At 44.6% G+C, this 72,089-nt stretch overlaps 1 protein-coding gene across 2 annotated transcripts; it reads right to left on the reverse strand.

The window, feature by feature from the left end:
- Positions 1-6,683: 6,683 nt before the first annotated feature.
- On the reverse strand, positions 6,684-36,031 carry LOC111873717 (enhancer of split mgamma protein). Of its 2 annotated transcripts, XM_023868651.2 has the most exons (4): positions 35,856-36,031; positions 30,989-31,078; positions 22,076-22,192; positions 6,684-10,519 (listed from the first exon to the last, which is right to left on the reverse strand). In XM_023868651.2, exons 1-4 carry the CDS (start codon positions 35,964-35,966, stop codon positions 10,031-10,033), a joined length of 807 nt encoding a protein of 268 aa, XP_023724419.1. In that variant the 5' UTR covers positions 35,967-36,031; the 3' UTR covers positions 6,684-10,030. The 2 variants fall into 2 exon arrangements, with proteins under 2 accessions (XP_023724419.1, XP_033611068.1); XM_033755177.1 differs by lacking the exon at positions 22,076-22,192.
- Between the last annotated feature and the right edge of the window lie 36,058 nt (positions 36,032-72,089).

Below are 72,089 nucleotides of genomic sequence, written 5' to 3' on the forward strand. Positions count from 1 at the left end.
GATTACAAAGGTTTAAGGGGTTAATAGGGGGTCGTGATCCAGAACCCTGTAGAGACGTTTCGGGTGGTCTGCAATTTCCCGACACTTGCAAATGATTTATAAATGAATCATGAAATTTATGATGTAGGATGTAGACAAGCCAGGTGCATGAAAACAAGAGTGGCTTGACCAGGTTGTACAGGTTTCCCCGTACTACAAAGATGTTCCAAGGAACTAAATGTTTTATTAATCGGTTGTTTTAAAAATGACTCACTAAATCATGGGCCCGGCCGTAAGGGATCTGTCGGGCCCGCAGTTTATGATGTGACGGGTGGCGTGTCGGTAATTATTGTTGACTGTTTTTATTGAGGATTCTAAACAGAAGAAACGTCCACTGATGTTACCGACTAAAGGAAATCACGTTTCAGTCGGAATTGCTTGTGTTATGATGCCCGAAACGTCGCTAGCATACCAATCAGTGAACCTATTACAGACCGCTCAGAAATGCAGTTTCCAGTTAACAATGTTCTGTTGGCAGTACATGTGCTTAAGGACGACGAAGATAACTCCGAAAATGTTTAATGCAGAGCATTTCGTCCCAATGCTTCAATCCGCGTAATGAGGATGTCAACAACTGTCCTATTTAATGGCCTATTAAAACGTACGTAAGCTTGAGCTTCGAGGCACTACATTGGCACCTGCTTGGCGAAACTGACGAAAACCACGAAAAATCCTGTTTGGACAGTCGGTGTGCAAGCAGAGATTCAGACTAATACAAATGTTCGCCTGCTCCGTGAAGAGAAGTACAGTAAATCTGTCTGTCTACCTGTCTATCTATCTATCTATCTTTTATCTATGTATCTATCTACCTGTAATACTCTACAGCCCTGTTGGGCCTTGGGCGCTTTTTCGGTTTCTTGATCTTTTTACACAATCGCCAGGACTCCCTGGACGGGGGATCGGCCAGTCGCAAGGCCCCTACCTACATACAGAACACAAACACAGGATAAACGCACACAGACAACCATACCTCAAGTGGGATTTGAACCCGCGATTCCAGTATTTGAGCGGGCGAAGACAGTTCATGCCTTTGACCAGTGGTTCTCAACTTTCGTCAGACCGCGGCCCGGTAAATTCCTTTTTCTATAAGACGAGGGCCCGGCGGTTGAGAAACTCTGCCACTGTGATCGGGAGTACCGTGAGTAGAAGGCCGAATATTCGAACTGGTAATTAACCGAATCACTGGAACTAAGGAATTGTTGGACTTCTTGAAATAAAGTGTTTGAAAACGTTAATTTATAATTATATTTATTAGCTTTTCACGTTGCATATGTTTTAAGCTATTTTTAGTTTTTATTATAATAATACAGTATATTACAATGATGGAGAATTTGGTGGAATGAAGATTGGCAGGGGAAACCGAAGTACTCGGAGAAAACCCGCCCCAGCGCCACTTTGTCCACCACAAACCCCACTTGACCAGACCCGGGATCGAACCCGAGCTGCCGCAGTGGGAAGCCAGCGACTAACCGCTTGAGCTATGGCGCGGCAGAAGTAAGCCTGTTGATCTGCTGTGCATTGAATGGGCTACTGGCTGCACGGAAAGCGCAGACGGCTGCTAATTAGCGATGGGAGTAACATTTTCGGGCAGTCAGTTGCATTTTTTCGGGCCGGCTGGTCTCGTGTCTCCGTCGCGGCACGTACCACAACAAGACCCGAAAATTGTTTCACGTGCACAGCGCAACGATGCGCCGCGGTATGAAGCAGTTTCTTTCTTACTGTCGCTTGTTGTTTACAAATGGAAGACGCGGTCCAGCCATGATGGCTCTTGATTGAACCTGGCGTTCTTATATAAAATTTTCTCGTGGCTGCTTTCATCAATAAAACATCTTCTTGCCTGAATTCAGTTGTAACCTTACAAGTACTAAAAATATTTATTTCACTTTATAATTCCCGATGGGGTCATTGGATTTTTCAATTGACCTAATCCTTCCAGCCGCACTATGGCCCTGGGGTCGACTCGGCCTCTTAACAGAAATGAGTACCAGGAATCTTCCAGAGAGTAAATGGCAACCGGCGCGTAATGCTGACCTCACCGCCATCTGTGAACCAACTGTCTAGAAAACGTGGGAGCCTCGACGTCTCACAACCCTCTGTGCCTCCACGGCCTGTTACAGGGATAGCTTTACTTTTATTTAATGTAAATTGTCCTCTTTGTAGACCTGCCCCTTGGGTTTGAGGCGAGTAGCGTGGCACTGGTTGGGGTAACATTGAGGGAGAGAGGGACGGTGATGGACTGCAGTTAAATCCGTTTCAATCCTCAAACATCTTAGAAAACTTACCTCAGTTAACGGACTCGACCAAATCCTCTATGGATTATACTCAGTACAGCGAGATGTGGTCTTCTAGTTTATTACCGCGTAATCTGGTTACCACCGTTTCGGAGGGATCTGCTTCCTCCGACTTCAGAGTAAAACTGAAGACTGTGTCACCTTCATCCGAAACATTGGTATCCACCTACTAGAATACACGGTAACTATATTTTAACGACGCTGATAGCAGTCAGATTGCATGGCCATGAACTGAAAAGGATGTTACCGGAAGCTGTCAGGACAAGTTTGTTGTATTGTCCCTGTATCTGTCCGGAAGAACTAAGGAAAATTGCAACACCCTCTGTAAAAGTCTGTTTCTCGATTGAGATTCGAACCGTGCACATCCCTAAGAGAAGCGTTACCGCTTGAGCTAACCTGCCCGACGCAGTAACCCACAGGACACGAACCCTGTTTGCTATGAAAACAAGTTCAATTAAGAGGTTGGACTTAATTTCCGAATGGACGCGGCTTCCTCTATGAAAGTTTATCGCTTCTGTTCTCCGTGAAATCTTCATGTCTCATACCTCAAACCTGAAATGAATCTTAGTTATCTTCAACAGTGAGTTACCACAGAAATGTACGTAACAAAAGAGTGTTTTCGTTTCATTTTGAACATGTCTATGGGCCTGCAGAAAATGTCGAAAAAGTATGAGATATCCGGCTATCCAGGCTTTGACAGAGATACGGTAAGGAAGTCACTCTAGGAGGAAAAGATTGTGTGGACTGTGATCAGGTGGCTCTGGCTGTACAGAGGGTAGCCAAGCTGTTGTGGATACGGTCACATGATACCGTGAAGGACAAGTGACTTTTCAATCAGCTGAGAGAGTATCAGCATTTTACGCAAGGCGGGGTTCATTCCTAAAGTTTATTCGCGATACACTGGGCCGGATTTAAGCGGGAAAGACTGGGGGCATCTACAAAACAGAAATATAATCTACAGATCGTACTGAGACCTAAGGTTATCTGAAATCACACAAAATTAAGTTCATACTTTTACCTCTTATAAGAAAAAAATAATTTTAACCTAAATTTGTTACTGATAGGCCCCCCTCAACTGCAAATCCGGTCTTGGGGATAAAGTTGAGGGGGGCCTGTTGCTGTGCTTAATTAATGACATAAAGATGTGTGAGGGTGTGGATGTACAGCTCCAGATCCAAGCATTCTTAACCTCAGTACTTGATAGAGGTCAGCTTCACGGCCCGGGGAAAGAGCCCCCGTATCCACTGAATAGGAGCCTGGGTGGGCCCTAGACCCGGTCTGGGTGCTGAGGAGAGAAAAATTTCCTAGCACCTGCTTGAAAGTGAGTGTCAGTTCTCAGGTCGTCGATCCCGTAGCCAGTCGCTATACCGACTGAGGTATCCCGAACTACACCTCAGCGTGCCGCCGCCGCCGCAAAGTGGAAAGGTCGGGCAACAGCGTTAGAGTTCCAAGGGCGTAGTACGTGTGATTTGGTGATAGCCCTAAAATACAATCCAGTCCAAATATTGAAACACTTTATTAAGTCAGAAATATTAATATAATCTGCCAGTGAAATGTACGTACAATTTATAGTATCTTATAATAATCTATGCATCAGGAGTGGCTGGAACAAACCATGATGTGGGAAGCTGAGCATCACAGAGCGCTTTTATACAAAATTAAATCTATCCTACACAGTGAAGAGTTCTGCTTTCTGGGATGTGACGCCGTGTAGTCTTGTTAAAATCAACCGACGTTTCGGGGGAACACCGCTACCATCTTCAGAGATGAACAGTAAACCAAACAGAAAACCAGGATGAGACAGGCAGCACGCGGTAGTTGCCCTAGTTTCTCTTATACACTGAAAATGGAGGCGACATTTTTTCTGAAACGTCGGTTGACTTCCATTAGACTACACGCAGTTATATCCCAGAAGACAGAACGCTTATCGCTGAGAGAATTTCAGATCCAAGTATCTTACAAACTGTTTGGGCAGTTCACCGAAAGTTTAACTCTACAAGCCACTAGAAACATTTCGTGCAATCAGTCACGTTAAACAGCCTTTCCTTGACAACGCAAAAGTAACATCACTTCACTTCACTTGAAGTAAGTAAAATAACTGAGAGTTGAGGTTCTGAATGCAGTGAACATTAAGATTACTATTTTCTGGGACATGACTCCCTGCAGTCTGGTAAAAAAAAATACCACCGTTTTGGATAAAACTGATACCTCCAATCTTCGAGGTATATCAAGACGCGGTCAGCACATACCTCCGAAACGTCACAGGAGCCTTCTATCTTGAAGATTAAGGTACCATGTATCTCTGAATATCTGGTATATATCTACAATACTTCATGGCGTCACATTCAAAAGGTGGCTAATCTTCATGGTCACCAATGACAGAACCTCAGATTTCACACAATTAAGATGTATTTTCATGTAAAGATGTACCATGAAAGGTCGCTGTGAATAATAGATTCTATGTATTGACTGATTACGTACTACATAATTTAACGTAATTAGATCTTAACAGCGCTATATATCCTTAGTTACTTTATATATGAATATTTGTTAGGCCTCAAACCTGACTGCACCTATAATTACATTTTAAAGCAACTAGTTTTACAAAAATGTAACATTAATCGGTACACACACAAAACTGAAATCAAATATAAACCATTCATACAATATTTAGTCTAATAAACTGCAGACTTATAATATGTACTACATATTTGAAAGACATTGGTAGTCAACGATCCGTGATTACTGTGTACATAATATTTCGCTTGGTCCGACGAGCATTTAATTTAATAAACTTATATCCCCTGAATTCTTTACTAAGAGTTTATGTGATTTCGTGTTGGTTTGCAGAATATAAGAAAACATACGATAATAGTATAAGCCAGGTTGAATTATGCAAACGAATCTTTAATAACTCATTCTCTAAATTTATTGTGACGTACAGACCCATTGCTAGGCAACGATTCGGTAAACACATTCCCGTGGGAGCCAACGCGCGCAATAGGACGTCTACTGCTAGGCAACGGCGTTGTAAACACGCCTCATCAACAATAGAGGCTCTGTCTTCTGCGTGGTCCGTACCGAGGAGTTATCTTAAAGACAAGTGGCGTTACAGTGCAGTTGAGGGTTCAGTTATGCAGCGGGAAACGGAAGCTGAATAATCTCGATTGCTAAGATTCGTTGCCAGGAAACGTCTAGAGAAAACACTTAAGAGGAACAGTCAGTGCGTTAAAGCGGTTAGTGACTAGTGAAAGTCGACTGACAAGACTTATCAACCCCAGGACATTGGGGGCAAACTACAGAATTTTCTGAGACATGGGTCAGTACTGTCATGTGTTTGGAATCCGCCCCATTTTATAATATTAATGGTGCAGTTAGTCGGAGACTACTCGTAACACGCTTGTTTTATTTATAAAACAAAGAAGAAAGAACGGCCATAGATTTTGAAGATTTTGGATTTGAATCGGAGAAAGTTTATTATAGAATGGTGCAATTGAGCAGACCTCGTGATAATGTCAGCAAATTACGAAAAATTTGATGATGTTGGACCTTCCTACAACACCCAAAAAGGAAGAGGCAACTATCAAAGAAGAGGGCAGCCAACACAGCGGGACTTGCCTTTTAGAAGTAGTAGTTCACGAAGAGGACAACAGAGACCAGTAATACCGCAAAGAGTCCAGAAAAATTAACTTCCACCACCCATCTCACCAAAACCAGATGTATCACAATATCAGAACCTCAAACCTAAGAATTTGTCAACAGTTGAATCTTCATTGAAGAAGGACCCGATGTGGCAATATTTCGACGACGATGGGTTTTTGGGGTTAACCCCATATTTTTGTAGAGATGAATTTGCTGTAACTGAAGGCTTTGTTGCTATATCCGAAAGAGAATATGATTTATCTGCAGATAGAAATTTTGGCAAGTACATTTCTAAGGAATGTTTGTATGGTACTTGACCATGCATTTATATGCAAGATTACTAGCAGTGAGAAATCATGAAGAAACCGGAAGAGTTACTTCCATGGCAACGCAGTAACAGTGGGCCGTTGCCTGGGAATGTCCTGAGCTACAAACGCGCTCTCCCAGATGAATGGACAATGGGTTCGTTACGATAACAGCGGATTCCTGAAGCCGCAGAAACGAAGCATTTCCTTGGTAACCGGTACAGAACACGTGAAATAGAGCTGTGGAAAAGGGGGGTCTGGCATCCGGTCCCCATAAGGCCTAAATTAGGTGGCTGAACATTCCACACTTGGCCCGTGTGGAAGCGGGCTCGAATACCTCCACCGTGACCCTGCGAGTCGTAGGAGGCGACGAAAAGGGAAGCCTCAAATCTAAGACAGTAAAATATGGTCACAAGTCCCAAGGGATTATTCGGACCCGAGAAAGACTGTGCTGGCAAGGACCAGCAGCATATACAAAAGAAAGATCCGTCCTCCCGTATGTGAGGGCGCCCACAAAAAACAAGACCGTGTCAAAGAATAATAAAGATCTGGTCGCAACTCTACTGACTGAATGACTGTCAGTCGCAATGTGACTTTGACAGATATGCCAAATAGACTTGGAAGACAGCCACCGCAGAATGCAGTTGAAGATTGAAGATTGTGATACTGGCGACGTTATAAGGGGATGATAATTGTAAGTGAACGTTCAATAAATACACCGTCTACACAACAATCAGTATTCAAAACAGAGAGACACTACTGCATCAACATCTGCTTTTATTATGTTTATTAGAGACGCAATATGTTTCGACCCTTTCACGGGTCATCATCAGGCGTACAAAGCACCAGTCTGAGCTGTTAAGTAGGAATCAACTGTCATTTTATTCATCGAATAAGGATCCTCGTCCTGAAATTGTGTTGACGGTATGTTCTATACTTTATCTTATTTATGACACACAACATTAAGAGCGTTCAATAAATATTCGCCAAATCCGAGACCGACGTTAAGTTATTTCTCGCGCTGCATAGGCAACACGTGAAAATATATGTGGTACCAAAACACGTATATAAGCCACATTAAGAGATAAACAACAAAGGAAGAGCAAAACACTGATACCCAACTTGCAGGCACTGCACTCCTCGCCTTAAGAGTGTAAGCAACAGCGAACCATGGACACCTAGCGCCAATGGCCGTTCGGCAAACTAAACTCGTGCCGTACCACGAATAGCACTGAATGCCCGATTTCAGAGTTACGACCTAATAATATACAGAACTTTCTGTTTCTAATGTACAGAACGTAACGGCTTCGAAGCGTGACGGTGTACACCCATGAGATCATTGAAACGCAAATTAAAGCACTATCTATCACTAATTAACTACAAATTAATAACACATCTTAGGACAACATGAACAATATCAAATAAGTAAAAAAAAAAAAGTCCCTTTAACTAGCAGTGGAGGCCCAAATGGTTTTGAGACGTCGAGGCTCCCACATTTTCTAGGCAATCGTTTCACAGATTACGATGCGACTGTCAGCTTTACGCACCGACCGTCCGAAACATGTAGTGTTAAATAATTAATACGAAAAAATATGAGCTTTCAAAGTGTGAATTTTAATATATGAACGAAGCTGCAACGACACAGTGAGTGCTAAAGTGGAATACGCAGCGTAATAGGCTGCTGCAGTACAGTAATACAACATCAAACGGAATCGGGTTTGAGGCTCACTATGAACAGTATGCTCTTCATTGTTGTAATGCCGTGTACGCTGGAGAGTCCGACGTTTCGGAGAATGCTGCGGCCATCTTCAGGGTCTAAAAGTATGCCAAGTCAGCAGAAGCAGGTAACAACCCGATCGAACAGCACATGCGACGTCCAGTCTGGTAAAGGCCACTCCAAAGTCAATGGAAGAGTGTCCTTCCAGAAAGTGGGGATCCTGCCACTGCCTCCTTCCAGGCTTGGACTGGCCTGTCAGGCCGGATGTTCCACGCGCGGATCAATCGGCTTGCTTCCGCCTCCTGCTGGTTTCTTTACTACTCGACCTTGAAGATGGAGGCGTTACGTTCCTCCGAAACGTCGTGGTATCCGAACTACACGGTTTACAACCTGTAAGGAAAATTAAAGCAATACCCGAAAGAACAGAACACTACATTTTATGGACAGATAATAGAAACAATTCGCCTCATAACGTCTCGAACTCCACCGTGACTGCAAGAAAATTGTATGAGTCTTGTAATGACACCAGACACGTCGAAGACTCAGTGAGCCAGTTCATGGCGTTCGGGCGTGAGCTCATTTTTCTGACAGTCCGTCGTTATTTACGTTTCGGGAAAGCTGATAGTGTCACAGATATTATCACTGGTCTCTTGGCAAACGGTAGCTTAGCTTAAGGTTCTCATCAAATCCTAAAGCGGAGTTTATGAAGATACGTAAACAATTTGGCATTTTCTTTTCTTTATAAAATATCACTTACAAATGTTTAAATTGTGGACCATACTTGACTCGCAGGCTACAGGTTTTTTCCTCCAAAGCCTTGTCCAGTGTATAACACCTATTTAACAACTATACATAACATAAAGCACTTGTGTCCTGCCTATTTTTCATTTTATAAAAATTATACAAAAGGAAAACACTACCAAACTCAAAATATATTTTCAAATAAAAAAAAATCACATTAGAGGATCTCACGTCATATTACAAATTTTGAGACGTGACGCCGTGTATTCAGGGACTCTCATCCCAAAGTTTTGAGACGTGACGCCGTGTATTCAGGGACTCTCATCCCAAAGTTTAACATTCTTCAAACGTAGAGCTGCTCCGAGCTTTGAAAACGTATATGGGGGAGCGCAAATAAAGTTCCATGCATTCTTAACCTAGGCACTAGATTGGGATGTGTGCTCAACTTTACGACCACGCCGCTTTAAACCCGGGGTTCCCATTAGTAGTTACTAGGGCTTCTCTGGCCGCTGTGGAGAAGCGAAAAATCTCGTTCCTCTAAGGAGTAGGAGCATAAATTGCTCTATTTTGTAATTTCGATAAATATAAGTTATAGAAAATTTGAAGAACAAAATTCATACAACAGGTCTAATTATGGACCTTGGTGGTAGGCTATATATATAAGTATGCTTGTGTTTGATAAAACGTGACAGTTCGTTTCAGCGTAGAAAAGGCAGCCGGTTACCGTGATCATAGAGCCTTCTACTGTGAAACTGAACAAACATCACTAAAACTAGCGGAAGTAATACATAAACTCGACAAATACATATTATTCTGCAATTGAAGGAAAGAAAATTTGAGTTACTAAATGTTTTATTCGGTGTTTAATGTCATGTACCTCAAAGAGGGCCCCACGTTTCGGAGTATCATAATTCCTCCATCGAAATTTAAACCCAGCCACAAGCCAACAGAGCTGAACTCAGCCTTCCGCCTGCTTCTCCTCTTAATTGCTTGGCTTCGACCCTGAAGATGGAGACTATAAGTTCCTTCGAAATCCTGGGCTATCTCCGAACTGACAGAGAGATCCTCAATTCCTACACTTGCGCTCATCCAGACCACATGTTAGTTCCATCGTCATGCGAGCTGCCAGTAAGTTCTGTAGTCGCCCATCTGGTGATCAACTCATGATGATCTGCACGCTCTCACCATTGTCTATCACCGGAGTCTACATATGGGGCTCCTGTCGGTACTGGTGTGATGACCCTACTGACTTAAACCTGAAACCCAATGAACCCGATTTCTCAGTCTGCTGCTGATCACCAGGGCCTCCACATGGGTTGCAGCTGCTGATTTTGCCGCACATCCGGTGATTTCCTTGCCGAATCTACACCCTTCTCTGGGACAGTCATCAGAAGTCCCGTGATGGGTCTAGCAAGATCCTCAGCACTCGGAGTCGAAGAGAGGACGGGCTGTGGTGATCGAAAAGGTGCGACAGGGCTGGATTCTGGCGATGCTGATGATAGTGATATCGGCGGAGAGTAGCACAGTCTGGATGATGATGGTACTTGGACGCTCAGTGGCCCCGGAGGACTGACGCTTCGATTTGCAGCGACGGACGGAGAGGGGGTCGAAGGTGGGGGAGAATAGCAGAGTTTGGCCGATGGCTGTTGGGATTGTAGACTAAGGGGCCCCGCAGAGACGCACTGCCCCAGGTGAGCCACGAGACGGCGCCCCACACGAGCGTCAAGCCCGGGGAGAGAGAGTAAGAATTGACAAGCCTCCGAAGCGCACTGACTGAAGCCAGCCTGAAACAAAAGAGATTTGATTAAGGCTTTAAATCCGCCAGCTCTAACAAACAAAACTTCTGCATTCTGTTCACAGAGTGTATTTGCGTGTTCCATAAGGCTCTCACGATAAACAGTGATTATTTCCCTAAACAGCATTAACCGGGTGGTGACGGTGACGTAATGTTTCCTGTGTGGTACGAACTGAATTCTTATATATTATTTTGAAGAAATGTATTCTTTAGGGACTGGCCTTCCAGGTTGGGGAAGTCTCGAATCTGAGATAGTAATATTACAAGAGTACCGCGGGACTCGAACGCAAAAATAACTGTGCTGACGAGGGCCAGCATCAATTGTAAATGACACAGACCAGTCCTCTTGTCAGAGAGAGAGCCCCTATGTACGAACCCGCAACGACGTGACAGTAACAAAAATCTGTTCTGAGGCCCCAGATGGAGCTTGATACCAAGACAGACTGGCCGACTGACCGTTTGTTGTAACATAACTTTGACTATTCTTTGAAGTGCTAAACGCTTCTGGCTCCTGGCCAATTTAACGATAACCGAAACGGCAGACAATACCTTAAATACTGTAGCAATTGGTCAATTTAATTAGAGCTGAACCGTGCCTGGAAGGAGAGGGAATGCCTGAACACTGCTCTCTATTAACCAATTCAACAACTAACGTTCTGCTATATTGCATTTTAGCGTTCTCTTGCACTGATTCATATTCATATTGCGTATATATAAACAGTCTTCAAAATGCAGCGACCATCGCACAATAAGCCTTATTGCACATACAGCAAAGATAATAGCAAAGATACTTAAAAGAACAATCGAAAAGGAAAATAGAGGATTTACTTGGAGAGAATCAGTTTGGATTTAGAAGAGGAAAATGAACCAGGGGTGCAATTGTGATGATGAGAATTATAGCAGAACGAACTTTGGAGATAGATGAAGAACTGCGTACTTGCTTTATAGACTGGCAGAAGGCATTTGACCGTGTAAACTGGACCAAATTAATGCAGATCCTAAAGGAAACAGGTATCGATTGGCGTGAAAGAAGATTGATTAGTAAATTCTACATGGATCAGAAAGTTAGCGTACGACTGGACAGAGGGGAGACAAGAAGTGTGCAGATTGGAAGAGGAGTTCGACAAGGATGCTGTTTATCACCAATTTTGTTCAGCTTGTACAGGGAATGCCTTACCAAGGAAGCTCTGGATAGACTTGGAGACTTCAAATTAGGAGGGAAAATTATTCAAACTGTGAAATATGCAGATGACCTTGTGTTAACGGCTAAGGAAGAAACTGTGCTACAGGGCATGATTGATAGACTAATTGAAATTGGAAGGTGCTCTGGCATGGAAATGAATGTGGAAAAAACAAAAGTAATGAAAATTTCGAGACAACCAACCGTCACAATAAAGATAGACCAAAAACAACTGGAGAATGTGAAATGTTTTAAATATTTGGGTAGCTTGTTAACAGATGATGGAAGGTGTACTTGTGAAATTAAATCCAGGATTGCCATGACAAAGGCTGCATGTAGCAAGAAGAAGAATCTTTTTACCAGCAAATTGGACTTAAATTTGAGAAAGAAACTAGCGAAAAGCTACATTTGGAGCATAGCTGTGTATGGGGCTGAAACATGGACACTTAGATCAGAAACATCTGGAAAGTTTCGAAATGTGGTGTTGGAGAAGGATGGAGAGAGATCAGTTGGACCGATTATGTGAGAAATGAAGAAGTATTGATTAGAGTCAATGAGCAGAGGAAGGCTAATTGGATTGGTCATATCTTACGCAGTAACTGCCTTATAAAAGAAGTTACTGAAGGAAAGACAGAGGGGCGGATATAAGTGACCAGAAGACAAGGAAGAAGACGTAAGAAGATGCTGGATGACCTTGGGGACAGAAGAGGATACTGTCATTTGAAGGAGAAAGCTCTAGATCGCATCAAGTGGAGGAACTGTTTTGGAAGAGACTGTGGACCTGTCGTCTTGACAGATTACTGATGAATGAACGAATATAAAGGCAAGCAGTGAAACGGTTGACGGATCGATGCACCTGAAGATGGCAGCATACTGCCGAAACATGTAGTGTATGGGATTGTATGCACTTGAAGACTGTTAACATATACACATTATGAATAACGTTCTGCTGTTACTCCGTAACCTGAAGATTCAACTGTGTGCATAGACAATATATATATATATATATGGCACGTGTTAGTGTAGTTGGTTGAGGCACTATGCTACAAGCCGGAAGGTCGCGGATTCGAGTCCGGATGAGGTAACTGGATTTTTCAATTGCCCTAACCCTTCCAGCCGCACTATGGCTCTGGGGTCGACTCATCCTCTAACAGAAATGAGTACCAGGAATCTTCGTGGAGGTAAAGGGCGGCTGGTGCGTAGGGCTGACCTCACCGCCATCTGTGAGCCGACTGTCTAGAAAATGTGGGACCCTTAACGTCTCACAACCCTACGGGCCTCCATGGCCTGTTACAGGGATAGCTTAACTTCAGTTGTATGAAGGCTCTGAAATGGAGAGCCATTACTCGTATGTATGCATAATTAGTGTGTCTACCGCCTAATAACTGTAAATCTCTCACCGTCGCCACATTTGCATATTGCATTATACAGGACCCTGAAGTAAATAACTTGGCGTTATAACAAAATTTTCATGAGCGCCATGTTTGCGGTGTTTATGACTGGAAATTAAAAAGTGCGCTGTTATGATGGGTACGCTCTTCAGGGTTGTAACGCTATGTCCACCAGCTTTTCGCAAGAATGTGTTTCGACTTTAAGCTCTTCCCGCAGATTCTTTATTTGGCTTATTCTTCAGCCACGAAGATGGGGGCGAAACGTCGGCGGAATTCTGTCCAACTACAAGTTATAACCCATAAAATCGTTCTTTTCCTAGCCATCAGTATAATGAATTGGTTGAAGCCTGTAACAGATCATGCATACCGTATTTCATGATAATTTCTTACGTGTTTCCAAAAGCTATCAGAGCGAAAACACAATCACACTATGATAACACAAACTGCCTTATCTCAGACACTAACAGAATGAGGCTAAAAGATATCACACACACAGTTTCTACAGATACACTTATATGCTGAGGAGCCGGGATGGCGAAGTTAGTGTAGCGACTGGTTGCGAGCTGGCCGACCGAAGGGTAGGAGTTCGACTCCTGATAGAGTAAAGAATTTTCTCTTCTCCACGTCGTCCAGACCGACTCTGGCGTCCACCTAACTTCCTATCCATTGGGTAACGGGGGCTCTTTCCCGGGTGTAAAGCGGCTGAGGCGTGAAGCTGACCATTCACCTCCGGCTAGTGCAGAGGTCAAGAACACGTGAATCTCTACATCCACTCTCCATACGTCTTCATGGCGTAGTGTTTAATTAGTTAAGCACTGGGACAACTTTTTACGTTACACATTTAAACACCCGGTCTGTGGGGATGACCTCAACAAAATACATCCAACCTTCATACAGAGGTTCATCAAGAAGACAAATATATTGAAACTTGAAATTTAGGATGCCATTAAAGTTATACATGCATTTTGCCTTGAAATTTTGGCATGAAAGTGGTCATAAAACAAAGGAGAAAAAAAAAGAGACGCGGTAACCAAGACCTACTAACCTTCGTCCCCGCTGTGCTTCAGGCGGAGTTACGAGTATATTTCGATTGGCGCGGCAGGCCTACGAGGAAACAGAGGATATAAACTTGTACTGTCTCCCAATTAACATAAGCACACTTACAGATATTTCTCACACCGTCTCAAGATTCCTAACGGACCCAAACACGTGTTAACTTGTACCGTGACACTTTTACCTTTGGATATGAATTTTCAATCTTATTTTAATCACCTCAAGGCCAGATTGTTTTCATGTCTTAGAGACACTTAGAAGACTATAAAGTTGAGGTTCTCATGCCGGTGGTTATGAACATAGGCAATCTTGACTGTTTGCTGGATGCTTCAGTCTGGTTTATTACTTGGCTCATTTTAATTCTGAAGATGGAGGCGATATTATCCTCCGAAACGTCACTTGATTTTCAGTGGATTGCACGGCTATATATCCCATAAGTCTGAATTACTCTTATTATAAAGTCTGTTTCCAAAGACTTCTTACGGGAATCTAGAAGCGGGAAACTTGAATCCCTTTTAACTGAGGCAGAAATGAAATTTATGATGAGAAACAAACGTCCCCGTCACCATGACAACGGTTCCAGCCATCGCTGTTTTCTATTTTTCTCAAAACGCTTCCAACGGGTTCGTCTAGCCCTCAGGGATAGTTTACAGAATATTTGGGTAGGTTTTCTCAAGAGTACTACAGTTTCCCCTACCAATTCTCATTCCACCGACTGCTCCACGTTCATTAATCATTCCATCATCGACGTTAGTGTCCCGATACCGAGAAAAGAAACTCCGTGGCTTGAGTCCGCAAGAGAACTGTACCCACCGAGCAACCGCCGCTTGTCGGCGAAGTTCGTGCCAACTTTAGCGGATAGGGTGTGTCGCGTGATCAACGCAACGGATCCCCACGGCCGNTCATTTTTCTCAAAACGCTTCCAACGCGTTCTAGTCCTCAGGGATAATTTACAGAATATTTGGGCAGGTTTTCTGAGTACTAGTTTCCCCTACCAATTCTCATTCCACCGACTGCTACACGTTCATTAATCATTCCATCATCAACGTTAAGTGTCTCGATACTGAGAAAACAAACTCCGTGGCTTGAGTCCGCAAGAGAACTGTACCCACCGAGCAACCGCCGCTTGTCGGCGAAGTTAGTGTCAACTTTAGGGGATAGAGGGTGTCGCGTGGTCAGCGCAACGAATCCCCACGGCCGTTAATTTCGGTTTTCTAGACCGGAGCCGGTATTTCCTTGAAATGGCTCAATTATCCTCACGAGGCTGAGCGGACCCTGTTCCATACCCATTTCTTCTCACAAAATCTGGTTGCGCCGGGAATCGAACCCAGGACCTCTGGATCTGTAGCCACGAACTGACCAGAGGCGGTCCCACGATACTGAGAGCGTCGTTAAATAACAAACAAACACAGGAGTTCCATTTCCTGGGATGTAACGCTGTGTAGTCCGGTTAAGATAAACTGACGTTTCGGAAGAACACATCTACATCTTCAGAACTGATGAGAAAGCAGTGAAAGAGACCAAAATAAGCACAGAGCAGAGGGCTCTGCTTGCCCTGCTGCAAGCCGGTGTCTTACTTGGTTTATTCGACTCTGAAGGAAGCGGTATGATTCCCCGAAACGTCGGTTTAACTTTAACCGGCCTACACAGCGTTACATTTCAGAAGAGAGAAATCTCTATAAATCCCAAAGTGTATGGGGAAATCTGTGAGGGCCAGTAGCATGACTCAAATCAGTACTGAAGTGGAAATGTTCTAAAGATGGCGCGTTAGAAGCAACATGCCTGTTACGTCAGATTTCTCCATCGTCATTTTTTTTTTCAAACACGACTGTTCCGAAACTGAGTGCTCCGGTCATTGCGTGTGAGTGATCGAGGCTACTCTTAACTGGTTCAATTAAGTGGGAATCTTCATACCCCCTTACACCTGATGTCGAAACGTCGCTTTACGCCTACTTTCCTTATTTTTTAAAAAAATAAAAAACTCTGCAACACCTCGCTGTCTGTAGCTCCGTACTAACATTACTAGTCAACGGCTCAGTGAAAACATTCCGGCAGCAACGAACACACACAACTGAAGAACTGTTGGATGCAGTGTTTTCTATGTGGTCCGTGTCGTATCAAATACTCAAATGTCTAGTGAAAGGAAACGTACGTGAGGAAGCTGCTACGGTTTAGTTCTCAGCCGTTTTCTAAAAGAAAGTTCGCCGCCGTTACGGAGTAACTTACTGTCTGTTTTCAGGGTTAAGAAATGTGTGAAGCAAGCACAGCGGAGCTTCTTGCTTGTCGCTTGGCATACTCTTCGGAAAGCAGTATATTCCTCCGAATGTGACGCCGTGTACTTTGGTAGATACTAATATTACGAAGAAACCTACTGCCCCCATCATAAGGTTCTTCTGTCCTTATGATGGAAGAGGCAGGTTTCTCTAGTACGTCAGTACGGATCTGCCAAATTACAAAGCATCGCATCTCAAAATACGGTAATCTTCAGTGGTCAGTTTCTTTGACCAGATGTGCAATTTAATCCGTTCTCAAGAACTGTACTTCAAGAAATTTGTTTTAGACGGCACCCTCCCATTTCTAGAAACACGTTTGAGGAAATTAACACGCTGGAGTTGAGCCTCACGGCTGAAAAACAAAATTCCTCCAGAATATGTCAAGTTTTGTGGGCGCGTACCGCCCAAAAGGAAGCTCTTGCTGTACACATACGAGCAACTGAGGTAATAGGGTTTCTGTTATTACAGTCGTGTGGCCACGCTAAGCCGCGCGTTGAAGTCACTTATTGCTGTCGTACTGTGCGCCCGCTGAAGCCACTTATGGGGTTAAGGTGGACGCAGCTACTCACCAAAAATCGCCTTGTAGCGACTCCGAAGATTCAGGCGGAAACGTAGCCTCACCCTTTTGTAGTAGATGAACGATCCTGATGTTCTGTAGTATGTCTTGGGCGCCACCCAATGGGGAACATGAGACTTTCACATGGTCGTTAAGTGGGCCTTGGTTACAGCAAGGCAGTCAACAAAAACCAGCGTCAAACTCAGAAACACTTACACTTTATTTGATATTTTGAATTTACACCATTTGAAACACATGACTACGACTGTGTTTAGTGCTTTGTTCTTTTGAGGAGAGACACACGCATCTTGACAAGTTGAGAATTACGCTTTGTCTGTTCTGAACAAAGGAAAAGGTGCATCACGCCGCTGTTAGATAATGTCATTTGGTAACTAGCGTTCCTGCAATAGGCTATACCCTGTTAAGTACCGCACTAACTGCTTACGAAGCTTGCATCATTGCCTCACTGGAATAAGAGGGGAACTCCTGAACTATAAGCTTCGTAAGAAGTCATGGGACATTGAGTCATCCCCACTTAATGTATAGCCCATAGCGTAATACAGTGCGTAATGATTTAACGCAATTCCACAATTCATAATTTAAATCTTGTTAAAATACAGTAGTCACAACAAATAAATGCATACATAAATTTGGCGAAGTATATTATTAAAAAGGAGTAATCGGTTATATTGTATCACTAGGTAGCAGACACGCATGTGAGTGTTCAGAGGCTGGTTTCGGTAGTCAAAATGGCGACCGTGCTTGATGTGACTACTACCGAAGAGCAGCGTTCTGTAATGCGTTTTTTGTAGACAAATTGATTCATTGCAAAGGATATTCATATAGGAATGTTACCATTTACTGTGGGAAGTGTTTGTCGTGTAAAGCTGTTCATAAATGGGTAGAGAAATTGTCACCTTGTTGCCAAACGTTTCGCTTATGACGAAGAAGTTGAAACGGAGGTGCGGAAGTGGCTGAAACATCAGTCACGCGACTTCTATGCTGAGGGTTTCGACGCACTGGTAAAGCATGGGACAGGTGTTGGTGGAGCATATGTCGAGAAGTAAACATTTTTTTCTGCCTTCGAATATCACATGTTTTACGTTTTATATCCATTTGTGACCTATTCACTGACTCTCCTTCGTATTCTGACAGACTGATTTCGACTGGACGCGCCTGCGTATCAGAATTATCATACAAGGCAGACCTACTAAAACTTCAAACAGAGACATAAAAGTAAATCATACAAATCTGTTTGTCATCCACTTAATAATAATTGGACACACAATCAAACGTTTATATAACCGATGTAAACTAGTTTTATAGCATCTGCTTTACTAATGTAGCATTTTTATTAACAAAAACGTTGATAGACCAAGATGTAGGTGGGTGGACAATATTAAAATGGATCTTAGAGAGATAGGATGGGATGATATGGATTGGGTCGATCTGACTCAGGATAGGGACCAGTGGAGGGCTGTCGTGAACACGGTAATGAACCTTCGGGCTCCATAAAATGTAGGGAACTGCTTGAGTAGCTGCAGAATTGGTGGCTCCTCAAGAAGGGCTCAGCTCCACGAGTGACTATACAGCAGCACACACTATGTACGCAATCGTCTAACGAACGTAGGAGAGTTAGGAAATATAATAACATGACAGCATGGTCATTCTTGACCATAAAAGACGTAGAGAATGAAGATCGGCACAAAAGACTTCAAAAGGATGAAACTACAGAGGCTTCCGGGAGCACAGAAAATAATGGGGTTGCCACTATAAACCTAGGGGAGAGAGCAGCGTGGGCATCTATGCAGGGGAATGCGGAGAGGTGGCACGCTGGGCCACGTCAGGACTTATTTTAGCATTAAGGGCTACAGAAGGACATTAACGGTAGTCTACCACTTCATAACAAACCGGAAAGATACAAGCATTGTTTTTCTTTTATGTTTATATTTACTTTCCTTGTTTTTAACCTTCTGCTTAACGTTACTGTTTCTTTTACCTGTTCTTTCTCAGTTGGCCTGTGCGCTGGCGACTGTTTTCTGTGTTCCTGTTTCTCTGGTTTACTGCCGTGGTGGGAAGTTTTACATTGTGCCAAAGAAATCAAACTCTGGCATTTATAACGCGCTATATTTTATGGTCTCTGACATTAAGGGAACATAGACTGAGGGTGTTTGAGAACAGGGTGTTGAGGAGAATATTGGGACAGAAGGGAGATAAAGTGACAGGAGGTTGGAGAAAACTGCATAATGAGGAGCTTCATAACTTGTACTCTTCTCCAAATATAATTAAAATGATCAAGTCAAGGAGAATGAGGTGGTCAGGTCATGTAGCACGAATGGGGGAGACGAGGAATGCGTATAGGATATTGGTGGGAAAGCCAGAAGGAGAGAGACCACTAGGAAGACCAAGGTGTATGTCGGTGGACAATATTAAAATGGATCTTAGAGAGATATGATGGGATGCTATTGATTGGATTGATCTGGCTCGGGATAGGAACCAGTGGAGGGTTCTTGTGAACACGGTAATGAACTTTCGGGTTCCATAAAATGCTGGGAAATTCTTGAGTAGCTGCAGAATTGGCGGCTCCTCCAGAAGGGCTCAGCTTCATGAGTAAGTAAGTAAGTATATTTTATGGTGACGCGGGTTTTAGTTCCCGTACAACTCTGTAGATGAGGACCACTCTTTCTTGGTTGTCCTCGACTGCGTATCAAACGTACTACACGTATCCTCCAAATCTGTAAGTGGACCAGTGCCCTTTCTGCACCAAATATTTCAACAGTATTGCATGTAATTAAAGCTATGGCTTACCAATCCAGGTGATTATTAAGTAATTAAATTTTAATTAAATTCCTATATACGTAATAATATATTAATAACAATGGTCTTTTTTAAAAAGCGGGCGGTGTAAGTGAACATGCAGTTAACAAGTGTTCCTTTTTTGTAACTGGGACCCGAGTGAACTGCGTGAGGACATTCATTAAATATGTTTATTCTATAATTACACAGACCCATGCGTAGAAAGGGCGGGTAAAATTGGTTCACGGTAATAATCCCCCCCCCCCAAGTGGTTAGCTGCGTATTTCTTTGTAATAATTACAGTTTATCGAGCCTTTTCCTCCGTTCTCTGCAACAGATTCTTCCACACAGTACTTTTCTTTCTTTTTTGAGAAGCTGATGGTCGCTCAGCTAATCAAGAAATGGCCCGTCTTTTAATTAATCCCATTTATATTTGTGAGCTCTCTGTATTTAATCTCGACCTACGGATTGTCTGGATATTTACGACGAGATTTACGAATACATTTTCTGTAAGTTTTTCCTTGCAAAAGTTTCGACAATGAACACAAGCTGTTTAGTAGTATTTCAGTATAAATGTCGACCACCTATCGACACCTCTAACAGAGACTGACTGTATTTATGCAACTTAATGCAGTGACAAGATCAGACCATCTGACGGCGCGCGTTTATCAGTGCTAATAGCTCATTCTGCTATTGGCAGTTACAGCAACAATCTGTGAGAAATGTTTTGTCCGCTCAACCCTGTTGCCAAATTTCCTCGATCATTGAAGGCATTNGTCCATCGTGAACCAGGTTTTGATTTGTAATTGTCGTTACCAAATATGTGAACTACGCCACATTTTCAAAATATGTTACTTATCTTTATGTCATGATATTAGCCNACTGCAGTGACATGATCACGCCACCCGACGGCGCACGTTTATCAGCGCTAATGGCTCGTTCTGCTATCGGGAGTTACAGCAGCAATCTGTGAGGAATGTTCTCCCCGCTGGACTGAATGGTTGCAAGCATTACCCGAATTCAATCTCCTTTTAAGTCCATCGTGAACCAGGTTTTGATTTGTAATTGTCGTTACCAAATATGTGAACTACGCCACATTTTCAAAATATGTTACTTATCTTTATGTCATGATATTAGCCGGGATCGTGGGTTCGAATCTCACTCAGGGCATGGATGTTTGTGTGCGTTTCTCTGTGTTTGTCTACAGGTAGAGGCCTTGCGACGAGCTGATCACTCGCCCAAGGAGTCCTACCGCATGTGTGAGATCTAGTAAACCGAAGTGGAGAGTTTCATGGAGGTAGGGCCTAGGCCGAAATTGGGGCTGTAGCGCCACAGAGAGAGAAAAAAAATGTCATGATTTTGCCTTGCATTCTGGTGACGAGGCAGCAACATATACTAAGTTTTCTCTGTGTTTATTTCTAAACCAAACTCCTTACTAGCGTCATTTAAAGTTTCTGTTGTCACTAAACTTCGCCGACAAGCGGCGGTCGCTCGGTCGGTATNATGTCATGATTTTGCCTTGCATTCTGGTGACGAGACAGTAACATATACTGAGTTTTCTCTGTGTTTATTTCTAAACCAAACTCCTTAGTAGCGTCAATTAAAGTTTCTGTTGGCACTAAACTTCGCCGACAAGCGGCGGTCGCTCGGTCGGTATAGTTCGCTTGAGGACTAAAATCACTTAGGTTTTGNTATTTAAGATCCTCCTATAACCGTACAGCCTGGTTAGACACCTTCAACAATGTGCAGAACTACTCTTCCCTTACCGGGAAAGAACTCGCTGTGTCCCGTAAATTTATGTACAAAATTATTTTGGAGGCACGCGGTAGCGTAGTGGATTGAGGCATTACGCTACAAGCCTCAAGTTCGCGGGTTTCATTCACGATGTCACAGGTAATCCTTCCAGCCGCGCTATAGCCCTGGGGTCGGCTCAGCATCTAACAGAAATGAGTAAAAGAATATTCCTGGGGGGGTAAAGGGAGGCCTGCGCCTAAGGCTGAGAACCTCACAACCATCTGTGAGACGATTGTCTAGAAAATGTGGGAGCCTCAACCCCTCTCAAGTCTGTGGGCTTCCACGGCCTGTTACAGGGATAGCTTTACATTTGTAATATTATTATTTTAACGGGTCCCGGTGTCATAACTTGAACCCCTGATCCGTGTAGCTGAAAATCACCAATGATAACAGTAGGACCACTTATCTTTGCCTCTCGATCTTTGAACCGGAGTCTTTCACATGACGCGCAGTGAAATCCGTTGTATGTAGAGCTACAAACCCTGCAGGCGGAACATCTTACCTGGAAGCGATGGGCATCCTCCGCGGCGTCGCGGGGCCGTCGCAGGCGCTGCAAGTGCCGGACTGTGAGTTCCAGGATGTCGGCCTTCTCCAGTTTGCTTACATTCTCACCCTCCGCCTGGAACACACACCACCTGTGTAACACTGGAACCAGTCGGGAGTGAACGCGTACGCCACGGCGTCATGATACAATGTTACGCAATGAAGTTTTCTCGGGAGATGAGTTGTGTCAATATGGAGCAATCAACGTTTCGGAGACTGTGCCCGAAACGTCTGCTAGTAAGTCGATAACAACAACAGCCGCCGTTAAATGTTCAAATAATATGCACATATTTATGATTAACGCATTAGCACTATTCCGGTCTAGAAAACTGAGATTAACGGCTGTGGGAATTCGTTGCGCTGACCACGCGACACCCTCTATTCGCTAAAGTTGGCACTAACTTCGAAAACGAGCGGCGGTCGCTCGGTCGGCATAATTCGCTTGTGGACAAATGACCACGGATCAAAGAGCATTAGTACTATTAATTAAAGGTCATCGTGACAGCTCGATGGCTCAGTCGATATAGCGGCGGGGAACGGTGTTGGATTGCCGAGGAATCGTGGTTCTATTTGCTCTTCTCCTGAGTCTCACTTTCGTCCCCACGTGTCTGACAAGTGTGAGTGATTCTCTATTATTGCTATTGCCAGTGGAGTGGGACAAAGTGCCTTGTACCAGCCCCAGATGATAGATGAGGGTGATTGTGGAGCAATTGGTGGAATGAAGATTGGCAAGGGAAACCGAAGTACTCAGAGAAACCCCGCCCCAGCGCCACTTCGTCCACCACAAATCCCACTTGACCAGACCCGGGACCGAACCTGGGCCGCCGCGGTGGAAAGCCGGCGACTAACCGCTTGAGCTATGGCACAGCCTAAATGATTCTCTAAGAAGCGTTTATTCACATTCGTCTGTACATATCCACTCCCCACGTCTTCATGGCGTTGTGCCTTAATTAGTTAAGCATTCATCAGTTGCTCTAGAGCTCTTTGTTGGGGCCCAGGCCGATTTTTCAGTTTCCACAGTCGGCAGGGCTCCTTGGATGGGGGATCAGCTTGTCGTAAGGCTGCTACCTACACGCAGGACAGCATAAACATGGAATAAACGGACGCAGACATCCATGCCTCGAGTAGGATTCGAACCCAAGACCCCAGTGTTCGAGCGGGCGAAGAATGTTCATGTCTTAGACTGCGCGGCCCCTCTGATCGGCCAGACACTGTCAATAGTTAGACCACACAGGGCCAAATGGCAAGTAATATATAGCGATGAATTGGAAAAGATTTGGAAGGAAGCGAGTCCTAATCGAAATATTATCCCGGCATTTACCGGGAGGGACGTAGTAAAACCACGAACTGGATTATTCCGAGCTGTTGAACAGTCATATTATCCACCTTGTAGTTAGATTCGCGCTGCGGCCGGTTTACCACTTGAGAAATAATACCCGATGCTCACAGTACTAGAAATGGAGTGTACTACATCTGTCATGAATCGAAGCCTGCCCATCCAAGCCCCTAACCAGTCGGTTTACTTCCTTGGCCCGCCTCTTAATGATACAGTGACATGACACCTGAAATCCGGGATAACGGAGCCAGAGGTAATGTTCATTACTAGGCACAGACTCGGTAAACAGATAACGGAGGAAATTAACACGCACGCAACAACAGAACTACCGTTTCTATGCAACAAAGTTGTTAACACACCTCTGTAACAATATAGGGATTGTTAGGAAACGGTGTCTTCTGTTAGGGCCGCCCCGAGGCTATATAACGAGGACAACTGTGACAATTACTAACACAGACTATGACTGATAAATGACAGACCCGACCTCTCGTCAGAGAGGACGCCCCAAATGAACAGGACAGTAACTTTCATATAAGAAAAAAGAAGAAAAGAATCTGTCATGAGCCCCAGTCGGGGCTCGACACCAAGACAGACAGACTGACGGACCGTCAGTCGCAATGTGACTTGGACTTGGAGTACCTTGGGGCGGCAGTCGAAGATGATGGAGAAGACATCGTGTCATACAGTGGTTTGTGTAGTTGTAGCTCGTATAAGTTTGCATTATCTCCGGTCAAAAATCCAAAATCCGTCTATAAGTTACGCACACCCCCAAATACGTCACAATATTTGCGGAGAACATAGCAGGCATACACAAGAAATACATATCAAATTTTAACTGCAATCTGCTATGGCTTTTGTGATGTCGACGATGAACTCGAGATCCGTAACGGGGCAGTTGAACAGTCTATTCCTTGAACAGAAGCAGTTATCTCTCCTGAAAGTGTTATTTTCTCATTAATATATGTACATTTATAATCATGGCACGTCCGAGGAAATTACGTGTCTAATAAAGTCACCTCATTTTTAACACTCACTCACGACGAAATAGAACCGGTTTTAGTAGTGCCCTATAAAATTTTCGTTAACACATTAAGAGGCCTTAGCAACTGAAACAGGAAACTCGACAGCTTGTGGTTGCTTAGCGAAGTCCAATATCTAACAAGCGTCGCAAGACGTAAAAATGGAGAATGGCCCCAACAATACTTCTCAAATTATTACCAGCTGAGTGGTGCCCGGACCTCACAAACAGCAACCAGAAGCTTCAGATAATCGACTGGCAATCTCTCTGAAAGTGACCAAGTCTCACAAATGATGGTAGTGTGCTAACACAACATTTCAAATAATGCAGTCCCTAGATCGAACGCCTCTGTGGTCTAGTAGTCAGTGGGTCTGGAACGGGGTCCACTCAGCCTCGTGAGGATAACTGAGGAGCTACTTGAATGGAAAATTAGGGGCTCCGGTCTATAAAACCGAAATTAACGGCCGTGAGGTTTCGTTGCGCTGACCACGCAACACGCTCTATCCGCTAAAGTTGGCACTAGCTTCGCCGACAAGCGGTGGTCGCTCGGTCCGTATAGTTCGCTTGCGGACTACAGGTCACGGAGTTTGTAATGCCCAGATTTCTGAAATCGTGAATTTAACTAGTAGCCGGGTACCACTCCTAGCGGCCAAATAATGGTAAAACTGTTAACTGTGGCCAGGTCAACAAGTACTTAGCTGGTACAGACACTGAAATTGCATTTATTACGCCACTGTTACAACTAGTTTTGGTCTTTGTTTTGTGACGTGTGAAGGAAAGTGATGCTATGTACTTTTGTTTTCTTGTTTGCAGATTTATTTTGGCGCGCCGTGACAGTGTTCTGCTTCAGTGAGCTCTTTTCAATCAAACTAGGGACGGTCCTGGACAAAACAAACACGTAAGTCAAACAGCACCATCACAAATCGAACAGTGGCGAAACAAATTTCCTTCCTTCTTCCCACAGCACTGATGTAAAGGTGTTTGTATTGTCAAGTGCCTTCTCTGGTACTCATCCCGCTGTTATGACGCTGAAAGTTCATTATCGTATTCCCAGAGACATGATGCTGGATTTACAGAGCCAGTTCATTGTTTCTCTAGCATCCACTTTGATGCTATCCTCCAGTCTATGCCGATTATCATAATGCCTATAGTTGTAAAGTGTGTATAGCGTCTTAGGCTGCATCACCATCAGAAAGTATCGTGTCTCGTTACGTCATCGTGCGTGTCTCCCCCAAATTTTTTAATTCGCTTAGTGGGGGTGGAGTCCAACTGGGTCCACTCGGCACGGAGGCTTCCGATTGGCCTATTGTAGCCTGCCCCGGGTGATTATGGTTGAGAATTTGGTGGATTGAAAATTGGCAGGGGAAACCGAAGTGCTCAGAGAAAACCCGCCCAGCGCCAATTTGTCCACCACAAATCCCAAATGACCAGACCCGGGATCGAACCCGGGCCGCCGCGGTGGGAAGTCAGCGGCTAACCGTTTGAGCTATGGCGCGGCCTTGTCTCCCCCCATTACCTGAGGATATAAACAGATCCGGTTTTCCAAACGCTGTGTTCTTTAGTTTCTAGAATACCGGACGATGGAAAATGTCCAAAAATCCAATAATTCTGGGCGTTATAGAACTCAATTTTCGATAATTGATGGGAACAACAATCGCCGAGGTACAGCTGAATACACAGGGACTTCATTTCCGCAAGGTTGCCTACTCAAGGTATGACAAACTCCAAAGGATGTTTTAGACAGCAATATGGCATTCCTAATTCGAACCGTGCATCTTTGATTCAGTCTGCCTTGAATTATGGCACCTTATATAGTAAAAACCTGCCAAGAACGAAATATTGTGCATATACAACATGTTTTTCTGCCAACCGATGTCAGGATAGGCGTGAAATATGGATCCTCCCAGAGCTGTGAATGTTGTTTTTACTTATTTACTCTGTCTGATTTTTTTGAAGTTTTGAATGTTAAAACAGACATATACGTATACAGGGAGGTTCTTACGTTTGTTGACCGGTGAACCGCCTGCTGCGAGGCGCATACGAATTTTGTCTGATGGTTGATAATCTTTGGAATTATGGGAAGTTATTAAATTTGTGGACCGCTTGACGGCATTATGTTTCACAGCGAGCATTACGGTTCATGCGTGGGAATTCATTTCTGATTTGTTAGCAGTGGGCGGCACTTATCCACCTCCATTAGCCGTTTGTTCTCAGTCACAATTTGTGAGCAGTGTGTTCCGTCATGTTGGGGTATAGTTTAGAGCAGCGTGTATGACACGTGAAATATGGATCTGCTGGAATGTGTCGGCGATTATTTCTACGTAAACTTCGTGATGAAAAAAGCTGCCAGCAGACAAACAACTCACAATTAGGTGAATAAACTTAGATCAGTAGGACTCCTGATACTCAAGAAACTGAAACACATGCACTAAGAGCTTATTGAGAATAAGTGAGATGACATAGGAGCCAAGCTTGAACATACACCTAGAAAATCACTGAAACTTGTAGCTCAAGAAACTCGAGTGTGAAAGTCTAGTGCAAGAAGGGCAACACAATTGCTGAAGCTTAGACCGTGTAAAACAACAGCAATACACTCACGCCTTACAGCCGCGCGATGCAGCTAGCAGAGTTCATTTTTGCCGTTGGTTTCTACAATCTGTTCTCGAAGGTGATATCGGTCCACAATTGAGAAGGACTGCATTTACAGCGTCTCTGTGATCTCTGAATTTTTAAGTACTTCATTCTGAACGTTATCGGCCAAGAGACATATTGATTCATCGGCAAAATTAGTATGCGCCTCGCAACCGGTAGTGCACCGCTCAACAAAGGTAAGAACCCCCTTGTATTAATCAGTGCGCTTCAAAAAGTAGCCCTTTATATAGGCCTATTATTAACACTAGATATTTAACAGGGAATTTAAAGTATATAAAGGATTGCTCGCATGTGTTCAGTGATTAGTGTGAAGCGTAGAGAAAACCGTGATTTAGTCTGCGTGTTTGGGGGGGGCTGTTAGTGCGTCAGCTGAAGATTTTGATATACAGTAAAACTTGGTTATAGCAACATCGGTTTCTGCGACACCTTGTCTATTGCGTCAAATATTCAATGGTACTAACTAATTCCTCATAAAGCAACTGTTTTTATACCTTGCTTAGTACGACATGCACAAATGCATCAACCTCGTATGTAACGTCATTTTCATTCCTGAATTTCTCTGATATGGACATTGAACGTAATTTAGAAAGTGTGTATTGGGCAAGTAACAGGAAACAGATGAAGATAACTGATTACTGTACTCGTATCTAGGTACAGTAAGGCACAACAATTGATGTAATCTACTGTAATTTGGTGAGTGGGCCTACCTTTAATATACAGTATTAGTGCGGTGTGTATTGTCAGTGAAAAGCGCTGTAATATGTCTTTGATATTACACAATTGGGTAATTCCACGTTAATGTTACGTTAGTCTGTACTTAACTATGTATTTCACTAAAAAATGCAACATTTTAGCTCGGTTTTTGGTAGATTTTTACGTGACTAACATAAGGCTACTGTGGAAGTGCCCATTTCGGTTACAACGACATTCGTTTATAACGACACTATTTTTATGTCCCTTTGATGACGTTATAACCAAGTTCTACTGTATTTGTAACGCCGTCAATGATGACAGATTTCCAGTAAATGTAAACCGGAGAGGTAGCTGTAATTTATTTAAAGGATTATTATGTGACAGTAGAGTACTGGCTCAGAATGACACAGTTTTTAAAATCATGTTTCAAGAATATGTGAATCATCGTCCTGGAATAAAGCAGTTCACTCAGCCACCAAGTTTTTATGGCCTATGTTCCACAAGGGACTATTTTAATAAAATTTAAACGAGCTATGCTCTGTTCCTATACAAGACTCGACACCACATCGGTGCCACTAGTGTTAGCACCACAATGGCTGTGGTTCTGTTAACAGCAAAGTAACAGTGTCATGAAATTCGTACCAAATTTCAAGAAAATCGACCATTATTGTGTAGTGATATTGGTGTTTGTATCTGAAACGAGGCTGACAGATGGAGTTCATTGGTAGTGTCCGGAAAAAGAAGCCCAAATTATTTTCTCCTACAAAAAAATAAGAGACACAAAATTAACTGTTTAAGCACACAAATTACATTTTAATAATACAGTGACGTTCAAATATACGTGATATGCACTTAACGGGTCTTGCAGCACGACTTTTCCCGGCCAGAGCCGATCCATTAGCCGGGGAACAATATACGGAACTTCGGACGCCCGCGCCGATTAATGTCTTTATAAAGAAACAGCTGAAAGCGGCGTCTGCCCGCATCGGAACGCATCTGGCACCGCGACGCACGCTGCAACTCACTTATAATATCGTGTATTATCATTCTGTAGGGCTTCTGGAGCACGCGGATTATCACTGTACACATTTTCAGCCAAGTTTCCCCACACTCAAATCTGGTGAACGAGGCGGCTACAGCCCCTGGCTAACTTTCCATTCACCAAAAATTACACTCTCGGCGAGAGCACGCCAAGGAAACTGGCAACCACAATTCCCCATCCCCCCCCAAAACAACNCTGAGTTGAACACGTTGAATCGAACTGAGCAGCACACTCTGTGAAAACAGCAACGCGACTGCAACGGAACTCGTAGAAGACTAAGAAAGTCAACTCCAAATCAAGTGAGTACGCAGATCTTCTCACAGTTGCGTTGCAGTGTAGTTTTCCAGTTTCAAGCTGTTTTAATGCGCTTCTTTTATTTATTTGTTTCTTCAGATGGCGCGAAAATTTGAAGAAGATTCTAATTTTGCTTTTGTGCACTTAACTGAGGAGCCTTGTATATATATGACAAATGCCAAGGCGCAACAAAATAGATTTGGCCTGAGAACGAATTTCTCATGAGATGAAGGCGTCTGGTTCCTGGTCAAGTTCTTTCGAAACAATATAAGCACTTGAGTTTACAATGTCACGGAAGAACGGGCGCGCCAAATGTTTTATTTACCCTGTCCTCTCTTATTACGCGGTCTCAACCACCGCCATATCATGACAGGATCAGTTGCACTATCTGCCTCTGTAGAAGAGAAGCGCACGAAATTAAGAAATCCTATTCCGTATTAAGTTGGACGCACACACCCACCTGAGATGCTGTGAGCAGCTAATCAAACATAAGTTCCCTCAGTGTCCGCCTGCTAATCTGGAAACCAGCTACATGCTTACACCCACAATCGGCGACGTTTCTTGGAAGTTCCGGTTCCACTCCAGTTGCCAGTTTCTTTGGCGTTTCCTCGGCCTCCCATACAACGTTGTTACTTGAGGACTTCTGCGTCTTCCTGCTGGAAACACGCATTTAGCTTCCCCTCTTCAGTGCCTGGTTCCAAAACAGTTCACGTAACGTTCCGAGTTCAGTGTCTTAAAAATATATAAGCCCCCATTTTGGCCATGAAGTGGGGCTTCATATATTTTGTGGGGATTTCCACTGTCCCAGTGATGGGTATTCTAAGCACTCACAGAATCATTTTGCTACGTGGCTCATGAAAATACGTGACAGATCAACAGTTCCGTAGCATCCAACGACAACAGTTTACGCGCGCAAATGTATCTGCAGAGAATCAACTTACGGACCAGTGTAAGGGTGAAACCTAAAGAGCTTTCAGACCTCTTCAAATGGAACTTCTTGATATGCCAACACATTACTGTCCTACTCGACGTGGCGATTTTCTTGGGCCCATTTTCAAGTCTCGCTCGAATGCCATCAAGTCGGTGTTCTGTGCGAGCATGCATCGTTTATCATCACAAACGCGATCCGCTTCTTGCAACCCGTTAAACAATCTGTTGAGGGTCTTGGTGCCTTTGAATATCGCCGTATTACGTATACACGGTTCGTGGGACTTCTTTATAAGAAATGTCTCGACATGAAACACGCGTTATTCCGTTGTATACCTAACTGAGTGGTTTTAATTCGCAAGCGAACTATACCGACCGAGGGACGGCCGCTTGTCGGCGAAGTTGGTGCCAACTTTGGCGGATAGAGGGTGTCGCCGTTAATTTCGGTTTTCTAGACCGGAGCCGCTATTTCCTTGAAATAGCTCCTCAGTTATCCTCACGAGGCTGAGTGGACCCCGTTCTAGACCCACCCGGGAATCGAACCCGGATCTCTGGATCTGTAGCCAGGAACTCTGACCACTAGACCACAGAGGCGGTTGTATACTTAACATTCCTTAAATCATTCTTTTTCGCTGTAAGAAACAGCTTTCTGTGAATAGACCTGTGTCAAGGAACAGCGTGGGCACAAAAGTCTCCGTTATGACAGCATTACTCATGGTCAAGCCATCGCCTTCGCTCGTAAGTTCCATCCAATTGCACCCGCTAATGTATCGACTCTTGCCGGGAAAAGCCTCCCTCCAGGTCCCGTCAAAGAGCTGGGTCACCTAGGTTTGGGACTCACCTTAGTTAAAATCCACGCGTTGACTATCCGTAAGCCTAAAGTAAAACGTACGTAATTTGGGGTGCCTACCTCCAAGGCGCCAACCATCAGGTCCTTCAGCTCGTCGAGGCACCTGTTTATTCGCGCTCGCCTCTTCCTCTCAAGTAGCGGCTTCGTCACCTGGAACAGTTTTGAGAGACGTCACAAACCAAGTTCCTTTAAGATCCACTGTGTCTAAGCACCGTTATGTACTGTGTAAAGGAGGGCAGAGCTGTACACACTTCCAGACTCGGCTCTAGATGGAAGTGAGGAGTCAGATTTACGACCCCACAGTTTTGTTCCCAGAAACTTAACGACTGAAAACGAGGCCTTGACTACGTACTGACAAGCCGATCAAAAGAAAATCGCTGGTCTCCACAGAGCTTCAAACTATGATCGTCCATCCAGTGATTTCGCACAGTTTATGAGGGATGTGTCTTCAAGCTTTGGCCACTGCAGTAGATTATTGGGCGACGGTAAATCAACTGAGAAGAGTACTCTGAGCGAATGATACGAGAGTGTGGTTCTGTTCGAGGGAAACGGAAGTCGCTGAGTAGTGAAACCTCTCCTCTCCCGTAATCGGGAAGTCCCGATATCCTGGTAAAGGTAAAGCTATCCCTGTAACAGGCCGTGGAGGCTCTCATTTTCTAGACTATCGGCTTAGAGATGACGGCGAGGTTGTCAGCCTTACGCTCCGGCCGGCCTTTACCCCCCAGGAAGATTCCTGGTATTCATTTCTGTTAGAGGCTGATTCGACACTAGGGCCATAGTGCGGCTGGAAGGATTAGGTCAATTGAAAAAAAAATCAAACGACCCCATCGGGACTTGAACCCGCGACCGTCTGGCTTGTAGCATAATGCCTCAACCAACTACGCTACCGCGTGCCCCCCAAGACAGGTATATAAAGCAGAATTGAGGGAGTGGCAAAGCGATGTGTTAACAAACCTGAACTGTCCATATCAACTGAAGATGTCACTACTTGGCGAAACATATCATCACGTTGAACACTGCTACATTACGTCTGTGTTTCATAAAAAAAATAAGTTCTGGGAAGAACTAATCGCCTACTTTCCTTTGATACGACACGGCCCTCATTGAAAGAGACGCATACAATTCTTTATGTTGCGTGTATTCGTTGCCGAGGGAACGTGTTTATAGAGCCGTTGCCTAGCACCGAAAGGTGAGATTCACATAGACGCACACAGGCTGATAGAGGGATTTATGGAGTGCACTGCTGAGACGGGCTCAGTTGCCAAGTTTCATAAAATTGGTTCCAGCATTCTAAACCTGATGGAGGAGGATATATATATACACACACACACACACAGACAGTGAGGAGAGAAATTAGTGTGCATTAGGAAAGTAGGCTAAAAACGGCTGTAATTTTGGAATGTCTGCCAGTCTTGAGTTTTTTCCCGTTCTGATGACGGCTTTCAAACCTTATCAGACAGTATTTCGGTTTATTTATTAGGAAATAAATGTAACAGGCCTACATATAACTTTCTTAACAAACAAAATAAACTCCGTGGCCTGTAGCCAGCAAGCGAACTATACCGACCGAGAGACCGCAGCCTGTCGGCTAAGTTAGTGTCAACTTTGGCGGATAGAGGGTGTTGCGTGATCAGCGCAACGGATCCTCACGGCTGTTAATTTCGGTTTTCTAGACCGGAGCCGCTATTTCCTTGAAATAGCTCCTCAGTTATTCTCACGAGGCTGAGTGGATCCCGTTCCAGACCAACTACTTCTCAGAGGATCTGGTAGTGCCGGGAATCGAACTCGGGACCTCTGGATCTGTAGCCAGAAACTCTGACCACTAGACCACAGAGGCAGTGTAACTTTCTTGACAATTTTTAGGAATTTTGTTTGGTTCGTTATGTTAATTTCATGCAGATATTCTGAGTTGCCACGAAAATTGGCCCTACTGCAGAACTCATGAAGTCAAGGAATTTCCCGCCTTTTAAAGAATCTGGAAACTCATTACCATATTAACTCGCAGGGAAGTGGGTAATATTAAAATGGATCTTACAGAAGGTGGGGTGGTATGGACTGGATCGATCTTGCTCAGGATGGGGAACAGTGGAGGGCTCCTGTGAACATGGTAAAGAACCTTCGGGTTCCAAAAATTGCTGAGTTCTTGAGTATCTGCAGAATTTGGGGCTTCTCGAGGTATCAACTCCGTGATCTTAGTTATTAATTCGAGGCACAATTTTCCAATCCAACGTTACAGAATTAATGGGTTATGTAGGGACTTGCTGTTTAACGACGGAAGAAGACGAACTTATTTTTGTCGTGACAGCTGATAGTGACATATCGTTCATGAGGACAACAGAAGACACATATACCTCAGTACGCCCATTCCTTATCACCTAGAACTTGTCTAACATTGTCAAGATAGACAATACATCTCTTAGGTCTTTACACGTATCTTTGAACGTAAATTATTACGCTTACTTTCATACTCCCATTGTAACTGGCAATTTGTATTTTTTGAAACGCCACATGAAAATATATTTATGCCTACTGTGAAATTCCACAAATAACAGTAATTTTTCACTTCACTGCAAAATAATAAACATGTTCAAAGCTCAAGACAATAAATAACATTGTTAAACGAGATATCCAGTTTCTAGCTTGTCAAAGATTAGGTTTTGGTTGGTTCAGGGCCGTATTCATGTTGTTACCTCTTACTCTCAAACGTCTAAAACATGTGTTTTTAATTGGCAATACATATTTCAAATTTGTGCCGCGCCATATCTCAAGCGGTTAGTCGCTGGCTTCCCACCGCGGCGGCCCGGGTTCGATCCCGGGTCTGGTCAAGTGGGATTTGTGGTGGACAAAGTGGCGCTGGGGCGAGTTTTCTCCGAGTACTTCGGTTTCCCCTGTCAATCTTCATTCCACCAAATTCTCCATTATCATAATCAACCGGGGCAGGCTACAATAGGCCAATCAGTGGACGCCGTGCCGAGTGGACCCAGTTGGACTCCACCCCCCACTAAGCGAATTAAAAAAAAAAGATTTTGTGATGGCAACTTCAGCCTGTGTCAAGGGTAAAGTTTAATTAACAGGAAAGTTGACTGTACTTAACGCAATAAGTTGGTTCGCTAACTGATTTTCAGAATAAATTAAATCTCCAAAGGCAATATGCTGAACACGTGTCGTTGCTATGGCCGATATATGTCGTTAAAAACACCGACAGTGTCTGCTCGGTACAAATTTTGTATTTAATGGTGATTGTGTTCTTTGTCTGCATCAACTTCACAGAACGTAAACATTTCGGAGGCTTCGTGTCTGTATGTTTAGCCACCAAAATTTCGGAATTATTAATGTTACAGCTCGCCTTGGGATGTACAGTGAAGGCTGTTGCTTCGTATCTTTCCAGCACAACAAAATTCAAATCGAAAATACTTGTTTTCTCCAAAATATCGCGTGAAATGTTTTCTTTATAGCCAACAAAACACGGGGGGGGGGGCCAACTGAAACTGAAAATAACTAGTTTCTGGGATGTGACACATTGTAATATTGTACAAATTCATAGGCGTTTGGGCGAAATTAATACCTCCTTCTTCAGGTTCCAGGAGTTAGTCAGGCAAATAAACAGGAAGAAACAAGCAAAGATCAAAGCTCTGTGTTCCTCCGAAACGTTGGTAACCTCCTACCAGACTATATGATGTCATATTCCGATATATATAAACATGTCAGTATCTCACCTTTTGTTGTCAATGTGTAAATGCAAACGAAATAATTCTGTTCGCCCCTAAATGAAACAACGTGGAAGTGTTAATATAACTTATCGGTGAAATGGCATTGACGTACGACAGACTGATAGATTCTGCTGCTGTCAGTACTGTGTTTAGTAGAATCCTGTTGCTGCCAGTAGTGTTTACAGAATCCCATTGCTGTCAGCAGTGTTTACAAAATCCTATTGCTGTCAGTAGTGTTTACAGAATCCTCTTGCTGTCATTAGTACGTTGTCAGTAGTGTTTAGTAGAATCCTGTTGCTGTCAGTAGTGCGTATAGTAGAATTCTGTTACTAAAGTGTATAAAACCAAGTTACTATCTTGTACTAGCTGAATTCCACATTCTTGATAACAACCAGAGGCTCCTTACTGCATTTACAGACAGCAGAACTATAAATTTCTGTCGTGCAGTTGTAAGCTAAGAGTTACAGAAGGATGGCGGAAATTATGTAATGAAGAGCCAACATTTATTTTTTAAAGATATTTTAGGCAAATAAACGTAGCAGAACGAAGTGGGCTCGTCATATTAGTCGCATCTGGGAAATGAGAATTTGGATAGAAAAATATCAAAAGGGGAAACACACTTAGGAGACCTAATCTTCGATATAAAACACTGAAATGGGAGGTGAAATTCTGTTTTTACTCCCCGAACACACTAAGGGAATAAGTTTGCCAGCCCTCGCTATATTATAAGTTCATTTTCAAAAAACATAACCCAAAAGCAAATCTCAAATTTGAATTAATTAAAATATGAAAGGAAAAAGACAACTTGGGAGACAACGTTTTAGATGAATAGGGCTGAAATCGATGGCGAATTCTTTTTTGCAGGAGGTGCTATGGGAACTAATTCCCCCATCCTTGCAGTATTGAAATTTTCAAAAACGTAACCCAAACCCTAACCTTAAATTTGAATTAACAAAGCCTAACATCAGAATCGACGGCTTGTTACTGGACTTGTCAGCCCAGTGGGTCCGTAGCCCAATGGGGGCATGTCAGTAAACAGAAACTGAGAACTCGGCGCAGTTCATGACATGGTCCAGCGGCTCACGTTTATGTAGAACACGTTAATGAATCTTTCCGTTCCACAAAAACAGGGAATTTTCTTACCCAGTTAAGCAACTGACAGCATTTTTTCCAAGAATGTTCCTCCACCATGACGACAATATAATGGATCTCTTTACCTTCTTATACTGAATAGTGCGAGAAATAGGTGGTGCGTGGTAATCGTGTCCTTCCAAATGCAGGTGGTGGTGGTGATGACTCGCCGCGTCCATACCGCGTGGCGCCAACATCACTGGTCTCTATACACGCACGCGAAAAAGACACGTCAAACTTCTAACCGGACCACAACATTCACTGCTTATCCTCAGAGCATCACGGTGCTACTGCTACAGGGCGGAAAGGGGCAGACACTACTTTCTTTACCCAAGTCCTGCACTAAAGGAACTTGCCATATACCTCTCCTCGTCTCCCCTCCCACCACTCGTTTTTTTTTCATAAAAGGGGGCCTTAATTCTTATACACCCTCCTATCAACTGTCCTCCCCCCCGTTCCCCTCCCAACCAGGTGTCTTCGTCTTCCTCATCTTTTTCTGTCTCTCCTCTTGTGGGGGCCCCCGTGCCGTGCTTGTGGTAGGCTGTGGGGAGAGAAGGCTTTCGTGGGAACTTGCCTGGACTGCGCGTTCCCACAGACGAGCCGTAGGCCGGCAGGAGGTACGCAGGCAGATATGTGCGCGCCCGTCTTACCACCCGTATGCCTCGCGCCAGAGAACACCTGTAAGCTTAACCTCCGCCTGAGCTAAGCAGGTTGCTTTTCTTTTTCGTGTTTCCTTCGAAATCGCAATAACAGCCCATAGAAATCATCCTCATGAGTATATTATTATTATTCAGAAGGTAAAGTTGGCCCTGGCCGGTCTAAGGCGTGCACTGTCTTCGCTCGCTCGGAAGCCGGGATCGTGGGTTCGAATTCTACTCAGGGTATGGATGTTTGTGTGCGTTTTTCTGTGTTTGTGTACATGTAGAGGCCTTGCGACGAACTAATCACCCGCCCAAGGAGTCCTACCGTATGTCTAAGATCTAGAAAAACCGAAGTGAATGGAGAAGTTCATGGAGGTAGGCCTAGGCCCACTGGGGCTGTAGTGCCAAGGGGAAAAAAAAGTTGGCCCTGTGTTCAACTAATTAAGCACTACACCATGAAGGCGAATGGGGGGTGGATGTATAACGTAGATCCACATTTTCTTGACCTCGGCGCTAGCTGGAGGTGATTACTACTGCAAATATAAAGATTACTTTTCCCTACTTGCAGGATATTAGAACAGATATATGAAAGTGTATGCCATTAGAGCAGTGGTTCCCTATCTTTGGGGTGAAAGGGTGATTTGAGGGTGAGTTGATGAGAATAAAGTACACTTTTGAAAGTGTAATTGCAGTAAAGCGTCTTCTCTGTCAGTCAGGATTGTTAAGACATATTTAAAATAAAAAGGAGGAATTAGTTTTCATAGACCGCCTATGTGGTCTAGTGGTCAGAGTTCCTGCCTACAGATACAGAGGTCGGAGTTCCGTTCCCGGCGCTACCAGATTTTCTGGGAAGTAGTCGGTCTGGAACGAGGTCCACCCAGCCTCGTGAGGATAATTGAGGGTCTACTTGAAAAGAAAAGTAGTGGCTCCGGTCTAGAAAACCGAAATTAACGGCCGTGGGGATCCGTTGCGCTGACAACGCGACACCCTCTATCCGAAAAAGTCGGCACTAACTTCGCCGACAAACGGCGGTCGCTCGGTCGGTATAGTTCTCTTGCGGACTCAAGCCACGGAGTTAATTAGTTTTCGTATTTGTCGGTGTTATTCATGGCCAATTTAAGAGCACACTGCAGCATTCCAGCATGGTACTTATAATGAGAGCGAAGTGTTACGTTTCTGTCAGTAAAACAATTTCGGACAAAATGGGCAGGGCGTGTCAGAAAGTTCGGAGAGCGATGTAATAAAGAATATAAAAACTCAAAGCTGTAGCCCTGTAGCAGGCCGTGGAGGCCCATAGGATTGTGAGAAGTTGAGGTTCTCACATTTTCTAGACAATCGGCTCACAGATGGCGGTGAGGTTGTCAGCCTTACGCTCCGGCCGTCCTTTACACCCAGGAATATTCCTGGTACTCATTTCTGTTATAGACTGAGTCCACCCCAGGGCCATAGTACGGTTGGAAGGTTTAGGTCAGTTGCAAATCCGATAACCTCATTGCGAATCGAACCCGCGACCTTCCGGCTTATAGCATAGTGCCTCAATCAGGTATGGTATAGCGTGCCCCCAATAAAGAACATAAAGGCGTATTTTTCAAACCTATTGTTTTCTTCAAATTGCTCATTTATGAGCCGGGATAGCTCAGTCAGTGTAGTGACTAGCGACTGTTGTGTTCCCGTAAGAGACAGCTCAACCCCATACCCAAATGTACCGGCAACTATTATCCAGGGAATAAAGCAGCAAGGGCGTGAAGCAGACCCCAAATCTCCATCCAGTGACGCGGTTAAGTATTCATGGAGCTATGTCTCCACTCCCCCCAGACGTCTTTTAAGGACAGGAACAACTGTAACGTACCTTTCAGTTTCTCTTATTCGCAGCTTCTTTTGCTGGAGAATTGCCTTTTGATTTGCTCGTTCTGACCTCGCCTGAGCACGAACAAGTGGTCTTTGGTGTACAGTATACTTGTATGTATGTAAGTTTATACATACGTCTTGCTAGCACCTGAACTGTTGGACGGGTTTCATTACGTTCGGTCTTCAAGTCATCGGTGTTCAGTGAACGTAACATCTCAGCTCCGAAAAGCATGAGTTTTTCACATTGTTCGCAAAATAAGAAACGGCCATTTTCTCGAAAACGGCTGTAACGATTTTTATTAGGTTTTACTGATGTATGGAGGTCGCCTCTGTGAGGAAACTAAGGGTACACTAGCTGTTGGCCTGTACTCGATGTCCCTTTCCTCTAAATCGGCTTTACCACAGTAAATTCACGGTAAAATTGTCCCTGTGCTTTACTTATTTAAGGACCAAGCCATGAAGGTATATGAGAGAGTGGAGGAATAGATCTGCGATTCTTGAACTCGGCATCAGATGGTGGTGAGTGGTCAGCATCACGCCCCGGCCGCTTTAATCCCGAGGAACGGGCCATAGGTACCCGTTGAAGCGGCCTCCGTAGTCAAGGGGTAACGTTCCCACCTCATGACTCAAGGTACGCGGGTTCAAACCCGGCGGAGGTCGTGAAATTTTTAAGGGCCGAAAAATTCAGAGAACAAGTCTTCCGGGAGGGACTTTAAGCCGTGGGTCCCGTGTCATAGCTTTACGGCACGTAAAAGAACCTCATGTCTCTAGGAGACCTCTGAGCAAAATTAGGCAACAATTTCCCGCCCAAGTAGTTTCCAATGCCTCTGGTAGATGGGGGAAACATCAGGTACCGACGGCCGACTGAGCTGTCCTAGCTTCTAGTAGCCAACGAACTTTACTAGGGAGAGGGGTTGCATAAAAGAGGAACAGTTTCAGTGTCTGACGGACTCCGCTCAACGAATCCAACAAGTTAGTCACAATATACATTGATATATAGCAGATTCTGCAGTTTTACAATTAATACTACATGCTCCATCTTGAAGGCTGCGGCAGTAGGTAACCCACAACCACCTACCAAACTACACGGCGTCATAACCCGGAAAACAATAAAAGTAGCATTAACGGTTTAGCGAGAGCCGAGTCAGTATAGAGACTGGCTACGGGTTGAACAACTGACGAGTCGGAGTTCGAGTCCAGGTAGAATCAAGAATTTTCTCTTCTCCGCGTTGTCCAGACCGGCTCTTGGGCCCACCCAGCCTCCTATCCAATGGGTAACGGGGGTTCTTTCCCCGGAGTAAAGAGGCCAGGGCGTGAAGCTGACCACTCACCTCAAGCTAGTGTCGAGTTCAAGAGAATGTGGATCTATACATCCATTTCCCCATACGCCTTCATGGCGTAGCACAGGGACAACATTACATTCACCTGACGGTTTAACCAGTCCTGCGGATTTCATTTTTGTTCGGTATTTGGCTATTTTGGCATGCACTGTCTTCGCTCGCTCGGAAGCCGGGATCGTGGGTTCGAATCCCACTCAGGGCATGAATGTTTGTGTGCGTTTTTCTGTGTTTGTGTACAGATAGAGGCCTTGAGACGAGCTGATCACTCGCCCAAGGAGTCCTACCGAATGTGTAAGATCTAGAAAAACCGAAGTGGACGGAGAAGTTCATGGAGGTAGGCCTAGGCCCACCGGGGCTGTAGTGCCAAGAAAAAAAAGAAAAAAAAATGGCTATTTTGGCTCACATGAGTGGCAAATAGGAAAATCACCGCCAGTGTTGGGAGTCAAACCCTGGTACGTCCATAAGCCATAGAGAGTTAGTGGAACGTGTAGGCTGGATAAGAACAGGTTGCACGGGCCAATTAGAAGCTGCAGGCTGTGGCCTGGGAATGAGACTTGACCTTTTGCCCGGGGGACACGAAACTTCCTGCATTCTGTGTGAGAAATCACGGACACACTTGCACCCGTCACGCCCACTGTGGCCAGTTTCTGCGAACGGGCACTGACGCGATGTAATTAAGAAATGGAAAGACTTCGCAGGTAGCGGTAGGCGTTGTCGTCCTGTTGTTTTGCATATTGCAACAGACGGCGCCACTAATTAACAAGGTAGAGACAACTGAACGCTCTAGACTTCTTTTCAGGAAGTTCTGGGACACAGGCTATCCTGACTGAGGTCTTTCATGGTCTTCTTCAGTCTCTCCAGACAAATACCAGCATAGTAGCTCAATTGCTCCATGACCGTCTCCTTCCAAATCTTTTGCAACTCATTTGTTATCCTACCATTCGACGCTACATATAATCTGTGATTTTGATATCGTCATAACGCAAACCCCCGCCAAAAAAAAACGCAGATACAGCAACCCCACTTCCGGATAACTTTTTCTTGTCAATTTAGGGTTATCGGACTTTTGTGAAAGCGGTAACGAACTTCTAGGTTCAGTAGAACGAGAGAATGTCTGGAAATATGATGTACTCACGGTGGTTGGTATTCTAAACGATGGACTGCTGAGGTGTGACGCCGTGTAGCCTGGTAGCTCGTTATCGAAATTTGAAGGAAAATACTACCTTCACTTAAGAATACAAGACAACACGGCGTCACTTCACTCTTCATAGTCACCTCCGTGAGTACCTCAGATCTCGCCATATGAAAAGAGTTAAAGAGTGCCGACAAACGTTCCTTTGCGAACGCCCACCCGAGGAAAATTATTTATGCTTCTCTGTTTCGATATCAAGCACAGGGGCACTCAAACTGTCGGTACCCCGTTTCTCTTGTATGATGCATCGTGGATGAAAATAGTAAATACAAAAAACGTTCCTTTTGGTCTGCTATATTTGGAAAAACTACTGATTTTTATGTTGAAATAAAGACCCATATTTTGCCCCCATCAAAAATTTATGCCACACGCACTTTTAAATATGTGTCATGTTAACGTACAACTTAGCGGCCTCCGTAGTCTATGGGTAACGTTCCCACCTCATGACTCAAAGTACAGGGGTTCAAACCTGGCGGAGGTCGTGGAAGTTCTAAGGGCGGAAAAATTCAGGGAACAAGTCCTCCGGTAGGGACTTAAAGCCGTGGGTCCCGTGTCGTAGATTTACGGCACGTAAAAGTTCCTCATGTCTCTAGGAGACCTCTGAGCAAAATTAGACAACAATTTCCCGCCAAAGTAGTTTCCAATGCCTCTGGTAGATGGGGGAAATATCAGGTACCGAAGGCCGACCTCGTTGGCTGAACGGGGCTGATAGCACGCACCAGTACCGGTAGGATATGACGACAGTAGAAATTAAAGGGGGACGTACAATGGACCAATAAGTGGTCTAAGTGCATGGGGAAACCCACCCCCTCTAATAATAATAATAATATAATGATAAATAACGTACAACTTTACATCTGTGTCATTTAGAAAAGTTCTATTAGCATTGGACGTGGGCCGTTTGTGTACTTCTTGCAGATGTTGCTGTGAAGGCAGATTGTAAACAGTTGTGACGACGGTGCATGACGCGCGGGATTTGTCTCTCCATCTTCCCGTATGCTAAAGAACACTAAAGAACACAACGTTTCGGAAACTGGATCTGTTTCCGCCCTCAGCTGAAGGGGCGAGAGACACGTACTCTGTTGGGTCCCTTCAGAAAGAGATAGCCCCACCCACTCATACACCTCTGTCCTCAATGCAACTTAAAAATGTTCCCAGTCTTTCTTTAATTTAAAATACCATCAAAATCACATGTTTCGGCCTTACTTGGCCATCGTCAGGCAATTCTTCACTTTGAAACCGTCGCACTGAACTAGATCTTAAGTCAGTCGTTGTTAACACTAAAACGTGTTTGTTTGAGAACGAAATTCTTTCCCCGTCCCGCGTTATTTTCCTTTTGCGGCGTCCATGTTTCTGTAATGTATACATTTACTCTCATCATGTATCATTATTTTATGAATTTGTTATTTTTATATGTGTGTATGTTATTTTCTTATGTACTTACGTGCCTCCCTCGTATGTATGTTCTGGGCGTATGCCCCTTGTATGAGCGTTCAATGTAATAACCTCAGTCACTGGACAACCTATTAGTGACGGACCCAGCAGTGTAGTTGTCTCCCACCCCTCATTGAGGACGGAAACAGATCCAGTATCCGAAAAGGGTAGCCGAGTTCTGTAGAAGTACGCAAAGCATAGGTGCATCCACGCGCAGTTCTGGCAAGCCAGTGATATTTAACAAAGACGCTCTCGGAAAATGTATCTGCAGCCGTCAGAATATTCTGCGAATTTGTTCATGACTATACTGTCGTGTGTATGATTGACTCTCGACGGGGTTTTGGATTTTATATGGGATTAGTCGACCACTTTTGTACACAAATCGTAGTTACATCTAATTAGAGCGCCATCGCTGATTTCCATACTTTATAAGTCTTTTCCAGCTCGCAGTGTCTTCACTAGTAGTTGCCTGATAACTGCTTCTAACAATGGCTACTCCTCTGCTTCCGGGCTCAATTCCACTCTGAACGGCAGCTCCCTTCGAACTGCTTCGTTTCTTCTGTCCCTGTTCTTCAAAGCCTTCTGTACAGAACTGACTTCATTGCCCATTTGCTTTTCTTATAACCCCTTTCCACGGACCGAGTAGAAAACATCGTTTCCAAAAGTAACTCTATTTATGCATGCGTATCCGTTGCAACGGGAACGTGTTTACTGAGCCGTTCCCTAGAAATGAATGTTGTTTCAGCGCCATTACCTAGCAGTGGCTGAGTCTTTGGCTCCACAGTTCTTGCTTGGAGCAAATGTGCCACAATACTTTTTTTTTCCACTGGCTCTACAGCCCCCTTGGGCCCTGGCATCTGATTTTTTTTTCTTCAGTTTCATGATCATTTTACAGACAGTAGGACACCTTGGACGAGTCATCAGCTCGTCGCAAGGCCTCCACCTACACACAGGGCAACACAAACACATAATAAACACATACACAAATACCAAACATCCATGCCTTGTGTGGGATTCGAACCAACGATCCCGGCTTCCGAGCGAGCGAAGACAGTACATGCCTTAGACCGCGCGGTTACCGTGACCTCCTCCACATTATATGGGGAGACAATTTTACAGCTCACTGTATGTATAGCTTGTAGAGGTGCTCAGGTCCCTGGTGTCACCGTACAGCCTGGCAGGGACCTGTAACAATATGCAGAATTGCTTTTTGACTGACCAGCAGAGATGGGGGAGGGTATCACGTAAAAGGTAAAGCTATCCCTGTAGCAGGCCGCGAAGGCCCATAGGGTTGTGAGCTGTTGAGGCTCCCACATCTAGACAATCGGCTCACAGATGGCAGTAAGGTTGTCAGCCTTACGCGCCGGCCGCGCTTTACCCCCGAGGAATTTAAGTCGTGGGTCCCGTGTCGTAGCTTCACGGCACGTAAAAGAACCTCATATCTCCAAAGGAGGTCACTGAGCCAAATTACGGACGTTTCCCGCCCAACAGCAGTCTCTAATACCTCTGGTAGATGGGGGAAGCATTATAGATACCTCTCAGCTAGTAGAGCCGGTCTCGCTGGCTGGGCGGGACTGATGGTAAGCACCAGTACCGGTAGGATATAGAGACTAGTAGAATATCATAGAGGGAAACACAATGGACCAATACAGGTTTCAGTGCATGGGGAAACCCACCCTCTCGAATAACTAACTACCTACCCCCAAGGAATATTCCTAGTTCTCATTTCTGTTAAACGTTGAATCGACCCCAGGGCCATAGTGCGGCTGGAAGGATTATGTCAATTGAAAATTCAACGGGATTCGATCCCGCGACCTTCCGCCTTGTAACATAGTACCTCAACCAACTAGGGGATCACGTAAATTTCAGTAATTTTTTAATTTTTGTTTTAATTCGTTGGAATACAACTGAGTCCACCCGGCACGGCGGCCACTGATTGGCCTATTGTAGCCTGCCCCGGGTGATTATGATGATGGAGAATTTGGTGGAATGAAGATTGGCAGGGGAAATCGAAGTACTCGGAGAAAACCTGCCCCATCGCCACTTTGTCCACCACACATCCCACTTGACCAGACCCGGGATCGAACCCGGGCCGCCCCACGGTGGGAAGCCAGCGACTAACCGCTTGAGCTACGGCGCGGCCTAAATTTTAGTATTATTTTAGACATTCGGAGTTACTGTTTTCTTTTTGCGAAATTAAACACAAGCCCTGATCTAGAATAAATTGTAAAGAATAGAAGAAAGTCATCTGTACCGGAAATGACGTGTGGACTTCAAGTGTGCGATACGGAACACTATCGCCGCATATCCGGAAAGAGATCTTTCACGCAGAAAAGCATGAGGAACGGAAAATGACGTGACTAGTTGATGCTGCGTAAGCCGAAAGTAGAGGTTGACGTTCGGGGAGCAATGTCCAGAGACATTCGCAACAAGCAAATGAAACTGGACGACATCACAAAACAAAGGACAGCTATTTCGAGGAAGTGTGACGCAGCAGTATGTCTCTCTCAATGGAGGCGTTGTGTGTGTACAGTCAATGAATCAGTCCCATGGCGTGTTATTTTGATCCGAAGTCACGCTTCTGCGCCCACTTTGAATTCTTGTGCACAAATACATGCGACGGGCGCGACCGTTGTCTCGGCTTCCCACTGGCCACTAAGGGCCACGATGCTGAGATAACACAGAACTAACTTAAAACGAAAATACAGTTCACACATGTTATTGGTCTAATGGTCACAGATCCAGAGGTCCAGGGTTCGATTCCCGGTGTTACCAGATTTTCTGAGAAGTAGTGTCTCTGGAACGGGGTCCATTGAGCCACGTGAGGATAACTGAGTAGCTATTTCAAGGAAATAGCGGCGCCGGTCTATAAAACCGAGATTAACGGCCGTGGGGATTCGTTGCGCTGACCACGCGACACAGTTCGCTAGATTTGGTAATAACTTCGCCGACAAGCGGCGGTCACTCGGTCGGTATAGTTCGCTTGTGGACTACAGGCCACGGAGTTTGTTTTTTATTACTGTTTTCCCTCCGTACGATTTCCGTTTCTATGTAGGATTTGAGGTTCTCGCAGCGGTTGTTATGAAGGGCTCTGGGATATGTCTGGGACATGTCAGGGTCGAAAAATACCTGCTCCACGCTAGTCTGTTGCTTGGTTTATTCTTCCAACAGGGGGCATTATGTTGCTCCGAAATGTGGGATGAATTTCAACGGACTGCAAGGGCCGCGCCATAGCTCAAGCGGTTAGTCGCTGGCTTCCTACCGCGGCGGCCCGGGTTCGATCCCGGGTCTGGTCAAGTGGGATGTGTGGTGGACAAAGTGGCGATGGGGCAGGTTTTCTCCGAGTACTTCGATTTCCCCTGCCAATCTTCATTCCACCAAATTCTCCATCATCATAATCACNGCCGGCTCTGGTCAAGTGGGTTGCTGTACCGACTGCACTATCTCGTAATTAATAGATTAATCATATAAGCCTTAATTAAGATTATAGTGATTTTTATGCTTAAAGGAATCACGGAAACGCGGATATGTATCATTCTAAGGGTCAATATCAGTGCAGTGTGTTAACTCAGTGAACCTACAGCTTGGTGGTTATGCAACACGCATTAAAGTGGCGTAGCATTAGTTGCCGCTTGACTCCTGTCGTATTATGCATTTAGACCTAAGTACATGTCGTCAGTAAAGCGCGCGAGTATTCTGCAGTTACAGTAAGGGACGTGAACAGAATACCTGTGCAGGAGTGAGTACGTGAAGTCGGTACAGGCCTGAATACTTGAGCACAAGTGAGTACGTGAAGTCGGTACAGGCCTGAATGCCTGTGCAGAAGTGAGTACGTGAAGTTGTTACAGGCCTGAATGCCTGCACAAGAGTAAGTACATGAAGTCGGTACAGGCCTGAATGCCTGTGCAGGAGTGAATACGTGAAGTCGGTACAGGCCTGAATGCCTGTGCAGGAATAAGTACGTGAAGTCGGTACACGCCTGAATCTGTACAGGAGTGAGTACGTGAAGTCGGTACAGGCCTGAATGCCTGTACAGGAGTAAGTACGTGAAGTCGGTACAGGCCTGAATGCCTGTACAGGAGTGAGTACGTGAAGTCGGTACAGGCTTGAATGCCTCTGCAGTAAGCCCTAGATTAACAACCCAGTTGATTTTCTTTTGTTATTATATCGATAATATTTTCATACCAATGCTCCACACAGCATTTTGTTAACTCGTTATTGTGTTATTCGTTCCAGATTTTCAGAAAATGGAAGAACAGGAGGGTTACCCAACCCCCAAACACTGTTTAATGTTGGAGACACAGTGTATGATAATAAATGATAAATAAACAACATTGCAGGATTTAAGGTTCCCGCCGCGGTGGTTATGAAGGATTTTATCTTATTGGGTATAACGCCGTGTAGTCCATCGAAAGCCAACCGTCGTTTCGGAGGAATGTGTCACCTCCATCTTCAATGTCGACCCTGAAGATGGAGTCGAAATATTCCTCCGTAACGTCTGTTGACTTTCAACAGGATACATAGTGTTACATCGCACAAGATATAAATATTCATTACAAACTGTTTCTTAGCGTGCATTGAAACAGGCCGCAACCGCCTACTTCCGCTTCGGCCTACCACAGGACGTTGTGAAAAACCATTTAGTTGAAAAACAATCGTTAAATGAACCCTCATTCAATCAGTCAGCCAGCCACATGTACCTGAAACAAAAAAGGGGGTTTGAATAATATCAAAGTTCTAGACTTGTATTAGGGTGATGCACGGTTCGAATCTTCGCCGGGTTACTGCCTATCCTTGCTGACGTCTTTCGTGGCTTTCCTCAGTCCCACTAGGCAGATGCCGAAATAATACCTCAATTAAGCCCTGACTGTTTCGTTCCTCCCAGTTAGGTCTCTGATTTATTCAGTTTATCTAATCCTTCCATCCGCACTATGACCCTGGGGTCGACTCAGCCTCTAACAAAAATGAGTATCAGGAATCTTCCTGGGGGGGTAAAAGGCGGCCGGCGCGTAAGGTTGACAACCTCACCGTCATCTGTGAGCCGATTGTCTAGAGAAAATGTGGGAGCCGCGACGTCACACAACCCTATGGACGTCCACGGCCTGTTACAGGGACTACTTTACCTTTTTTTTAAACCTGTTTCCTTCAAAATCCTTTCCACTTCATCCTTCGTCAGGCATCCTACCATTGGACTGAATGGCTTGTAGTCCGGCTACTGACTGGCATCGTAAAATGACCCACGACAGATTGACCACCGAATGATCCGTTAGATTAACCTATTCTGATTGGAAGATAGTAATTCTAATCCATCAAAATGAAATAATGCATCAGTATTGAGGCATGCAAACCCGTTGCCAAGTCACAGCTGTGTACACAGGCGACAGTACAACAGCCGCTACTAGGGAACAGCTCCGTGGACACATTGTCTTCCCAGCAACGAGAGAACAGACGTTTTCTGTGCGATCCGTGCCGGGGCTATATAAAAATAAGAGTGAGAGTTTGGTGTGAGATGGCCACCGGCCTGCCAAGGACGTGAGCCCGGGAGCAGGGGAACGTCCACTGTTAGAAGATGTTACCAAGCAGCGCAGTGGAGACCGTGACTATGTGTAGTGGTTATTTGTTCAAAGTAGTCGCCAGTTGTGTGTTAAAGTGTTCAATAAATCCGATTACCAATGCAAACCCCGTCTATAGTCACTAGATTGTGTGACAGTATAATGAATAAGACACAGAACTCAACCTCAATTTCTCTGTAAAGTTCTAGCCTGTGCGACTGTTACAAGATTTTCCTGGGCTAGATAATGGTGTTGGTGGTCCATGACCTGATGCAACACGGAAACTGGAGGCACAAATGAGTGGAAGAAGGGGAAGACTCGAAACCACAAACAGCTTTTTTCGTAAATAGCATTTATATTAAAGGCACGTGATTATTATAGGAGCCGAGATAGCGTGGTTGGTATAGCTACTGGCTCCGGGTTGGGCGACCGAGGGATCTGGGTTCGAGTCCTGGTATGGGTCAAGAATCTTCTCCGCGTCGTCCAAACTGCCTCTGGGGCCCAGACAGCCTCCTTACCAATGGGTATCGGGAGACGATTTCACTGGGACGTGAAGCTTACCACTCACCTCCATCTATTGCCGAAGTCAAGAATGGAGGAGTCATACGTCCACTCCCCCATACGTCTTCATGGCGTAGTGCTTAATTAAGCACAAGGACAATTTTACCTTACAGTGCATAACTGTTATGTGTAAGCGTCACTACTGCCTATTATTTTCTTCATGTGCATAAAATTATTCAGTAATCGGTAAGGTTGGTGTATCCTTCCATGTGTTTCATCTCCGAAACTGCAAAGCCATTTAGTCGGGGTTTGTTTCCCAGCAGAGTTAAGAATATTTTTTCTTCATGTTGTCCAGACCGTCTCTGTGGCCCACTCAGCCCCTATCCAGTGGGTACTGGTGGGCGATTTCCCCGGCAGTAAATCGGCTGGGGAGTGAAGCTGACCACGCACATCCATCTAGTTCCGAGGTCAAGAATGGTGGAGCTACACCTCCACTCCCTCATATGTCTACATGGCATATGCTTAATTAATGAAATCACAAAGACAAATTTACGTTACATATATATTAAAAAATTTCAACGGAATTTAATGATTGGATTTTAGATTATTATAGCGGTGACTGTCTCTAGGATGTGATGCCGTGTAGGCGGGTAGTTCTTCGACGTTTCGGAGAAACGTACTGCCTTAATATTAAGCTCGAACAACCAACAACAAGCGAGCAGTAAGCAGAGTGCTCCTCGCTCCTCCGTGGCGTCAATGAACGTTTACCAGACTTCACGGCATCATATAGTATGCTATATTCTGCTGCTGTACTACTCAATGGCGCTGAAACACGCCGTAGTGATAAACATAGGACATGAAGCTTTTGTAATATAACCTTCTGGATTGCAACGTCGTGTAGCTTGGAAGAAAGCCCGACGTTTCGGACTACATTATATTGCAACAAAGAAGACCGTGCTATTAGTAAAATATTAAATATAACATTTGAAACGTTCTCAGTCTCTAAATTTAATACAATTATTGTTTCTGAACATTATTCATCGTCCTGTTTTTATTTAAAACAGCGTTTCGGAGACTGGATTATGTCTCCGTCTTCAGGTGGAACCTACTCATTTTGGCCCAATTGATAGAGTTAGTCTTCCTAACCCCGGACACCAGTACCAACACAAGATAGGGCACACGAATTAAGCACAACACAAACAATCTGCAAGAGTTGAGACAAAACACAACAAAACTCCACACGGCTAGTGTAGATTAAGTAGGAAAATTAGAGTTTTTTATGTTGGTACCATACAGAGCGTTTACCTCTTCAGTGATAACTTCTGTTCAAGTAATGCTCTGGTCCTAGGCCTCTTACATATGGAGTTGTTTAATGTTTTCCCGTAACTCTCGCAGTTGGTTTGTGCTGTGCTTAGTTCATATGTACTGTCTTGTGTTGGTGTAGGTGTCCGGAGATAGCGACTAGTTTTATCGATTGGGCACGTCTTAGTAGGTTCCATCTGAAGATGGAGACATAATCCAGTCTCTGAAACGCTGTTTTAAATACAAAAGGAAGACGATGGATGATCTTCAGAAACAATAATTGCATTAATATACCATCATCACGAACTTTTTAAGATCTCTAAATTTAATGTTTTCATTTTATGACTACCTTCTGTCCCTTGCGCCATGTCATGCCATTCTTCTTGCACGGGCTGGAAGGCAACTTCGGGTTCCTTTGTTAACCGGCTTTTATTTCGCGTCTGAAAAAGGCATTACGCCACAGGACGGGGAAGCCAGGGGAGTTGATAAGGGTACCAGATCCTATTATATGACAAACATTGCACCTGTTTTCTGTATCCCTTCGCACTGGGGTAACCGCCCCCCTTTCATATACCTGTCGAGATAAATTTCAATACACCGCACCCCTCCCGGACCAAGAACCGGGTGAAGGGGGTTAGGGGGGATGAAACAGCGAATGCTGCAGAAGAATCCACCAGTACGTGTTGTGTTGGCATTTACATCCAGCCACTCGCCGGACAACCTTCACTCACGTGTAAGTCACGTGACCCATCTACCTTTCATGTATCTCTCCTTTCCCCCCTTACCTTCAACAAACAATCAAGTTTTACCCATTTTCTTGCCCTCCCCCTCCCCTTTTCCGCCGCCCTCAGAACACTTTTTTTTTTTTAAATAATTCCCCACGAATGTTAGGCTCATGTACTGTGCATTGAGATTTCAGACATGAGACATTACCGACCAGGCCGGTGTAGATGGAGCATTAAACATTTCCGTGGGTTGATAACCAGCATTCTTGCTTTGTAAACAGGGGAGCTCGGGTTCAAATGTCGGCTCGAGACTCACTGAATGAGGTATTTTGTGGCTTACATAGACCTTCCAGGCATATGCCTCACGTTAGGCCATGACCGCTTCATTCCAGAGCTGGGTATAGCAATGGGCTACACGCTGGACATCCGGGGTTCGATTCCCGGCAGAGGAAACCTCCAGACCTGTTCTGGGACCCATCCCACCTCCTATATAACCGAGTAACGGGGACAGTTTCCTGCGGAAGTAAAGCAGCCGGAGCGTGAAGCTGACCACTCACCTCAATCTAGTGCCGAAGCCAAGAATGATGGAGTTATACCTTCACTCACCCATACGTCTTCATGTCGTGGTGCTTAATTAATTAAGCACAGGGACAACTGTACCATTTTAACGTTTCACTGCAAATTCTTTCCAGTTAATTATTACCTGATCACCCTGCATAGGCCTATATAGTTCCCTCTAGTTACAGTATCGTTAATTAAACCATCGGTGAATGAATCGAGGGTGAATGGATGGATGAATATCCTTGTTCGAACACTTGCTTGGTCACTGGCTACCCCGACTTAGGTCTTTCGTAGTTTCCTTTAGTCCTTGAGGCACTCTGCTACAAGCCGGAAGGTCACGGGTTCGATTTGCGATGAGGCCACCGGATTTCTCTATTGACCTAATCCTTCCAACCGCAATATGGCCCTGGGGTCAATTCAGCCTCTAACAGAAATGAGTACTAGGAAGCTTCCTGGGGCTAAAGGGCGGCCGACGCGTAAGGCTGACAAACTCACCGCCATCTGTGAACCGATTGTCTAGAGAATGTGGGAGCCTCGACGTCTCACACCCTATGGGACTCCACGGCCTGTTACAGGGATAGCTTTACGTTTCGTTTTGACTAGAATCATGGAGCAGAGCGCTCATGCAGAAGTAGTCTCCCACTTTATCGGCGATTCCGTTATGTAATAGTTCTTCAACTTTTGCCGGTCAGTTAATTTGCTCATGTCCCTGGGTAGCTCAGTACAGCAACTGGCTACGGAATGAAGAGTCTGGATACGAAGGAAGAAGAAGGAGGGCAGATTTCTCCCTCTCTCTGTCATATTGAGACCGTTTCTGAGGCCTGCTACACAGCAGTAGTACGGGAGATCTTTACCTTGGGATAAAACAGCCGTAGCGTGAATCTGATTACTGCTCAGGTTACGAAGTGCTTGCTGCCCACCTCATGACACTTTCAACATTCATAAGTTCGTTTTTATTTCAGCGCCCCTTTCACTGCAACACGACTAAGCTGTGCAAGTGAAAACAGTAGGGAAACACGGAAAAATGCATAATTCTTTTGGGGTATTATCTAACAGACAAAATGGGAAGACCAATTTTGAACATAAGAAGAGATTTATAATACAGGCGGGAGCCGGGATAGCTCAGTCGGTATAGCGACTGGCTACGGACTGGACGACTGAGGGGTCGGAGCTCGAGTATCAATAGTGTCAAGAATTTTATCCTCTCCAAGTTGTCCAGAATGGCTCTGGGTTCGATCCAACCTCTTATTCTTATCATTCTAATTATACTTGGAGAAGCGTACAAGTTATGAAGCTCCTCATTATGCAGTTTTCTCCAACCTCCTGTGACTTCATCTTTCTTCGGTCCAAATATTCTCCTCGACACCCTGTTCTCAAACACACTCAGTCTATGTTCCTCCCTTAATATCAGAGACCAAGTTTCACACCCATACAGAACCACAGGCAAAATTATAGTTTTGTATATTCTAATTTTTATGTTTTTGGACAGCAGATTAGAAGACAAAAGGTTCTGGACTGAATGGTAGCAAGCATTACCCGAGTTCAATCGCCTCTTAATTTCCTCCTGAATCAGGTTTCGATCTGTTATCGTTGATCCCAAATATCTGAACTGTGCCACATTTTCGAAACATCTGTTTCCTATCTTTATGTCATGATTTTGTTCTGCGTTTTGGTGACAAGACAGTAACATATACTTTGTTTTCTCTGTGTTTACTTCTAGACCAACCTCTTTACTTGCGTCAATTAACGTTTGTGTGTTTTCCTTTGTGGTATCTACATTATCACCCAGTAGATTCACATCATCGGCGTAGACCAACAGCTGATGTGTCCCATTTAATTTCAGTCCCACTTGGTTTCCCTGGACCTTCCTAATGGCNCCTTGAAGTCTACGAATAGCTGATGTACTCTCTCATCGTACTCCCCTTTTCCTCCAATATCTGACGAATGCAAAAGATCTGATCTGTAGTTGATCTGTTACGTTGAAACCCACACTGATGATCCCCAATAATTTCATCTATATATGGATTTAACCTTGAGAGAAGAATATTGGATAACATTTTGTATGAAGTTGATAGTAGTGATATCCCCCGATAATTACTACAGTCAGTTTTATCACCCTTCTTGTGCACTGGTACAATAATAGACTTCTTCCACTGATCAGGCAATTTTTCCTTACGCCAAATAGAAGTAATTGGATCTTAGAACGTAATATTTCGCCTCCTGCTTGAATAATTTCTGCCGGAATTTGATCACTACCTGGCGATTTATACTGTTTCAATTTTGCAATAGCACTTTCAACCTCAAAAGGGCTAGGATCAGGTACTAACGGCTCAGCTGTATGGTTTTTCTGCCTAACAGCACTGACCCTATGCACATTCAATAAGTGAGAGAAGTAGTTCCTCCACCTATTCAAAATGTTGTGGGAATCTGGAAGCAGATCACCATTCTCATCCTTCACTAAGTTACTGCTAGGCTTGTAACCGCTCTTAAAGTCATTTATTCCTCTATACAGGTCTCTAAAGTTCTTGTTTTTACTGTTCATTGCAAGCTCACCAATTTTGTCTTTCAGATTTTCCTTTTTTTTCCCCCTGAAATGCCTGCTGGGTTCACGTCTTATATTCTTCAGATTATCCCCATTTAACTCGCTTGGATCCTGTAACCATTGCAATTTGGCCTGCTTTCTTTGATCTAATAATTTTGAGCATCCTTCATCGAACCATGGCTTATCCTTCTTCGGTTCATAATAATCTAGACTCTCTTTGGCAGACATTTTTATATTCTCTCTAATAGTTTCCCAAGCTTTATCATCATCCACCTCAGTGTCCAAGTTTTCCAAAGCCACGAACCTATTTGAGATTTCAACACAGTACTGCTCTTTACCCTCTACCTCATTTAATTTCTTGAGATTGAACCTCTCCATATGAACTCTGTGTGTTGTTTGTTTGCTCACTGGCAGTCTTTCCCTAACCTTTGCCGCCTCCAATTTAGACATTACAGTACTCTATACACATATTTCGAACCGCAAGAGGTAGTGTAATGATACAGTCCATGAAATTGATAACGATCATAGATACGCAGATAATTTACGCATGCGTGTACGAAAGTGTAAGCATATACAATACCATATAGACAAACAAAGTTGTTTACACCCACTTACCTTCTTACATACACACATGTATATACACATCCATATACTTATTTATATATAGGTCTACATGTATATAGAGCCTATATATACTTCCGTACGTACATATGATGGTGGTTCAAATGAAACCCGTTCACGGTGCTGCAAACTCAGACCTATCCAGAACGGATTTCATTTGAACAAGTTTCTTGCACACATATACAGGTACGCTATAAGACAGCGGACTTATATTACGAGTAGTGCGCCACAAAGTGGTAAGGGAGTGGAAATATAGACGTCCCCTTTCGAAGGCCTATTAAGTGTAACTTTTGTTGTGCCGGAGACAGAAGACAAAAGGAGGTCACTGACCTCTGTGCCGTCTCAGTAACTTTACAAGGAATGCCGTAAGATTTATCCTCCTCTCCGCATACCTCGAAAGCGTAGCTCATAATCATAAAGAAAGGAACCGCAATGGAAGTTCTAGAAATATCAAATAAAATATTTGGAACGCCGCTTCCTCAGTCTCCGTAATTAAGCCGCATAATTGTCCTCAAGTAATTGGCTGTTTTATCTTCTTTGAATCTTCATTTATTTGTGTTGTGTAATTTCCTTGTTCCAGCTTCCATAGCACGATGAACTCTGGCAACAACTGTTTCCGTCTACCTCAGTTACGTCGTGAAATTATCAAATACTATACAAACAAAACAAAATACAAACTCCGTGGTTTTAGTCCGCAAGCGAACTATACCTACCGCGACCGCCGCTTGTCGGCGAATGTGGTCTAGTGATCAGAATTCCTGGCTACATTCAGAGGTCCGGGTTTGGTTCCCGGGGCTACCAGTTTCTTTTTCTGAGAAGTAATGGGTCTGGTACGGTGTCCACTCAGCCTCGTGAGGATAATTGAGGAGTTATTTCAAGGAAATAGCGGCTCCGGTCTAGAAAACCGAAATTAACGGCCGTGGAGATTCGTTGCGCTGACCACGCGACACCCTCTATCCGCTAAAGTTGGCAAATACTGTACATCAATCCTAATATAATTTGGATTCTAAAGGGTTCTGACGATGGTGCATAATACTCAGAATTACTGAATACTGAATAAAACGTGTCTGAAACTGGGGTTGTTTCCGTCTTCTGATGGGGGTATGGGCGACACCTACTCTGTTGGGTCCGTTAGAGATAACCTCAACCACTGAACGCGGTGACTTGGTCCATTAAATTATTTTTTTTTAATTCTATTAGTGGGGGGTGAAGTCCAGTTGGGTCCACTCGGCACGGCGGCCAGTGATTGGCCTATTGTACCTCCCCGGGTGATTATGAATATGGTGCATTTGGTGGAATGAAGATTGGCAGGGGAAACCGAATTACTCGCAGAAAACCTGTCCCAGCGCCACTTTGTCCACAGCAAATCCCACTTGACCAGACCCGATATCGAACCCGGGCCACCGCTGTGGGAAGTCAGCGACTAACCGCTTGAGCTATGGCGCGGCCATGACTAGGTCCATTAGAAAGAGCTCAGTTCAGTCATAACTCGTACCTCTTTCTAGATGACCCAATGAAGTATCTCCCACATCTTCTCCTGAGGACGGAAACAGATCCAGCTTCCGAAACATCATGCTCCTTAGTGTTATTTAGAATATCGTACGACGGTCAATGTCTAAAATCCCAGTAATCCTGAACTAAATATAGTGACTAATTTCTGTGTTTAAATTGTGCAATGGATCTGAGGTTATCACAGCTGTAACTTGTAAATAAAACAACTCTGAGGTATCATCATCAGATGGTGAGGTAGATCTTTATATCATCGTTAGAAATGTAAGCATATTAGATTCTATTTATAACATCTGATTGTATCCAACATCCTCGTACCCGAAAATCTAATTGAACACACGGCACTTTTCTTCCGTAAAGTGGTCTACTCAAAGATGTAAGCAACGCTTCTTGCTGGTAGCTTTCTTGGCTTGCTCTTTGACTCTGAAGATGGGAGCAATACATTCCTCTTAAACTTCGGCGAACATGTCCCGGAACACACCGCGATATATCCCAGAGGATGAGGCACTGGTGAGAGAGCCTCACACAGCCACACACAGCAAGTGTTTCACACAAAATTTGTAGCTTAGCTGAGATTTTTCATTTCAGTATTCCCGCCTCAATGAGACGCCATGCAACATATCCCTTGATGCCTGAACTGGTTTCAATCTTCCTGTAATCCTTTTGGCGCGAACCAGGCTATCGGATATACTCAATCTACAGAATTGGTTAAAGTGAGCACAAAACAAAAACCTATTTGTGGCGACCGTTCTGAAGCGTTATGATTCATAATAATTGGTCTCCGTGTACAGGTTTACTGTGTGACATGGACCAGTTCCTTCTTCTTTGTGGTTAAAGTTGACAAGAACAGTTTCCAATAATGTAAGATTTGAGGTTTTCACGGCAGTGACTATGAAGAATGCCGTCTTCTGGGATGAGGCGCCATGTAAATCTTGTATGAACCGACGTTTCGGAGGAACTTCTGCAGTCTCCAGCCACCTGCTCACACTGATTTCTCACTCGTGGATTTTTCTACCCTGAAGATGGATGCGATAAGTTCCTCCGAAACGTCGTTTAACACAAGATCTACAAGGCGCCACATCCCACATTCTTCAGTCCCCAGTAATATTTTAAAGTTTCATGTATTCGCTATATTGGTACCAAAAATTCATTATTTGCCAGAATACGAAACCATCAGTAATGTCGAATTTAGAATATATAAACCAAAGTTCACTGGAAATCTAGTTTCCTTGAATCCAGTTCGATCTATTTCCGAATATTTCGTAACCTCCCGGTGTTGCTGTGTGTCTGAAATATGTTTGAGGTTAAGTCGTACATTTCCAGCAGTCTTACCTGACAAAATTCCTCACAGCGATGGTTATGAGGAGGAACATGTCGCCTCCATCTTCAGGGTGGAGGAATAAGCCGCGCAAGAAACCAGTGTGAAAGCAGGTGACAGGTTTCAGAGGAAACTGTGTACACATGCAACTAAGTCGTTACGCTAACGCTACGGTAACCGGCTCTGTTCGGGTTTTTAAAGTGCCTTCCAGTTGTACAAGTTTTTGCACTAAACCCACAAGAACAAGAGTTCAAACACCATCACTGGTAGTTTTTAATTGTGGCAGAATTTTTCGGTTAAGGTATGAACTCCAGTCTCTTCTTTCCAGCTTTCTATGAGTCACTGTCTCTCACTGCATACCTCCCAGTCAATGAAACAGTTATCTCGGGGAAGTGGGGCACTTCCTGTTTAACCATTTCAAGCAGATCCGTTACTATGAGTGTCGCCTTCTGTAACATAAATTAGACATACATTTGGCCCACAGAGTACATTTATGTGTTTCATATGATAAAATGAGGGCAAAGCTATCCCTGTAACCGGCCGTGGAGGCTAAGAGGATGTGAGACGTCAAGACTTCCACATTTTCTAGACAGTCGGCTCACAAATGGTCATGAGGTTGTCAGCTTAATGCTCGGCCGCCCTTTACCCCCAGAAAAATTCCTGGTACTCATTTCTGTTTAAGGCAGAGTCGACCCCAGGGCCTCGGTACATACGCCTTAAACAGAACCACTGCAGGAATTCCGGATGGAAGAGGAGAGAAACTGAGGATTTGGCTGCATGAGAATTGGCAGGAGAAACCGAAATACTCGGGGGGGGGGGGGAGAGAAAACCTGCACTATGCTAATTTTTCCACCAAAAATCCCACGCGAATAGACCTGGGATTGAACTCGGCCCTCCGATGACTATCTGCCTGGGCGCTGGGATGGACATGGAAAGGCCTTAGAACCTCAAATCCTACAGATCCTTAAAAGACTTTAAATCCTTGCGTCTTTATACCGTAGCTAGCGAGAGTTTTAAAGGATGAGTTATGTAGTCTGTCAGACAAAGACAGACACTAAAATTAAGTGAACTGCTTTGGAACTCGTGACCCTTAATGCACGTTTAGGGTGTAGCAAAGATACTGCACAGAGGTGAAGCAGGTATCTTCATCTTGGGCTCGGATATGTTCTGTTGGCCAAATTGCACGTAGCTTCTAGTCCAATTAAAGTTGTTTCCGCCCGGAGATGCTATCGGGACTGCTGGATATAGCACGTGCCACACCCATTGTCCAGCATCACAGAGAAAATCCAAAGTATGTACAGTCTTATTCTTTGCTGTTGGCAGTTCTTAACTGAATGCGCAGATGATACAGAGTGTTTCTAAATTATTGTTGGAGTTTCCGTGGTCTATAAACGGAAACCCCGACAATAATTTAGAATCACTCAGTATAGTGGAGTTGACTGACACATTTCAGCGATTCAAAGAACCGCGTTACGTGTCACTGTGGCGCCACAAGCGTTTTCGCTGCGGCACTTCGTTCTTCTTCAAGTAAACGTCAACACACTTTTTACTGACGGGAGCCTGTATAGCGACGGGGTACGGGCTGTACGGCCGGGGTTCGATTTCCGAAAGAGGCAAGAGTCTTTTCTCTACTCCACAGCATCCAGATCGGCTCCTGAGCCAACTCAATGGGCACCGGGGGTAAAATAGCCGGGGCGTGAAGCTGACCACTCACCTCCATTTAATGCGGAGGTAAAAGAATGGTGTAGCTGTACCTCCAATTCCCCTACGACTTCGTGGCGTGTTGATTAATTAATTAAGCACAGGGAAAATTTCACCTCTTTCTTACCAGTAACCACGTAGCATGCCGTTTTCTGTTTCCGAACTGAACGGTGTTAACACAGTGAACGCCCGGGATGTTGATACTTTCCTACCGGTAGGGCAGGCAGTAGCTTAGTTGCTTGAGGCCTTAAGGTCTCGGGTCTGATTCCCGATGAGGTCATTAAATTTTTCAATTGACCTAATCCTTTCAGCCTCACATTGGCCCTGGGGTCAACTCAGCCTCTAACAGAAATGAGAAAGGTAAAGTTATCCCTGTAACAGGCCGTGGAGGCCCGTAGGGTTATGAGAGGTTGAGGCTCCCACATTTTCTAAACAGTCGACTCACAATGGTGGTAAGGTTGTCAGCCTTACGCGCCGGCCGCCTTTTACCCCCCAGGAAGATTCCTGGTACTCATTTCTGCTATAGGTTCAGTCGACCCCAGGCCCATAGTGCGGCCGGAAGGAGTAGGTAAACTGAAAAAAAATCCACCTTATCAGGACTCGAACCTGCGACCTTCCGGTCTGCAGCATAGTGCCTCAACTAACTACGCTATCGCGTACCCCACAGAAATGAGTACCAGCAATATTTCTGCGGGTAAAGGCGGACAGCGCTTAAGGCTGACAACCTCACTGTGAACCGTTTATCTAGAAAATGTGGGAGCCTCAACGTCTCACAACCCTATGGGTCCCCACGGTCTGTTACAGAGATAGCTTTACCTTTTAGGGCCTATATAGTAAACGGAAGTTTACTCGTAGTTCAAAAGAATCGGCGCAAAGACATTCTAATCTGATCTGTTTTGTGTGCGTTACGTTGGAATCGAAATGCGCTCTTGCGCCGTAGCCTGCTGTTGCATTATTGCGTACCGAAGAGCAGTGAAATCCGTCAGGTCGGTAAACGTGGTATTGACAAAATCGACATTTCGCATTTGGGTCCCTTGTGCGTGTACTCTTATATTCCTGAAGATACGGCCTATGTAGTTCTATTTAGGGAGATGGTCTTCGTACTATACTGAAATTTAATGAAAATCTTTTGAGCTCTTTTAGAGAAAAGAGAAATTTTGTATTTGGGGCCGTCTAGGAAGTTCTGCTTTAGGAAGTGGAATGTTCACATTTAGCGGGCACTGGCCTATGCCCAGTAAGTGTTAAGTGTCCAGTGTGAATACAACCCGTGCAAGGAGCACATCCATTCATACAGACGGCATACCAAAAACCCAATTTCCTCGTATTCAAGTGGGGCTCATAACATTTAAATCAGTCAAAATCTCGATTTTTCACGCTCACAGCTCTTTCCATATGTAATTTGAAATCCAAAAGAAAGTAAAAATATTTGGCACGAGAATCCAAAACGCATACAGAAAACCGTACTGCGGTACTGACACGTCGATGCATTGGTCGGTCCGGTGATCGGGTCGGTCCCGCGCGACTGACGGCCATATTTGTCTGTCTCAGGACAGTATGCTAGGCCGCATCATAGCGCCTCCGTAGTCTTGGAGTAACGTTCCCACCTAATGACTCAAGGTACGCGGGTTCAAACCCGGCGGAGGTCGCGTAATTTTTAAGGGCGGAAAAATTCAGGGAACAAGTCCTCCGGGAGGGACTTTAAGCCGTGGGTCCCGTGTCGTAGCTTTACGGCACGTAAAAGACACTCATGTCTCTAGGAGACCTCTGAGCAAAATTAGGCAACAATTTCCCGCCCAAGTAGTTTCCAATGCCTCTGGTAGATGGGGGGAAATATCAGGTACCGGCGGCCGACCTCGTTGGCTGAACGGGGCTGATAGCACGCACCAGTACCGGTAGGGTATGGCGACAGTAGAAATTAAAGGGGGACGCACAATGGACCAATAACTGGTCTAAGTGCATGGGGAAACCCACGCCCTCTAATAATAATAATAGGCCGCACCATAGCTCAAGCGGTTAGTCGCTGGCTTCCCACCGCGGCCGCCCGGGTTCGATCCCGGGTCTGATCAAGTGGGTTTTGTGGTGGACAAAGTAGCGCTGGGGCAGGTTTTCTCTGAGTAATTCGGTTTCCCCTGCCAATCTTCATCCCACCAATTGCTCCACAATCACCCTCACCTATCATCTGGGGCTGGTACAATAGGCCAGAAGTGGCCGCAGTACAAGGGAGTTAGTCCCACCCCACTAGCATAATAATAAAAAAAAGCAGTATGCTATGAAGGCATGTGGGAGAGTGGAGATATAGCTTCACGCATAACCCACTTTACCCCTTGATAGATAGTCCCCGGTAAGGAAAAGTTGTCCCTGTGCTTAACTAATTAAACACTACGCCATGTAGGCGTATGGGGTAGTGGATGTATAAATCCACGTTTTCTTGACCTCTGCACTAGATGGAGGTGAGTGGTCAGCTTCACGCCCCGGCCGCTTTACTCCCGGGAAGGAACCCTCGGTATCCATTATATAGGAGGTTGGGTGGACCCCAGAGCCGGTCTGGATGACATCGAGAAGTGAAAATTCTTGACCCTACCGGGACTCGAACTCCGACCTCTCAGTCATCCAACCCGTACCCAGTCGCTATACCGACTGAGCTATCCCGGCTCACAAGAGACCCCTGTAACCACTGGACAGGCGGCTGGGTGGGCCCCAGACCAGAACACTAAATATAATGCACATACAATTAATTACACATCTGCCAATATAGCCTAGGAATCAGTAAACATACAATTTATAGCATAAAAATTAATTGAAATCTGTTTATGGTGACCAAACCTGTGCAACGTCAAGGGTGTTGTGAAAATGGGAGGGGGGAAACACAAAGTAACACAGGTATTCCGTGAACTTGGTTTCGGAGAAGCAAATTCTCATCAACTCTCCATCTGAGGACGTTTTCAGTATTTAGTCTCTGTAGCACCGAGTAAATATACAGGTGTATGATAAATAAACGATAATTTGGAAATTATTTAGGCTAAATCGGTCATGGCCTAATCGAGGTAATACACCGAAATGTTCCTAGGGAGACTGAGGAAAACCATGAAATATCTCAATCAGGATATCCGATGTCCCGCCCGAGATTCGAACTAAGAAACTTCCCAATTCGAGTCAAGAGCGTTATCACTAATACAGCCAGTTCGGTGTTTCGGATAAAGATGGGCATATTCTGAGCCTCACTTATAATTTTTTCCTCAAAATAAATTCTTGTCTCGATAATCTGGGTACACATTTGGTTTTATTTACGCAAAGTATAACAAATTATCTAGCCGGTCACGGTAGCCGAGCGGTCTAAGGCATGCACTGTCTTCGCTCGCTGGGAAGCCGGGATCGTTGGTTCGAATCCCACTCAGGGTATGGATATTTGTGTGCGTTTTTCTGTGTTTGTCTACAGGTAGAGGCCTTGCGACGAGCTGATCACTCGCCCAAGGAGTCCCACCGTATGTGTAAGATCTAGAAAAACCGAAGTGAACGGAGTTCATGGAGGTAGGCCTAGGCCCACTGGGGCTGTAGTGCCAAGGAAAAAAAAATTATCGCATATTTCTGTTGCGCAAATCTTCCCAGAAGTTGTTACACACATGTTATACCACGAAACAACAAAAAATCAGAAAAAGATGTTTCGCAGAATTCGGCCCTTCATCCGGTCCTCTTCAAAATTACAGTCCGTTACTTTTCACCTTTCGAACCGTGTCAACACAATTATTGTGGCTCCCAGGCGTCTTTTGTTCTGAACAAAGTTTAATAAAAAAACATTTGCGCAGTGTTATATAAGAGCTCGTGTAACACCCGTTGAAGATTCAACGGAATGTCCCATAACCAGTTATATAAGCTTTCATACTATTAACTTCCCATGCTTCTTTGTGTATACTTTTCAGTCTTACACGTTATCGAATGATACGTCGAGGTCGACGTTTAACGTCATCTCCCACGAAAAACACGCACAAATAGTCAATCATTAACCGTCTCCTTTTTACAGTGTAATGTGCTACATTTCATATATTCACGCCAGAATAACGTGTGTACTCAGAGAACAGGCAGGAGCCGGGATAGCTCAGTCGGTATAGCGAGTGCTGGGAGTGTCAAAAATTTTCTCTTCCCCACGTCGTTCAGACTGACTCTGGGGCCCACACAACCTCCTATCCAATGGATACCGGGGGATCTTTTCCTGGGGGTAAAGCGACCGGGGCGTGAAGCTGACCACTCAACTCCAGCTAGTACCGAGGTAGAGTGAATATGGATATATACATCCATTTCCACATACGCCTTCATGGCGTAGTGCTCAATTACTTAAACACACGGACTTTTTTTCCCCCCTTGGCACTACAGCCCCAGTGGGCCTAGGCCTACCTCCATGAACTTCTCCGTTCACTTCTGTTTTTCTAGATCTTAGACATTCGGTAGGACTCCTTGGGCGGGTGATCAGCTAGTCGCAAGTCCTCTACCTGTACACAAACAGAAAAACGCAAACAAACATCCATGCCCTGAGTGGGATTCGAACCCACGATCCCGGTTTCAGAGCGAGCGAAGACAGTGCACACCTTAGACTGCTCGGCTACCGTGACCGGCCACGGACAGCTTTACTTACCATAATTTCCGATGTTACTCTCCGTTAAATTATTTCTTTATATGTACATAATGATGTGTAATGCAGCTAATCAGAGCCCAAAGATTGTAAAAATTCAGTAGACATGGCAGCAGACATGGGGGTGGCGACAAGCCAGGCATCTCTCACCTCCTGATTAATAAGGCAAACTCCGTGGCCTGTAGTCCGCAAGCGAACTATACCGACCGAGCTGCCGCCGCTTGTCGGCGAAGTTAGTGCCAACTTTTGCGGATAGAGGGTGTCACGTGGTCAGCGCAACTGATCCCCACGGCAGTTTATCTCGATTTTCTAGACCGGAGCCGCTATTTCTTTGATCTAGCTCCTCAGTTATCCTCACGAGGCTAAGTGCACCACGTTCGAGACCCACGACATCTCAGAAGATCTGGTAACGCCAGGAATCGAACCCGGGATATCTGTATCTGTAGCCAGGCACTCTGACCACTACATCACAGAGGCGGTCCCCCTCCTGATTAATTTAAATACTAAATTTTGAAATGTTGAACTATGTACTGTGTATATGTCGATATGATAGATATACAGCGATCTATAAAAATGTTCTTAAATGCCTTAACGATTAAGTTTGTTAGCAAAATTTTCTTTGCGGCGGTCATTCTCATAGACATCTGCTTTCCTGGCTAGCTTTAGGGGCTTTTCTGTGAGGTTGTGAAATGTCATCTCTTCTTTGAAGGAAGACAATATTTGCAACTGTCTGAAAACAAAGCGACAACGAATAAATGTGGACAAGAACCCGAGCTGTTTATGATTCTGCATAACGAAAAACTTGGTGATTTATATAATTTCCCCAATATTTTAGGAAGTTAAGATGATCTATGCAGCTCGTTTTGGGAAAAAGTATTGATAAACGACCACTTGTAACGTCGAGATAACATTAAACTGGATGCGGATAATATTAAGATGTATTTCGAGGCTTGGAGATATTAGATAAAAACTGTATTCTGTAGAGCAGAACTGTCCACTTCACTCCACGCGAACCTTGTGCTGCTCGTCAGTAAGTTTCGTGGGACCCACGGGACCTATCCCTCCACTCGCAAAATCACGTGTAAACTCATTCCTCCTCTTTAAAGACAACACGGAAATGCTTGTCGAAATAAAACTTTACGAAAAGTGTTTGCTAAATATTCAATGACATTTTTTTTCGACTGATTTCACATGACAGAGCAAACATCTTAGAAGCCAGAAGGAAAGAACCCACTAGGAAGACCTTGACATAGGTGGAAGGACAATATTAAAATGGATGTTGGAGACATAGACTAGGGTGGTATAGGCTGTATTGAATTGGCTCAGGATATGGACCAGTGGGGGCACTTGTGAACACGGTAATAAACCTTAGGATGTTGGGAAATTCTTGAGTAGCTGAGCGACTGGCGGCTCAAATTAATTAATGTTATGAGATAATTTTGCTGTCTGTATGTCCATATGTGTCCCATTATTGATTGGCAAAAGTTAGGTAAACAGTTTCCGCGGCAACGAATACACACGCAAAAATACGACAATTCTTGGACACGTCGTTCTCTACGCGGTCCATGTTGTATCAGAGGAAAGGAGGCAATTAGTTCTTCCTAGAACTGATTGTTTATAATGCATCCTGCGGATAGCTACAGCACAACATGGCTGTCCGGTGGTTTGGACAGCCCTACGCTAAAGCGTTAATCATTTGAATTCATAAGTTACGATTTCCTTCAACATGTAACTATCTCCATTGCTTTATTGTTTCAGCACTCCTAGGCACAAACACCCGTCTCCTGCAAGCCTATTCACTGTTACAATTGCTGTAATTCCTTCCCGATCCTTGCCCATCTGCGCGGCTTACTTCTCGACTCCTTTCATCGCGTTGCGCAGGTTAGCAAAGCTGCCCCCGTACTGCATTAAGCACCGCACCACGAAGACCGGAGGGAGGGTGGAGGCAGTTCACCGTTCTTGACCTCGGCACTAGATGGGCGTGGTCAGCTTCACTTCCCGGCCTCGTTACCCCCAGGGAAACAGGCCCTCCTACCCACTGGACAGGAGGCTGGGTGGGACCCACAGCCGGTCTGGATGGAGTGGAGTAAAGAAAAATCTCTTTACCTTGCCAGGAATCGAACCCCAGCCGTCTAGCCCGTAGCCCGTCGCTATGCCTACTGACCTATCCTGGCAACGCCTGAAACTTGTATTTGAGGTGCCCAGTTTGAATCCCGGCCATTTCACCGTCTATACTGAGTAGTATTTTTCGTGTTTGTCTTCAGTCGCTTCAGAGGACCTCCTCCTTCGATATCTCTAACTGTTCAGCATTCACATCTCATTCGACTGTATTAATCCTGTGCAGATGAAATAGCGTCGTCAGAATGAGTTACTCGGAAGAACTGCTCCTGATGAGGCCGCAGCCCGCGCGGCCTGTGCGTGTCGGGCTCGTGTTGCGGCAGCTCGCCGCCTGGAGGGCGCCACGCGCGACTGACCCCACGTGACCTCCCGGCTGCCGGACGTGTGCTAGGCAGAAGCTTGTCGGCGAACCTGGCTCCTCTGGAAGCGTGGGAACGCTGGCTCAGACTTCTTCCCAAAACACTGGCCTTCCTGTGCCAGCCAGCGGGCAGCAGCGGCACAAGTACCGCATTCCAACACAGACCTCAGCTCTGCAAACAAGCTCGAAACCGCAGACTGACTAGGAAAGCTTGGAACAACAAGGTCACGAAGCGCGGTTGCTACTGTCGTACAGTGTCACGGCGCCCAACGTCGCGCTTGAGTACTCAGATGGCACAGGTTTCGATTTTCGGCGTGGGGCCCAGCGTTAGCCTGACTGAGATTTTAGTAGTCTTATCAAGGGCATACTCCCTCTCACACCCGACCCTACACATCATAATCGTGCTACGTAACTTGTGATGGCGCCGCTGTACACAAACCCGCACAGAGTGGATAGATCTGGCTCAGGATAGGAACCACTGGAGGTCTTTCATGAACACGGTAACGAAACTTCGGGTTCCATTAAATGTAGGGAAATTCTTGAGTAGCTGCACAACGGGCGGATTCTCAAGAAGGGCTCAGCTTCATGAAGTTAGATATTTAGTTAGTTAGTTAGTTGCGGCTGACGCATCTGGTTCGTTTTTGACCGACTGGACATATAGCATCCACAGAGAAACATTAAATTCATATATAATTTGATCCTGGACGACCGAGAAGTCTGAGTTCGTGTCCCGGTAGGGTCAGAAATTTTATCTTCTCCACGCCGTCCACACCGGCTCCGGGGCCTACCCACCCTCCAATGGGTACTGGGGGCTCTCTCACTGGAGGAAAAGCGGACGGGGCGTAAACCTGACTTCTCATCTGCAACTAGAGCTGAAGTCAAGAAAACTACATCCACTTCCCCATACGCTACTAAATTAGTTAAGCACAGGAACAACTTTACTTTTTTTACCTTTATATAACTTAATCGGACATTTGTCAGAGAAGAGATATTTCTCGGAAGACATAAGTGTTAGATGAGAGAATAATATTAAAATGGATCTTGGTGTAGTTAGAGTGTGATGGTGTGGATATTCGATTCAACAAAATCAAGACAGGTTACGGTAGTGGACTAATGTGGACTAATGGATTCCGAAACGTTGGGCCTGGCTGCCGAGTTGCCAAGAATTTGGCGAGTCAGTAACGCAGCAGGCGAAACATTTCGCGAACTGTTTCGTTACTGTATGACTGTAGGCACATTTTATATCTTACTGTAAGTGTAAAATGGGTTGTAAATATATTTAGATTTCTTCTGTCCAACATCCGTCGGTGGGGAGGGGGTCTCGTAAATTTATGTATTACACTGAGGGATCGCCGATCGCGGTAGCCGCGCAGTCTAACGCGTGAACCGTCTTCGTCCGCTCAACACTGGGATCGTGGGTTCGAATCCCAATCAAGTGGTGGATGTCTGTGTGCTTTTGTTGTGTAGGTAGTAGCCTTGCGACGGGCTGATCCCCCGTCCAAGGAGTCCAACTCTATATAGGATTAAGAAATTGAAAAAGCGGCCTAAGTCCAAAGGGCTGTACAGCCATAGAGACATTAAGGGATCGTTATATAACAAAGTCTGGGAACCTTTGCGGTAATTAATGAAAATTTTGGGTTCTGAAAAAGAGGGTAAGTAAGTGTTTTCGTTTTGATCAGCAGAGTTAGGGCGATGACACACGGGGCGGTTTTCGACGACTCGGCGTGTAGTTCTATTGCAGCAGATGGGATAAAACAGACAAAGCGGTGCAGCGGGCGGTTTATTAGACTTGCTCCATAGATTGAATACATTCTCAGCAGCTTCTGACGCGGCCGCCGAGTCGGCACAACCGCTCCGTGTGTGTCATCGCCCTAATTATGATCTAGCGGTATCCATGGGTGATTCAGTGACACATAAATCTGTCAAAGCTTCCGGGTGTGCGTTTGGTGATTAAGGCATGATTACCACCACGTGCAGAATGACCCTGGACCTGATCAGCCTCCTGTCCTGTGAAGAGGTTGCAAAGCGCAAGCGATCATTCGCCTCCATCCCAGTGCCAAAATGTAAAATGACCAGACAGTTTCTCTCATGTGCATTACGGTCTAGTCATGTCTTCTGGAACACTTGCTCCCATGGTTTTACTCAGTCCCCCAGGGCAAACTCCGGGATAGTACTTCAATTAGGCCATTACCGCTTCCTTCCAAATTCTTTACAGTTCATTATTCATCAGTTCTACGATTTGACGCCATATAGTATAGGTCAGTGGATTGTAGACTTCACATGAGGAAGCCTCTCCATCAGATTAGCGAAGATTTTATTGCGTCCTTCTTAGGAAAGAGAGAAGAGAAAGAAAGTGGGGAGGTAGTGATAGACATATTTCGGGGGGGGGGACAGCAGAAACTATATCTCCGTTTCTGAAGGTTCCCAGGCAGTGCCCGCTCTTCCTTCTTCATTCTGATACAGGTAATGCATATGATCGGAATAATTTTTATATCCGTTGGAAGAGCTGCATTATAGTGAAATTTGATCTAACCTTGCGGGGCTACATTAGGGCGAAATTTTGATGTTACCATTGGGATGGTTGCATGTGAAGCAAGCAGTGCAACGTGGAATTTGGATACCAACTCAGCAGTTGCTCTGGGACCGAGGAAACCCACGGAAAACCGTGATCGAGTTGACATATTTGTTTCTCTTAATCCTTTATATATAAGAATTCAGTCCGTACCTCACAGGAAACACACTACGTCTCCGCTACAAAGCCCAACCGGTTAATGCTGTTTAGGGAAACAGTCGCTGTTTATTGTGAGAATCATACGGAACACACAGATACACTCCGTGGGCCGAATGCAGAGTTTTAGTATGTTGAAGGGGGTGGTATGTATAGTAACCACTAGGCTTTGTAGGGCTAACTTCATCAGTTTTAAGTAGTTTTCAGTTAATAATATTACCATGTGTAGGGGGGTAAGCGTGACGAAAATTACGGGCTCTAGTTCGGATGACTGGATTTACTGGCACTTCGTTTACAATATCTCTTCATTATTATCAATACAGCGCCATCGCTGATTTACACAATTTACAGTTCACCGCTTCACACGCACTAGGATTCTCTGTCTTCACTCGTCGTCTCCTGGCAACGGATCTCAACACAGAAACTACGTACTTCGGTTTCCCCTGCCAATCTTCATTCCACCAATTGCTCCACAATCACCCTCACCTATCATCTGGGGCTGGTACAATAGGCCAGAAGTGGCCGCAGTACAAGGGACTCAGTCCCACCCCACTAGCAATAAAAAAATACCCTCGCCCATGGGGTTCCTAACCAACTTCCTTGATTCTGTCTACATAATCGACCTAGTTACTGAGTCTATAGACTTCTAGTTGGAGACGTATCACTCCGAAACGTCGGTGTGCGCCTACAAGACTACACGATGTTCTGAAATAAAACTCTTCCCATATCCGTTTTAAAATGTTCTGGTGTCCCCTTTCGACCAAGTTTATGAGAGGAACGTTCGTCGGGAAGGTCAGTTAAACAATTCGATGTTTCAGGTACAGAATAAAAAGTCAGTAAGTATGCACGTATGTAAAGAGAGAACTGTTCGTGAAAATATTTAGACCGCTTCCATTTACACAGAAACTGGAGCGACAGTCTGCATTGTATCATAGTTCCTTATTACACTAACCGATTCAATTAATCTCGCATAGCCTCGCTTGAAGGTATCTAGAAATATAGCAGCTCGCGTATGGTAATCCCATGTTTAACAATGCGGGATTTAACACTTAACCGGGGTCTTTGCAGAGAGTATCTTTGCATCAGTGAGCAGAAACGATATTGCAGGAGTCAGGAGCTAATCCGGTAAAGAAAGACAGGAGCAAGAGAATAGCTATGAGCTAGAGAGAGATAGTGACAACACTCGATCGCGAGACGGGGAAGAGATTGTCGTCATTGGAAAGAGGGGAGTCATGAGATGAATGGGTATAGCTTTTTTTGTGCCCCCTGTCAATGGCACGTGCTCGCATGGGTAGGGGGACGAGAGGAGGCATAACTTAGCTTCTAGAACACCTGCTGCATTTTCCCACAGTCTGCAGCGGAAGTGCAGTCACCCCACTTCACCCTCCCCGCTTTACCCCGCCGCCACTCTACTCTCATATCTCTGTGCATGAGATGACGAATACGTAAGTACGTCATCAAAGTGTAAATGTATATAAGTACGCCTGTAATGGAATGTGCGTTGCGCTGTCTTTTTTGTTTGTATTTTTCTTCCTTTCACCTCATGTGTCACAACTCCGAACTGTACGGTCTTCTAAGTGCCCCCTTTTTCACGGTTAGGTGACAAGAACAAAACACCAGGTGGCAAACGTGAAAATCTCAAGTCTGTCACCTCCTCCAAATCTTGTATGTTTTTGTGTCCGTAATAAGGACCCATTCTGTTGCAGGGTTCGAAAGTTAGCTCACGGTTTTGACATCGCCTCGAAACCTACCTTTCGCGCTCTTCAGTGAGTATTTTTACAGCCATCTCCAGACAGACGGTGGAACATATCGAGAAACTCGTGTATCTGAGTGTAGCCCATCATCACAGTCCGTTACGAATCACAAATAGGCCAGTCTGCTAACAAAATGTTCAGCACGCAAAGAATTAAACATTAGCAATGGCCCGAATGGAGGGGAGGGAGGTTGGGTGCTTTAATATAGTTCTATGTGTCTTTACGTAGAATCACGTAAGTGTTGGATACATTCTTTAAAAAAAAATCTTTTTCAATACCGGTATAAGATCCTGGATCTGTTTCTTAGCCTACTTTCCTTATTTTCAAAAATAAAAGTAGGTTTATGCAATCTCCATGCTGTCTTTGTGTCTCTCTATGAATCCCCCGCCCCCTATTTTGAATACCTGAACCAATTTTTATGAAACTTGATATGCATATCGTGACACCTAACCTCATCTCAACGGCGCCCTTCATAAATCATTCTATATGTACGCAAAAATAGAAGAATTGTTGGACGTATATGTGAGTGTTCATGTGGATCTGCCTGTGTATCTCCCTAGCGATGCTATGTGACAAACTCGGTAAAGATTTCCCGCGGCAGCTAAGAATTGTTGGAAAAGCCGTTTTATGTGCGGTCCTTGTCGTATCAAATGAAAGTGAGCGATTTGTTCTTCCCAGTACTTCTTATTCTTCACCTTGTCTTATTTAATTAATTTAGATTCTACACTGAGTTACATGAGCAGTTTCGTATCTTACGCCAAAATACGGCATATAATTTACTGCATTCATTCGCAGCTAGTAATTAAGTAATTCGTACAACTGCTGTGATGCACAGTTTCCAATCCCCGTAATGCAGAAATGCGGAGTTTCTAATTCTACTGACTGTACTGGTGTGCACATGCTAAATACAGCAATGCAGTGATGCACAGTTTCTAACTGTACTGATGTGCACACGCTAAGTACAGCAATGCAGTGATGTACAGTTTCTAAATGTACTGACGAGCACACGCTAAGTACAGCAATGCAGTGATGCATAGTTTCTAACTGTACTGACGTGCACACGCTAAGTACAGCAATGCAGTGATGCACAGTTTCTAAATGTACTGATGTGCACACGCTAAGTACAGCAATGCAGTGATGCACAGTTTCTAACTGTACTGATGTGCACACGCTAAGTACATCAATGCAGTGATGCACAGTTTCTAACTGTACTGATGTGCACACGCTAAGTACACCATACAGTAATGCACAGTTTCTAACCAAAAATTCAGAAATGTAAAATTTATAATTTCCCGTTGGCATATGAACATACGATCTGCTATTACAGTGTTGAAGGGAGATAATTTCTATACGTAAAATTAACGTACCATCTCGGTGTGAACAGTATACCGGTGGTACAGGCCATGGGGCTGGTGTAGCTGTAGCACTCTACACTCACATTCAGGAGGTGCTGTATTCGAATCTTGGACAGGACACCGGCTATTCTGATAAAAGTCTTACGTGCTTTTACTCAGTCCCTCCAGGCAAATGCCAGGACAGTACTTCGATTAGACCAGTCCACATTCTTTCCATTTCATCAGTAATACGCCCATTCGACGTTTCATAGCCTAGATACGGAGAGCGTCGTTAAATACACCCCCCCCAAAAAAAAATGCTGTCACACGGTTATCGCAACTACCACTCCCTATACCTCATTTCCGTTACGCTGTTTCACTTCCTGTTTCGATGTTCTAAATATTTAGCTTCCGTCAACGTGTAGATGAGCTCACCAAATTATTGAAATTAATTCACTTACTCTTCGTCCCTTTGCAGTACACCGCTTCAATTTGTCATCTGGGGTCCATAATAGCAGGAACGGAGATTTATGGGCGGAAGCAGCCGTAACAGATAACCGGCGCTTGGGAAACTCATCTACCAGCACGGGAAAACTGGCCGGCTACGTCCGGGACTC

Source organism: Cryptotermes secundus, unplaced genomic scaffold (assembly GCF_002891405.2).
Source record: "Cryptotermes secundus unplaced genomic scaffold, Csec_1.0 scaffold31, whole genome shotgun sequence".
In the NCBI taxonomy this organism is placed as follows: Eukaryota; Metazoa; Arthropoda; class Insecta; order Blattodea; family Kalotermitidae; genus Cryptotermes; species Cryptotermes secundus.

What these genes read in the sequence shown, in the direction of transcription:
- LOC111873717 (XM_023868651.2), bottom strand. Translation starts at nt 35,966, where the DNA reads ATGTTGGCGCCACGCGGTATGGACGCGGCGAGTCATCACCACCACCAC. An exon ending in GCACTATTCAGTATAAGAAG is followed by an intron (nt 31,079 to 35,855) that starts GTAAAGAGATCC and finishes AAACTGTTCCAG; the next exon opens with GTGACGAAGCCGCTACTTGA. An exon ending in AGGATGCCCATCGCTTCCAG is followed by an intron (nt 10,520 to 22,075) that starts GTAAGATGTTCC and finishes CTTTTGTTTCAG; the next exon opens with GCTGGCTTCAGTCAGTGCGC.